We start from the raw sequence: 72,089 nt of genomic DNA on the forward strand, positions 1-72,089 counted from the left end.
ATAAAAAAAAAAAAGAAACTTAGGTTTTATCCCGAAACCTTTCTCCTCACCTCTTCCCGTGAGATGCCAATTTTGCCCGAGCGAAGATGGAAACGAAGCCCTAGCTTCACTCCGACGGCCGGTCGAGGGGGTTCTCCGAGAGCCAGATACACTGTTGTGATCCTCTCATCGAGGAGGAGCCGTGAGCACAAGAAGAGCCCGAGATTTGGAGCTCACCAGAAACCCTAAAGGTCTTCCTCGGCTGTAAGTCCCAAAAACAGCATTGTAAGTGCTCTCACCTGCAGTAAGAGTAGTTCCGAGATTTCCTTTACTTGCTGCCATGAATTGAGGTTTCGGATTCTTGCTTCCTTCTTGATTTCGTAGCATGTTGTAAGGGCAGTGCTCTTGATGTCTGCTGTCGAGAATCTCAAAGAAAGAAATGAATTGTTTAGTTAGGCATATGGTTTAGATTTCTACAGATTTCGGATTATGCTGTAAAGATTTGTTGATTGAGGTTTTGCTGCCGTGAGTTTTATAAAGAAGATGAGAAGGGGTTTTAATGGATTTGGCATGTAGGTTAGACTTCTCAGTTCTTATAATTAGCAACTTATAATTGGATTTTTGTTAATAATGGTTACCTCAATGGACACAATCGGCTCATATGGAGCCTTGCAAGTTCAGTTTGTGCTAAGGAAAGGGCATGAATAATTTTAGTTCCGAGGTGTTCAATGGATTGCTGTGGCACAGTGTATGAGGAATGATTGTTCAGTATTACAGATTTTGATTTGTTTAGCATTACAGATTTTGAATTGTTCAGCATTGCAGTTTTGATGGTTTAGCATTGGAAGATCCAATTTGATCTCTAGTAGCTTAATTAGATTTGTAGATCTTTGATTGTTTAGCATGAAGTTTGGTTGGAGCAATGAAAAGGGGCACAAGTAGTTTCCTTGGGGTTTGCTGTGCAATCCGGTCATTCTTGGCTATTAGGCAATGAACATGAGATAGTATAGATTGGTTGTTGAGCATGTAAGTTTCGGTTAAGATCCTCTTAAGATTTTTGATGGAACTTGTAGTGCAGATTTTTGGTGGAAGCTTATAGTGCAGATTTTTATTTAAGCTTATAGTGCAGATTTTAATTAAGTCTATAGTGCAGATTTTAATTAAGCTTATAGTGCAGATTTTTATTTAAGCTTATAGTGCAGATTTTAATTAAGCCTATAGTGCATATTTTAATTAACCTTATAGTGCAGATTTTAATTAAGCTTATAGTGCAGATTTTTTTTTAATTAATCTACAATTCTTATATATAGCATGCTTAGTCTTGCTTCAGTTCATATGGGACTACGGTCTAATGGGTGGGCTCCCATAGTCGCCCCTAGGTTCAGATAACCTAGCTCTAGGTTCAGATAACCTAGTAAGAGTGAGATAATATAAATCAGCTTATGAATCAGTATTTTACTTTTATCAGTGGCACTGTGCTGGACTCTTATTTGTCCTTGGGTTGGGTTCCCATAGTCGTCTCTAGGTTTAGATAACCTAGTAAACCCTACTAGATTCGGGACTAGCTACCTCGGGTCTAGTTAGGGATGCGCGCATAGCAAGTACAGTTGCCGGGCCCATCAGCAGCATGATTATTATTTTTATTTATTATGAAAATAGTTTTCAAAACTTCATAAATTAGTTACGTGAATATAGTTCAGATTCAGCATTAGCCTAGCATCAGTTTAGTTCAGCTTATGTATCAGTTCAGTTAAACTTATTATTTTGAAGTATAAAAGTATAAGTTTTGAACAAGTGAAATAAGCTTTACATGTTTAGCATTTCAGCATGTCTTGTTTCTTTTGCTATTAGATGAGCATGTGTAGTATTTCCTTTAAAGCATTCAGTTTTAGATTTATTTTATTCACATGCATATTCGAGAGTTTTATGAGTTAGATAGCGCTTACTAAGTAATTTTGCTTATAGTTGCATTTCCTCTTATTGCAGATAAAGGAAAGGAAAAGTTATAGCAAAGGAAGGCGACAAGGAGGTGCGGATGGATATGTGATGCCTGGACTACAGAAGCCTTGGGATTTAGCATAAGAATTTATTAAGATTGACATTTATTAAGAATGTATTAGATGAGTCATTTAGTCTTTCGCTGCTAGTTAATGGTATGTTTTGAGTTCTCCGAGAGTTTTAGGAATTACTATCAACATGTGAACAAGGATAGTTAAGTAAAGTTAGTAGTCCAGTAGCGCTCCGCCCTCACAGACCAGTAGTGAGGAGGGTGGGGTGTTACAAAAATACAGGAATGTGAGTTAGTGAGCCAGTTACACGCTCACATCCAAGATCTTTTCAACGCCTTCCATGTAATCGGACAAAAAGTGGAGAATCTCGACGTCATTAGGTACGTGCTTAATGCTTTTTCGAGGAATACCTTGTAGGCATCAATGGTAGATGCTTACAAAGTATCCAAGGATCTTTCAATTATTAGATTAGATGAATTATTTTTCGATTTTAAGTTACATGAACAGACTAATGCATGCCCCACCGAGAAAGGTATTGCTTTAGTTGCAGGCACAATCAAGACTAAGAAATCAAAGCTCAAATTCCAACCTGAACCCGAATTCGAATTAGAAGACAACAAGGAGATCACCTCCAAACTAGTCAGCCAAATTCAAAAATTGCTAAAGAAGCAAAGGACAAGGAAGGCGTTGAAAGTAACGTGCTCCGAATCCTCAGAAGACTCCGACGAAGAACATGAATGTGCAAGCTTCCTTGCTCTACTAGTATAAGGTTATGTGTCGAAACTGAGTTCGAGTCTAAAACTAGAGCTGAATTAGAAAGTGAGTCCAAAAGAAGTTATGGATTGATACCCTTTTCCGAAGGGCCAAATAATACTGTAAATTCTCTGGTTGATGGTGCTCAGGTAGATGATTTACAGAATTTAGTTTTATATTTTTTAAGGAAGTTGGCCAAATCCAATATCCGGGTCAAAACACTCCAAAAGGAGGTAACAGTTGTTGGTGCGGGAAGCATCGACGATCGAACCTATATTTTGATTATGTCAAAGGGTTCAAAGTTAAGGTGTTTTGTTATCTGATATGCTGAATGAGCTTTGCATGAAAGTCCTAAGTGTACTTAGGCAAAAGCCCTAACTGCGGTTAGGCAGGTGGAAAATCCTAGGGGGTGGTAACCCTAGGAGAAGAAAAGTCCTAGCTGCGGTTAGGAAAATGGAAAACCCAAAACCCTAAGGGGCAGTAACCCTAGGTCCTAGGGGGTGGTAACCCTAGACAGGAAGACTTGGCTGGTCAGAGACTTTGGGCAAAAATCCTAGGGGGCAATAACCCTAGGTTGAAATCCTGGTGTTGTGAACCAGGTGGAAGACTGGATGGGTCGTGGAGCGGATGTCCAACATGAAGACAAGAAGACTCGAGCGCCGAGCAAAAGTCTTGTTGGTCTAGAGGATCAACTGGCAACAAGCATACTCTTCTGAGTGGAGTAGGTGAGGACGCATTCCTCGGTGAGGGAACATTAAGCATCTGTTCGACCTAGAGTTTCAACGAAACTCAAAGTCAGAACCGGACAGTCGGAGGTTGTCACATTTCTTATACTCTATATTATTTTATGCCTGGAATAACTTTGTTTTACAGAAAATAAAGTTGCTAGAGAAAGCAGGTCCGGGCGCTCAGAAGGGATCCAGGCGCCGGGCGCTCGGAGTTGCTCCAAGCACCCCGAACCCAAAAATTATCGGGAAGATGACGTGGCGCACGCGGAGTGGCCAAGCCACGTGGTCAAGGTGCCCGGAGGGGTTTCGGGCACCGGGAAGGGCCTATTTAAGGAGCCTCGACCAGAAGCTGCAGAACAACACGACGATCAACTCTCGCTTCTACGAACTGCTCAGAAAAAAGCCTCCACGACGCCCGAAAGCTCCAGGATGACTCTTTTAGAAGACTTTCTAATTTAGAGCTTTCGGTATTGTATAAATTTCAAATTCTTTTATACTGAAATTATAATCCTTTGATTGATAAGTATTTGCCCATCAAAAGCACTTTTACGTGCAGGCCTTAGAGTAGGAGTCGCCACAGGCTCCGAACCAAGTAAAAAATCTTGGTGTCTCTGTTCTTTCTGCCTATTTCTATTCCGCTGTGAGTTTTTCGAAACGAAAAGTGAAAGCCATGAGTGCTATTCACCCTCCCCCCTCTAGCGCATTTCGATCCAACAATTGGTATCAGAGTGGGGTCGCTTCGATTTGGTGAAACCACCAATCAAGCATATTTTCGTGGTGATTTTTAGTTTTTCGGAGTCGATCAGAATCGGTATTCTTGCCGCCTTCCGATCCAATATTTCAGAATCAAAGTTTTCCTTGAAGTTCATGCAACACCACTCGAGATTGTAATTTATTTTTTTTAAACCGCACTACTAATCCAGGATCAAGTCTTGGGACAACTTTCTCTATTTTTTTGTGCGCAAGATTTTATGGCTCTCCAAGAAGGCTACAGTACAGCCTGACCTCCGCTCTTCACCGAAGAGGACTTCGGCTACTGGAAGGGCTGAATGGAGTCGTACCTTCAAACACACTTTGAGGTATGGATGATCATCAAAACCGGCCTAGAACTCACAACTGATAGCGCCGGCAAGCCAATATCCTACGAGAACTGGGATGCAACTCTGATAAAGAAAATAGAAGCCAATGCTAGGGCGACGTGCACCCTCTAATGTGGACTGACGAAGGAGGAATTGAACCGCGTCGGTCCGTTCTCGAGCGCCAAAGAACTATGGGAGAAGCTGATTGAATTACATGAAGGAACATTTGACACCAAGGTAAGTAAAAGGGATCTCATTCTTAATAAATTATATAATATAAAATTGTAGGAAGGTGAAACAGCGAGCGAGTTGCATGCGCGCATCCAAGACCTCCTCAACGGTCTCCATGCAATAGGACAAAAGGTGGAAAATAGAGATATAATCAGGTATTCACTTAATGCTTTTCCGAGGACTACCTTGTGGGCATCCATGGTAGATGGTTATAAGGTATCCAAGGATCTCTCTTTAATTAAACTAGACCAATTATTCTCTGAATTTGAATTGCATGAACAAGTTAATGCTCGATCGACCGAGAAGGGTATAACTTTGATTGTAGGTACAAGCAGAGCATGGGAACCAAAAGTGAAGAGCAGAACTGAACCCGAGTCCAAAGAAGAAATGGACTTAGAAGATAACGATGAAATTACCGCTGAGCTCGTGAAACTAGTCCAGAAGATGTGTAAGAAAAAGAAAAACGCAACTCAAATGAACATGAAGGTCAAGACTGGAGTTACATGTTACGACTGCAATCAGAAGGGACACTACAAGCCAGATTTTCCAAACCAGAAGCAACGAAAAAGGAAGGTATTGAAGGCAACATGGTCCGAGTCATCAGACGAATCCGAATCTGACAAAGAAGAGCAAGCAAGCCTCCTTGCTTTACCAGTACAAGCACATGTTGTCGAAATTGAGTCCGATTCAGAATTTGAGAGCGAGTCAGAAATTGAGTCTGAACAAAGCCACGGATCCGTATCCATTTCCGAAGGGTCTAAACTCACTGTAATCTCCTTAATTTCTAACGTAGATAATCTAGAAAATTTAGTTTCTTATTTGTTAAATAAATTGGCTAAATCCAACATCCGGGTCAAGTCACTCCAAAAGGAGGTAACAACCCTTAAGGAAGTGACTAACTCGAGTCTTTTGACTGAGCCAGTTCAGATGGGAAGTTCTACCCAAGTCCAACAACTTGAGGAAGAAAATTCTAATTTGAAAACTCAAGTTAAAGAACTCAAGGACACGTTGGAACTGTAACGCCCGAAAATTCTCAAAGTAATTTTAGAAATATTCTATTATTTTTCTAGAATTTTAGGATATTTTTATGGAATTTTTAGAGTAGCGGAAGTAGCAAAAGTAAATAGAAACGTAAAATAGTCTAAGCGGGAATTGAATCCGAGACCTATGAGACCTTATGTCTTATAGACAACTCTAGTAACCAGGAGGCCCCAGCAGGGGTGTGCTGAAAGAAGAGGAAAACAGTTGTATTTAAGGTTTAGTTGGCCGAATAAACCACTTAATATAAATAGGAAAAATTAAGTGAGGAGTTAATTAGTTTTCATCGGAAGCTTTTCCTCTCCTCACCCTAATTCCGCCGAACCTCTCTTCTTCCAAAACTCACGGTACCTCAAGGAGATCGTTAGACTACATGGAGTCCAACGGACCATTATATCAGACAGAGACAGTAGGTTCATATCACACTTCTGGGAGTGTGTACAGTCAGCATTAGGCACCAAGTTAAAATTTAACACAGCTTTCCATCCTCAGACAGATGGTCAGACGGAACGAGTAAATCAGGTACTCGAAGATATGCTCCGAGCATGTGCCCTAGACTTCAAGGGAAGTTGGTGCAAATATCTGAGTTTAGCAGAATTTGTATATAACAATAGCTATCAGGCCACCATCGGCATGACACCTTACGAGGCTCTCTACGGGTGGAGGTGTAGATCTCCAATATGTTGGTATGAGAGTGGTGAACAGAAAGAACTAGAACTTCAGACAGATCTAGTAGCAGATACCACAGTAGCTATACAGCAGATCCGACAGAGGATAGAGCCAGCTCAGAGCCGCCAGAAAAGCTATGCTGATACACGGCGCAGGCCCTTAGAGTTTTCAGTTGGGGATACAGTATTTCTCAGAGTAGCTCCCATGAAGGGAGTAATGCATTTTGGGAAGAAGGGCAAACTGAGTCCCAGATATGTGGGACCCTACATTATCACCAGAAGAGTTGGCAAGGTAGCATATGAGCTAGAGCTACCCCAGGAGATGTTAGCTATCCATAACATATTTCATGTCTCTATGCTGAAGAAGCATATCCTAGATGCCACCTAGGTGATTGAGCCCTAGTCGGTACAAGTCCGCGAAGACCTCAGCTATGACAGTCGGCCTATTTAGATAATAGACCGATCAGTTAAGAAATTACGGAACAAGGAAGTACCATTAGTAAAAGTCATTTGGCAAAGTCACACAGCAGAAGAGGCAACTTGGGAGACAGAAGCTAGTATGAGACAGAAGTACCCAGAGTTATTCTAAGTTCGAGGACGAACTTTTTATAAGGTATAGGGGATTGTAACGCTTAAAAATTCTCAAAGTAATTTTAGAAATATTCTATTATTTTTCTGGAATTTTAGGATATTTTTATGGAATTTTTAGAGTAGCGGAAGTAGCAAAAATAAATAGAAACGTAAAATAGCCTAAGCGGAAATTGAACCCGAGACCTATGAGACCCTATGTCTTATAGACAACTCTAGTAACCAGGAGGACCCAGCAGGGGTGTGCTGAAAGAAGAGGGAAACAGTTGTATTTAAGGTTTAGTTGGTCGAATAAACCACTTAATATAAATAGGAAAAATTAAGTGAGGAGTTATTAGTTTTCATCGGAAGCTTTTCCTCTCCTCACCCTAATTCCGCCGAACCTCTCTTCTTCCAAACCTCACGGCACCTCAACCTCCAAGGAACCTAGGGTTTCATCCCAAGGGCTATAGGAGCACCCTCCGGCGACAACTTCGGCACGAGATCGCTCCTCTCCAAGAGGAGAGCACGTAGACACAAGGAGATCAACGAAGGGATCTTCTCCACCAGAAATCTAGCGAACAGATCATAAGGAAATCTAGCGCAGGAAGTAAGAAACCCCTCACCTGCTGTATAAGTAGCTATTCGTGTGTTTCATGCATTAGTTTAGTCGTATGCAGATTTTCAGTACGAAGGGTGTGTTCTAGTGCACACCAAGTGTTTGATAAAATGTTTAGCTCAGTAAAATGCTACAGTGGGCATTTTAATAGTTTAGTAAATGCAGTAGAAGCATTTAAAATAGCATATTTAGTCTTGCTACAGCTCATATGAGACTACGGTCCAATGGGTGGGCTCCCACAGTCGCCTCTAGGTTCAGATAACCTAGCTCTAGGTTCAGATAACCTAGAAATAGCAAGATAAGATAATTCAGTTATAAAACAGTATTTTACTTTTATCAGTTGCACTGTACTGGACTTCAGTTTTCCTTGGGTTGAGCTCTCATAGTCGTCCCTAGGTGTAGATAACCTAGTAAACCCTACTAGATTTGGGACTAGCTACCTCAGGTCTAATTAGGGATGCGCGCATAGCAAGTACAGTTGCCGGGCCCATCAGTAGCATGATTAGTATTTTCATCTATTTATGATAAATAGTTTTTCAAAGCTTCACAATTTAGTTATGTGATTACAGTTCAGAATTTGTATCAGCTTAGCATTAGTTTAGTTAGCTATTGTATCAGTTTAGTTCTATCTTGTTGATACTAGTAGATATTGCCATGATCAGTTTTTGATTTCTATGTGTTGTATGATAGTATGTCATGCCATGCTTTAACATGATCAGAATTTATTTCAAATAGCACGTTTTAAAAGCATAAATTGCATCGTATGCATGTTTTGTGAGGTAGATGGTTTCTTACTAAGCTCCCAAGCTTACAGATACTTCTTTTCCTTATACTGCAGATAAAGGTAAAGGAAAGATGGATTAGCGGAGGCTGGAGGACAATGTAATGAAGATGTGTGTGGATAGGAACTTGGAATAAAGATCCTTGGAGAAACTAGCAACTTAAGAACTTAGTATTTCTTGTAGTGTTACCTTTCTGCGCTTTTAGTTAATTAAATGTCTTGAATTGCGATAGTTATGCTTAGATTACTGATTGTCATGATCTTAGTTAGCTAGCCATGAGTAATGATAGGTCTAGTAGCTTTGTTTTTGCTTATGGAGTTGATATATGTGATTTGAGCATGAAATAGTGCGGAAATCAGACTTCTGATACGAAATCAGAAACCACAATCGATCAGCCGATCGATTGGATGCTCCTCAATCGATCAGCTAATCGATTGGGCAGCTTGTTCCGCGAACAGTAAGCTTCTGAATCGACCAGCCGATCGATCGGACTAAGTTCAATCGATCAGCCGATCGATCGGAGCTATTGTCGCGAACAGAGAGTTAATGGATCGATCAATCGATTGATCGGGGAATTAGCCCTCGCAAACAGAGAGCTTTGGAATCGATCATTGGATCGATTGGAAAGCCTGGATCGATCAGCCGATCGATCCAGAATTTACCCTGTGCACAGTAGCGAGTTGAATCGATCAATGGATCGATCCAATAGCTCCAATCGATTGAGTGATAAGCTCGATCGATCGGGAAGCTGGACTTTAACTAGAAACCTTTAGTTGTAGCTCCTTGACCATGGAGAATGAAAGATATGTCATGTATACCTTAGATCTCATCCCTTAGCACATGTAGAACAAAGAAATTGTATTAGCTTAAAAAATTTTAAATTAGATCAGTTTTCCGCACATTAAGAATAGTTTAGCAACAACATAATGTAACCCCCGGCCTTACAGCTTAGTTAGTAGAAGGCGGGTCGTTACAGAGTGGTATCAGAGCAAGTTCCATACTTCCTCACACACACATCAGCATTGAACTTGCAGCTTCCAAGTAAGAACATCTCTCACTTTATTTATGTTTGTTTGCTTTCATGTTATAGAACTAAAGCATGTTTATGTATGATAGTACCTAACGTGATAACAATGGTTATGCAATATGATCCTATTAGTTATGTATGTCATCTATCTCTCTAGAAAATGGTACGAGGACGCCCAGCTAGAAAGACACCGGCTACTGAGTCCCAGCATGAGGCAGGCAACTCAGTGCCTCCTACAAACCTTGCAGCAGTAGTGGCTCAGTTACAAAAGCAGCTAGCTGAACAGCAACAGGAGATAGCCACCCTAAGGGCTAGTCAGCAGAATACTCCCACTGTCACCCCAGAACCTAACTTAGCGACCCCAGTGGTGATAGAGGTTCCACCAGTCCAACCTGCAACACCAGTAGCTTCAGCAACAGAGGCAAGAAGAGAAGCCTATCTGATCCAGTGGCAGAAGATCAAGCCAGAGAATTTCTCCGGCACCAGTGAACCATGGGATGCTCAAGCCTAGTTCAAAACACTGGAGAGTACGATGGAGCTTCTGGACTAGCCAGAGTTTGAAAAGGTGAAATGCGCCTCGTTCTGCCTGACAGGAGACGCACGTATGTGGTGGGAGAGAATTAAAGTGAAGCGCCCCGTGAACCAAATGACATGGGCTAACTTTGAGAGAGAATTCTTCGAGGAGTTCTTTCACATGCGGGTCACAAACTGCCACTATGACGAGTTCACTGAATTTCGACAAGGCAACCTTACAGTTGAGGAAGCTGTGAAGAAATTCAACAGAGTGACTCGTTTATGCCCTGAACTAGTCAGCATTGAAAGAGAACGAGTCCGGTTGATGCTCAAGATGTTAAGGCCAGAGATAGCAATGAATGTGGTCTACGACGTTCATAGGCCGCAAACTACAGACGAATTAGTAAGCAGTGCTCTGACCACCGAGCATTACCAGAACAGCATCAAACAGCAGAAGTAAGCCGTTTCAGAGTCTAAAGGCCAAGGAGGCTCAAGTACTCAGAAACACCAGGGCCATAGCTCCAACTGGAAAGGGAACCCCAGCCATAAACGTAAACCAGGGAGTTACCCAAAAGGAGGACCAGCTAGTAAACAGCCTAGTTATCCCAAATGTTCCACTTGTGGGAAATTTCACCCCAGAGCTTGTCGCAAGGGCACACGAGGATGCTTCGAATGTGGCCAGGAAGGGCATATGGCTAAGCAATGCCCGAACAAAATCAGCAATCCTCCACCACAACCGATTTAGTATGGAGATAAACCAGCACAGCTACACTGGATGCAGGTTGCTATAGATGGTCCACACATCAGCCAAGGCAGACTAGAAGCCCCCTCAGCCACAACGAACGCGAGGATCTACTCACTCACCAGGGAGGATGTAGCAAATGTCTCAACAGTTGTTACAGGTCAGATTAATATTTTACAGCAAAGTGCAACTGTCTTATTCGATACTGGGGCAACCCATTCTTATATATCCAGGGCATTTGCCGAAAAGTTAGCACTAACCTCAGATGCACTTAGTGGTCAGTTTTTGACGACATTGCCTTCAGGAGAAATCATGGCATCCACGCACTGGCTTCGAGCAGTGCCAGTCATTATAGCAGACAGAGAGCTTTATGGTGATCTGATAGTGCTAGATATGGCTGACTACGATGTCATTTTGGGAATGGATTTTCTGATCAAGTACGGTGCCTCCATAGAGTGTCGTAAACAGAAAGTGGTATTCCAACCTGAAGCAGGTGTGCAGTTTGGTTACATCGGAGAACCAAAGAGAAAAGCCAAGAAGTTTCTCTCAGCTATGAAAGCACAGAAACTACTAGATTCAGGGTGTACGGGATTCCTAGCCCATGTAGTCAGTACTAGTCAGAACAAGGACCAAAAGCTAGAAGGGGTCCGAGTTGTATGTGACTACCCAGCAGTCTTCCCTGAGGAGTTACCAGGTCTAGCACCAGACAGGGAGATTGAATTTGAGATAGAGCTCATCCCCGGTACGAATCTCATCTCCAAAGTACCCTATCGCATGGCCCAAGCAGAGCTGAAGGAATTTCAGGAGCAACTACAGGAGCTGCTGGACAAGGGCTTCATACGCTCTAGTCACTCACTATGGGGAGCACCTGTATTGTTCGTGAAGAAGAAGGACGGGAGCATGCGCCTGTGCATAGATTATAGGGCACTGAACCAAGTCACGATTAAGAACAGGTATCCTCTTCCCATGATAGATGACATGTTCGATCAGCTAAAGGGAGCAGCAGTGTTCTCTAAAATACACCTCCAGTCAGGATATCACCAGGTTAGAGTTAAAGAAGGTGATATACCGCAGACAGCCTTCAGGACCAGATACGGACATTATGAGTTTGTAGTCATGCCCTTTGGCGTGACGAATGCTCCAGCTACTTTCATGGACCTCATGAACAGAGTATTCAGAGAATACTTAGATAAGTTTGTTATCGTGTTTATCGACGACGTTTTTATCAATTCTAAAACTCAGGAAGAACACGCAGAGCACCTCAAAATAGTACTGTAGATCCTCCAGCAAAACCATCTATACGCCAAGTTTATGAAATGTGAATTTTGGCTCGATCAGGTAGCTTTCCTGGGTCACATCATCTCCAAGGATGGTATTATGGTAGACCCCAGTAAAATAGAGGTTGTGAGCAACTAGAAAAGACCTAAGAATGCCAGTGAAATCAGAAGCTTTTTGGGACTAGCAGGTTATTACAGGAAATTCGTAGAGGATTTCTCCAGGATAGCCTTCCCACTTACAGCTCTTACCATAAAGAACAGGAAATTTCAATGGACAGAGGACTGTGAGAACAGCTTCAGCGAGCTAAAAAGAAGGTTGACCAGTGCACCCATTCTAACTCTGCCAGAAAACACAAACAGCTTTGATGTTTATAGTGATGCCTCTAAGTTGGGACTAAGAGCAGTACTGATGCAAAATGGCAAGGTGATCGCCTATGCCTCCAGATAACTCAAGGAATATGAGAAGAATTACCCTACTCATGACCTTGAGCTTGCAGCAGTTGTCTTCGCTCTCAAAATTTAGAGACATTACTTGTATGGAGCTCAGTGCAGAGTGTATACAGATCATCAGAGTCTGAAGTATTTCTTCACTCAGAAGGATCTGAATATGTGACAGCGTAGATGGCTCGAACTGGTCAAAGATTATGATGTAGACATCCTCTACCACCCAGGAAAAGCCAATAAGGTGGCAGACGCACTAAGCAGGAAGTCCAGCACCACCTTACTATCCCTAGCAGCCATGTCACCGCCCCTACAGAAGGAGATCATAGATTTCAGTCTCGAACTTATAGTGGGACGGCTCTCTACGATGACATTAGAATCCACCTTACTTGGTGGCATCCAGACAGCTCAGGGACAGGATCCTGAAATTCAGAAAATCAAGCAAGGGCTAGCAGGATCTGAAAGTCGAGAGTTCAGAGTATCCGATAGTGGGGCATTATATTTTGGTGACAGACTTTGTGTTCCAGATCAGGAGGAACTACGGAGGAAGATCTTAGACGAGGCTCACAGGACTCCCTATGCGATGCATCCGGGTTCCACCAAGATGTACCAAGATCTAAAGAAACGTGTTTAGTGGCCTGGGATGAAAAGAGACATCGCTAGATATGTTAGTACCTGTCTGACCTGCCAGAGGGTCAAGGTAGAACACCAGAGACCAGGAGGAGTTCTGCAGCCTATTCATATTCCAGAATGGAAGTGAGAAGATATTTCTATGGACTTCATAGTGGGACTACCCAGAACCACGAATGGTTTTGATGTCATCTGGGTAATAGTCGACAGATTGACTAAATCAGCCCACTTCTTAGCTATCAGGATATCCTACTCCATGGAGCAGCCAGCTCAGTTGTACCTCAAGGAGATCGTTAGACTACATGGAGTCCAACGGACCATTATATCAGACAGAGACAGTAGGTTCACATCACACTTCTGGGAGTGTGTACAGTCAGCATTGGGCACCAAGTTAAAATTTAGCACAGCTTTCCATCCTCAGACAGATGGTCAGACGGAACGAGTAAATCAGGTACTCGAAGATATGCTCCGAGCATGTGCCCTAGACTTCAAGGGAAGTTGGTGCAAATATCTGAGTTTAGCAGAATTTGTATATAACAATAGCTATCAGGCCACCATCGATATGGCACCTTACGAGGCTCTCTACGAGCGGAGGTGTAGATCTCCAATATGTTGGTATGAGAGTGGTGAACAGAAAGAACTAGAACTTCAGACAGATCTAGTAGCAGATACCACAGTAGCTATACAGCAGATCCGCCAGAGGATAGGGACAGCTCAAAGCCGCCAGAAAAGCTATGCTGATACACGGTGTAGGCCCTTAGAGTTTTCAGTTGGGGATACAGTATTTCTCAGAGTAGCTCCCATGAAGGGAGTAATGCGTTTTGGGAAGAAGGGCAAACTAAGTCCCAGATATGTGGGATCCTACCTTATCACCAGAAGAGTTGGCAAGGTAGCATATGAGCTAGAGCTACCCCAGGAGATGTCAGCTATCCATAACGTATTTCATGTCTCTATGCTGAAGAAGCATATCCTAGATGCCACCCAGGTGATTGAACCCTAGTCGGTACAAGTCCGCGAAGACCTCAGCTATGACAGTCGACCTATTCAGATAATAGACCGAGCAGTTAAGAAATTACGAAACAAGGAAGTACCCAGAGTTATTCTAAGTTTGAGGATGAACTTTTTATAAGGTATGGGGGATTGTAACGCTCGAAAATTCTCAAAGTAATTTTAGAAATATTCTATTATTTTTCTGGAATTTTAGGATATATTTATGGAATTTTTATAGTAGCGGAAGTAGCAAAAATAAATAGAAACGTAAAATAGCCTAAGCGGAAATTGAACCCGAGACCTATGAGACCCTTTGTCTTATAGACAACTCTAGTAACCAGGAGGCCCCAGCAGGGGTGTGCTGAAAGAAGAGGGAAACAGTTGTATTTAAGGTTTAGTTGGCCGAATAAACCACTTAATATAAATAGGAAAAATTGAGTTATTAGTTTTCATCGGAAGCTTTTCCTCTCCTCACCCTAATTCCGCCGAACCTCTCTTATTCCAAACCTCACGGCACCTCAACCTCGAAGGAACCTAGGGTTTCATCCCAAGGGCTATAGGAGCACCCTCTGGCGACAACTTCGGCACGAGAACGCTCCTCTCCAAGAGGAGAGCACGTAGACGCGAGGAGATCGACGAAGGGATCTTCTCCACCAGAAATCTAGCGATCAGATCGTAAGGAAATCTAGCGCAGGAAGTAAGAAACCCCTCACCTGCAGTATAAGTAGCTATTCATGTGTTTCATGCATTAGTTTAGTCGTATGCAGATTTTCAGTACGAAGGGTGTGTTCTAGTGCACACCAAGTGTTTGATAAAATGTTTAGCTCAGTAAAATGCTACAGTGGACATTTTAATAGTTTAGTAAATGCAGTAGAAGCATTTAAAATAGCATATTTAGTCTTGCTACAGCTTATATGGGACTACGGTCCAATGGGTGGGCTCCCACAGTCGCCTCTAGGTTCAGATAACCTAGCTCTAGGTTCAGATAACCTAGAAATAGCAAGATAAGATAATTTAGTTATAAAATAGTATTTTACTTTTATCAGTGGCACTGTATTGGACTTCAGTTGTCCTTGGGTTGGGCTCCCATAGTCGTCCCTAGGTTTAGATAACCTAGTAAACCCTACTAGATTTGGGACTAGCTACCTCAGGTCTAGTTAGGGATGCGCGCATAGCAAGTACAGTTGTCGGGCCCATCAGCAGCATGATTAGTATTTTCATCTATTTATGATAAATAGTTTTTCAAAGCTTCACAATTTAGTTATGTGAGTACAGTTCAGAATTTGTATCAGCTTAGCATTAGTTTAGTTAGCTATTGTATCAGTTTAGTTCTATCTTGTTGATACTAGCAGATATTGCCATGATCTATTTTTGATTTCTATGTGTTGTATGATAGTATGCCATGCCATGCTTTAACATGATCAGAATATATTTCAAATAGCACGTTTTAAAAGCATAAATTGCATCGTATGCATGTTTTGTGAGGTAGATGGTTTCTTACTAAGCTCCCAAGCTTACAGATACTTCTTTTCCTTATACTGCAGATAAAGGTAAAGGAAAGATGGATTAGCGGAGGCTGGAGGACAATGCAATGAAGATGTGTGTGGATAGGAACTTGGAATAAAGATCCTTGGAGAAACTAGCAACTTAAGAACTTAGTATTTCTTGTAGTGTTACCTTTCTGCGCTTTTAGTTAATTAAATGTCTTGAATTGCGATAGTTATGCTTAGATTACTGATTGTCATGATCTTAGTTAGCTAGCCATGAGTAATGATAGGTCTAGTAGCTTTGTTTTTGCTTATGGAGTTGATATATGTGATTTGAGCATGAAATAGTGCTGAAATCAGACTTCTGATACGAAATCAGAAACCTCAATCGATCAGCCGATCGATTAGAGGCTCCTCAATCGATCAGCTAATCAATTGGGCAGCTTGTTCCGCGAACAATAAGCTTCTGAATCGACCAGCCGATCGATCAGACTAAGTTCAATCGATCAGCCGATCGATCGGAGCTATTGTCGCGAACAGAGAGTTAATGGATCGATCAATCGATCGATCGGGGAATTAGCCCTCGCGAACAGAGAGCTTTGGAATCGATCACTGGATCGATTGGAAAGCCTGGATCGATCAGTCGATCGATCCAGAATTTACCCCGTGCATAGTAGCGAGTTGAATCGATCAGTCGATCGATCCAATAGCTCCAATCGATTGAGTGATAAGCTCGATCGATCGAGAAGCTGGACTTTGACTAGAAACCTTTAGTTGTAGCTCCTTGACCATGGAGAATGAAAGATATGTCATGTATACCTTAGAGCACATCCCTTAGCACATGTAGAACAAAGAAATTGTATTAACTTAAAAAAATTTTAAATTAGATCAGTTTTTCGCACATTAAGAATAGTTTAGCAACAGCATAATGTAACCCCCGGCCTTACAGCTTAGTTAGTAGAAGGCGGGTCATTACAGGAACGGTTTACCTTGAGTTCCAAGAATCTTGATCTGATTCTTGGAAAAAAGCAAGCCGTTTACAACAAATCCGGACTTGGATTTAAGGTCAAACACAAATATAAGTCATACTTATCATTTGTGAATAGAAATAATAGAAACTTAGTCCAAGCATGGGTCCCCAAGTCAAACCTGACTAATCAAGTTGGACTTGGTCAGTATTGGTTCCCCAAGGATCAAGTACATTACCTTGATAGACCATATCGAGGCTATGATCCAGGGGGAGCCAATAGAAAGACCATCTTTATCAATAGATAGAATTGTCTAATGCTTGCTTTTTCCTGCTTTTTATTATACATGCTTAGATTAGGCTAGATTAAGGACCTAGGCGTAATTTACACTTGATTGATTAGTCCTAGGAGTTTCAAAAGGAAAATTAAATATATAATTTCTTTGAAAGGCTTTGTATAGAAGTAGTGGATGATCTCATACCCAAGAAAGCCTAGTGCCTCGCCACAGCCTGGAAGCCAATCTTTGAAATGTATATTTAATTGACTAATTGAAAAACCTAAGTCTAACTCAATGTAAATTAATCCTTAGATGGAATTTAAATTAAAGATTAAATTTAATCATCTCACAAAATTATTAAGGTTCCCTGATTGATAACTTAGAAAAAGGGTGAGATGGACCAAGGATTAAAATAGTTAATTAATTCAATTAAGTTAACTTAATTAATTTTAATTCTTAGACTTTCAAAATCTTAATTATTCCTTAAAAATAATTAATTTTCAAAATCTAATTAAATGTCAATTAATTTTAAAATCATATTAGAATTCGAAAATCCTAATCATTTAATTATTAGATTTTCAAAAATCTTAATTATTTTTGATAACTAATTTTCAAATCATATTTAATAAGTAAAATTTTCATTAATTTTTAATATATTTTCAAAATCTTTAAAAATTTAAGTGTTTACTCATTTGAAACTCAAACTCATTAAAAATTTAAACTTATATTTCAAATCTCAATATTTTTCTTAAATATTGATAAAATTAAATTAAAATTAACTCCATCTCACACTCACTCATAAGCTGAACATGCTTGATAACCTAGAATGGGTGAAATGGAAAATTAGGAAAATAGAAAATAACTATTATGTTTTTTTAAAAAAATTGTATGCTTGGACTCTAGGATTGTAACGACCACCCTTCTTACTATATTATACTACTCTCTAAGGATGACCATTACTTAACTACTAACTCTATTTAACCGGTGTGATCGAAACCACGAGGAATCCCTATCCAAAAAATTTGGGCAAAGTCTCCCTTGTACCGGTGACTATAATCATTAATACATAACATAATATACACAGTCACAGACGGCTGGAACATTTATCAAACACCCACGCAGTTAAATAAGTATCAAACACACAAATATCTACTTACTAAACTGAACTCAAATGTTTACAATAACTAAAATGCGGAAGCTAAAAAAAATAAGGAAAGAAGACTAAGGAACTCCTTTCTAGTCTCAAGACTTCCATAGTCCTGGCATCACACATCATCTGCACCTCCTTGTCGCCTTCCTTTGCTAACACTTTTCTTTTCCTGTATCTGCAGTAAGAGCAAATGCAAACTATAAGTAAAATGCTTAGTAAGCGCTATCTAACTCACAAAATCACGAAAATGTATGTATACAGAAAGAACTAGAAACTATATGCTCTAAAAGAAAGTAAAGCATAAATATATCTGCTCATATCAAACTAATAGCAAAGAAAAGCTAAGGAATCTACTCATATAATTCTAATAGCTAATCATGCTGCTCATCAAATAGGTAAACATGAAAAAACTACTCATCTACTAGATAAACATGGTAGAATAAAGAACTAAACTTACTGATTTTTAGAACTATATGAAACTTATTTCATTTGTTCTAAACTTAATCTTTAATACTTTATGTTTATGTAAAACTCGTTTTACTTGTTCAAAAACTTATACTTATAATACTTCAAAATAATAATCAACTTTCTTCTTGGGCCCAGGCGTAGTACCATCTTATGCGCGTTCCCTAATAGGTTGGGGTAGCGAGCCACCAATCCTAAGAGAGCAGACTTCGGTCTACCAGGGCCAAGACCTCGGAATTGGACACCTGGATTTGTTTAATGACAACCTCGGAAGTCGGGTACTAGCCTCTTCTTAAAAGTAAAATAGTTATAATCTTAATTACTTCTTCTTTAAATGCCTTGGCATTTTAATAAGCACCTTGTGTGCCAAAATCCCTAAAGTCTTGACTTTGGGATCTACTTAAAGCCTTGGCCTTTTTCTTTATTTTCTTTATCTTTCTTATACTTTTTAATACTTCTAAAAGAATATTTCTTTAAAATGAAACTAAAATGTTTAAGCCAATTCTAGCTTTGAAATGCTTAAATCAAAATTCTGCCTACTATGCTAATAAAATTCTACATATTAAGCTTAATAAAAATCTGTTCTAAGATTTGAGTTCTGCATGCAATACTTATCAAAATCTGTAAGCAATACTTATGAAAATTTGCTTATTAAAATCTGCATACTATACTTATAAAAATCTGCATGCTATACTCATAAAAATCTGCTTATTAAAATCTGCATTGCTTCATTTGTTGTGCACGCCTACTGCTACACAAAGAAATTTAGGAACTAAATGAAAACTAAAAATCTGCTCATGCTCTATTAACAAAATGGAAAACTGATCATGCTTAATTATTAGCAAATGGAAAACCGAAATGCTCAAAATAATACTGTTCGGGTCTAGCAACTTTAAAGAATAGAACTAGCATGTGCATATGCATGTTTATCTTAATGGATAAATCTACTCGGCTACAAAATTGTCTACTGCAATCCAAAACTAAAATACTCAAACCACACGGTAAGGTGATCTAAAGCTATGTGTTAACAAAAGGAAATGACAACAGATCTAAGCACTTGCTAAAACGACCACTACAAACAAAAGAAACTCTAATCTGAATCTTACGAAGGAAATTCAAGTTCAGTATCACAGCAACAAAGGAACCCAAGCCTAAATTCTGCATGTTTCGAAATCATGAAAGGAACTAAAGCTCTATCAATCCTCAATTCTTTCTGTACGGCAAGTTCCAAAACAAAGGAAAATTATAAAGTTACTCTTAATGACAATCTGCATTTGCTAAAGGCAAAAGACAATACTAAATCTGCACTTGCTATAAGTAAAAGACAAATCTAATTCTGCTTTTCTGTTCGTAATTATTTTATAGCTAATTAATCCCTCCTAAAGAACCATCTTTTCACCATGTAGGGTAAACTATATTATCATGCATAGTGCTACCAAGGAGGTTTGTCCTGTGAGGTGCCCCAGCCAAACTACTCCCAAGTTGTAGTTTCATGGAAGCCTTACTGAAAGCAGCTTTTGAGACTCAAGTTAACATTTAATTCAGCCAGGCATATTCACGAACAGGTTTCTTGCCAATCACTCACAACATCAAAAACACGGTAGTAATTGAATCAAAATCCGTTCGCAGTCAAATAAATCTTGTAATATCCACATTAAGAGCATTCCAGTGGAAATCGAACTCCTTCAACAACCTAACAAAACTTCGGAAACAAGAAAAGGAACAAGGAATGAACTTCGGAGCTATCCTACTGCAGGTGAGTAGCAACTTACCTTCGCGTTCTTGGACTCACATCGGAGAAGAAGCTTCTAGGGCTTCGGCAACACTCCAAATCCGGTGATTCCTCACGTCTACACGCTCTCCTCGCCGAGAGGAGCTCGGATTTGTGAAGAACCCACGGAGCCTTGCCTTGGCCGACCGCTGAAGTCGAGCCCTAGCTCCGTCGGCTTCGTCTTCGCTCGAGCCGAAACGCCGTCGCGCGCAGAAGGGAGGAGGAGAGGGGAAAGGTTAGGTCACGGGAGAGGAAAATAATCCCTTCTTATAACTTAGGTTTTTTCTAATTCAGTTATGGCTTAAGACCAATTCCTTATAAATTTGTTTACGAAATACTTGCTTGGTCTTTTGGCTAGCTCGTTTCGCTTAAGACTTGGACCGGGTTGGGGGTTTGCAAGTTCGAACCTCAGCCGAAACCCCCTTTTTTTTACTTCTAATTATTTTCTGTTACCAACTATTCTTTATATACTATTTGTTCCATATATGATTAACAAAACATTTCCAGACCAGTCGGTTGGCTAAGTCCGGATTCGGGTCCGGGGTCTTGGGTTCAAAACCCGGCTTCATCAATTTTTTTTTTTTTTTTAAACTTCTTCCTCTTGGTAAAAATACCAAATGAACTCCAAAAATTGCATAAAAATACTCTATAAATTCCTATAAATCTCTAAAATTTTTCTAAAGTATTTCTAAATATTTTAAAGTACTTTTAGGACTCCTAATGAGGAAAATTGGGTCGTTACAATCCCCCATACCTTATAAAAAGTTCGTCCTCGAACTTAGACTAATTCTGGATATTTCTGTCTTATACTATCCTTTACTAGTGGTACTTCTTTGTTTCTTAATCTCTTAACTTCTCAGTCCTCTAGTATTCATCTCGCATCGTACCCATTAGTGGTCTTTGGAAGACTTGATATCTTCTCTATCCTTTCTAAACATACTTATGTATATGAATAAAGAAAACAGCAAAAACTCTTATCTGACTTAAGCACTTATAAGTAATCACTCTATAAAGAAAGTATAAAAGGAAACTTAAATACTTTCTGATGTGCGTAGATTATATACTCTTTTATGCATGTTTTTACGCACATTTACATACTTTGAGCATGCTTGATCTATGCATTTTTATACTTCCAGCTTTCCTTTTAGCATATTTACTCTTTTGGTTCGGAGATCTACTTTTTGTGCATTTTCTGTACACAGGAGTCGAAATTGGTGAAGATTATACGTCCTCGGACAAGCTTGGAAGGAATTGAAGGGAGAGAGCATCAGGTCGTGTACCACACACGGCCGTGTAGTTTTAACAGGAAGGGAAGAGGACATGGTCGTGTGAATCTCACACGACCGTGTCTTGATTTGAAGAAATTAGAGCAGATGCCTTACATGGCCGTGTAGATCTACACGGTCGTGTGAGGTTTCCAGAGGCCAAGCAGGTGGTGGCCGTGTGCACCACACGGCCGTGTAGCATTTCCAGAGAACAGAAGGGTGGAGTCACACGGTCGTGCAGCTTTGGCAGAGAAGGAACTGGACATGGCCGTGTGAATCTCACACGGCCGTGTCATGGGGTCGTGTGGCGCCCGATTTCCTCCTCTATTTAAACCCTCCTTCATGAATTGAAAGGGGATCTCTTCCCCTTTGGGAGAAGGCAAGATTTGGTGGTATCCTCCCATTCTTGGGAGGATTTCTGGGCGATTCGAGGGGAGTTCTTGACGATTTCGACTCCGGAGCGAGGATTGGATCCGAAGACGAGGCTTCTTCGTAGATAAGTTTTCTCTTTCCCCCTTTTCTTGGTTTCTTGGATTGGGGATTTAAGAAATGCTTGTAATCTTTATTTCTTCGGGTATTCTTCCTCGATTCATGGAGTAGATCTTGTATTCTAGGATTAAGGGAGTATTTGTATGATGGATTGATGTAATCTCTTATGGATTTGCCAATTTCTTGTTTCAATGACATTGTCTTGCTTGTATCAATTAGATCTTGAATGATTAATGGTGATTTGTGCTTAATTCTCATTCTTGATTGATTGTTTGGATTTCTTGTGGACTTAGTAAAGATAAACTCTCACTCGATCATCCGAGGGATCCACGTGACAGGTGCAAGCCCGTGTAAGGACGTTTGAGAGATAATCTTGAAGAGGAAATAGGAATATTCAAGAGAGTAGGATGGATCTTGTGATTAGTTTCTTGTATCTTGATAGATTAATAAGTTGTGGGCTTCAGGGCTTCTATGTTGATATCCGAGGAAGGCATAGTAATAGGTGTGCTTCTGTGTAAGGACAACGTAGGTTCACATCTAATTGATCATATTTAGATACATTTCTCAGTCCTTAGCCGGTTATCTATTGCAAGAGAGAACCGGCAACTTTCTACAAGTGTTTGGCAATTGAGGGATAAGAATTGGTGAATCATTTACATTCAAGAAATCTTACAAAGAAACCGAAACTCCTAGAATCTCCCCTTATCATAACCCAAAATACTAAACTCTTGTTTGTTGATCTTTAATATTAGATTTGTTTACCTTCACTTTGCATTTGAAACAATTGGATAGTTGTTTAGCTAATTCGCATTGAGACATTTCTAGTGCTTATTCCAGTCCCTGTGGATACGATAATCTTTTATATTACTTGCGACATTTTCGTACACTTGCGGAGCGTAACAAGTTTTTGGGGACTGCGCTATAACATTAGGAATTATCAATTGAGTTAGACTAAACATAACATTTGTTTTCCTTTCATATTGCATAGTTGTAACTAATCATTAGATTTTTGTTTTTACTTTCTTGTATAACTTTTACTTCTTGTTAATTCTTTTTGTACAAATTCAATTCTGCATTTTTTATTCTTTTATTTATTTTTTTCTTTTTATGTTGAATTGTCATTTGCTATCTTGTTCTTGTGTATGCGAAGATCTAACTTTGCAGGGGAATTCTTTCCTTTTGACCCTGAGATTGACAGAACTTTCCATAAAAGAAGAATTCTGCAAAGGCAAATTGAAGAACAGGAACATTTGAACATGGCGAATAGACCACTCAAGGATTATGCAGCACCTTATGCAAGAGGTTTTCGATCTAGTATTTCAAGACCTTCAGTGGAAGCTAATAACTTTGAGATCAAACCCGCAATTATATCTATGGTGCAGCAGAACCAATTTGGTGGAGGACCTCATGAAGACCTCAATCAACACTTAGAGGTCTTTTATGAAATATGTGGTACCATGAAAATGAATGGAGTTCCTTCAGAAGCAGTTAGATTATTATTATTTGGGTTTTCTTTAAGAGATAGGGCAAAGCAATGGCTGAATTCTTTGGCCCCTAATAGCATCACCACTTGGGAGCAGTGTGAACAACAGTTTCTTGATAAATTCTATCCACCAAGCAAAACAGCTCATATGAGGAATTTAATTGCAAGCTTCAAGCAAACTGACTCAGAATCTCTTTTTGAAGCATGGGATAGATATAATAGTATGCTCAGACAATGCCCACATCATGGGTTGGAAAGAAGGTTAGTGTTGCACACTTTTTATAATGGTATCAACTATCATACCAAAGTGTCCCTTGGTTCAGCTGCTGGAGGGGCACTTATGAATAAAAGTTTAGATGAAGCTGAAGAAATTATTAACAGTGTAGCACAAAATCATCATCAATGGCCAAATGAAAGAAGTGGTGGCTATTCTTCTGTAAACCCAACAATTAAAGCATCAGGGAAGTTTGATGTAGATGCAGTCACTCTTTTGTCTGCAAAATTGGACGCTCTTACAAAGAAATTTGAGAATATGGGGACTAGTGCTAATATGGTCAATGCTATTAGTACATCTTGTGAAGTATGTGGGAGTTCAGAGCACTCAAATGACTCATGTCCATTGGGAGCTATCACTGCACAAATCAATCAACTGGAACAATGTGATGCAATCATGAGTTACAATCAAAGGCAGAACAACCCATACTCAAATACTTATAACCCTGGATGGAAGAGCCATCCCAATTTTTCTTACAGAAATAATCAAGATCAAGGACCATCTATGGGGGCAAGACCAAATTTTCAAGTTGGGCAACAAAATTTTCAACATCTATCTTCTCAAGGCTTACCAAAGTCAAATATTGAAAAGATGCTTGAAGAAATTATCTCAAGTCAGAATGAAATGAAGCAAGATTTAGCAAAGCTCATTCAGAGAATGGATAATTCTGAAAAGCATCAAAAGATCCAGGATAGTCAAATTGCCCAACTAGCTTCCTCATCATCCAGAGCACCAGGACAACTTCCAGGAAAACCTGATGTGAATCCTATGGAGCATTGCAATAGAATTGAGCTTAAGAGCGGACGGACCTTGGGAGACTCCCAAGTGACTGCTCCAAAAGGGATACAAAAAGAAGAAGAGCTCTCTCCTCTTATACCAAATCAGATTCAAGCTAATGAGGAGAGTACCATTGAGGTTGAAGAGACTCTTCCACTGAACCATCAGAGTAAAGCTGTCCCTTTTCCTCAGAGACTTACAATGCTCAAGAAAGATGAAGAATTTGGCATGTTTTTAGAAAAAGTTAAGGAAATTTGTGTAGAGGTACCTCTTATTGATGCTATTCTTCAAATGCCTAGATTTGCCAAATTCCTGAAGGATCTCATGTCAAACAAGAGAAGAAGAGGAGAGGTTGAGACAATTGCGCTTAGTGAGGAATGTAGTGCTATTTTGGAGAAGAACACTTCCCCAAAACTAAAGGACCCAGGGAGCTTTTATATTCCTTGCAACATAGGAAAATATTTTTTTGAAAAAGCTTTTTGTGATTTGGGGCAAGTGTTAGCCTCATTCCCTATTCAATTTGTAATAAATTAGGTCTCAAAAATTAAACTTACTACTATGGCACTTCAACTTGCCGATCATTCCTGCAGGTACCCTTTGGGTATTATAGAAGATGTGCCAGTAGAGGTGGATGGGAATGTTATTCCCACAGATTTTGTCGTGTTGGACATGGAAGAGGACCCCAGGATTCCTATCATATTAGGAAGACCTTTCCTTGCTACAGCTGGAGCTATAATTGATGTCAAAAATCATAAGCTTTCTTTGGTAATTGGTAAGGAAAGGTTGGAATATGATTTATCTAATATCTCTAACCATGTCTCGTCTCTTTTAAATGCTTGTAGCAGGACAAGCATTTATAAACTTGAGGAATGGAATTTCCATCCTCATGGAAGGCCACCAAACGAAGGAGACAATGTGGTGGAAGATGTTGGGAGAAGATCTCCCAACAAAAACAAAAAGTATATGTAACGACCACCCTTCTTACTACTACTACTCTCTAAGGATGACCGTTACTTAACTACTAACTCTACTTAACCGGTATGATTAAAATCCTCGAAGAAACCCTACCGAAAAATTCCAGCAGAGTCTCCCCTGTACCGGTGACCATATTCAACAATACATGCAATATATACTCAGCCACAAGCGGCTGGAACACATATCAATCAACCACGCAGTATAATAAATCCCAAAATAACGAAAACAACACACAAATATCTACTTACTAAACTGAACTCATCCTACATGCAATCTAAACAGAATAATCTCAAATGTTTACAATAACTAAAATGCGGAAACTAAAATTAAAACTTCTTTCCTAGTCCCAAGTCTTCCATAGTCCTGGCATCACACATCCTTCGAACACCTCCTTGTCGCCTTCCTTTCTATGTCTTTTCCTTTCCTGTATCTGCAGTAAGAGGAAGTGTAGTCTATAAGCAAAATTTTGCTTAGTAAGCGCTATCTAACTCACAAAATCACGAATGTGCATGTATACGAAAAGAACTAAAAACTATATGCTCTAAAAAGAAATAAAGCATAAACATAACTGCTCATGTCCAACTAATAGCAAAGAATCAAACAAGCTGAAATGCTAAACGTGTAAGCTACTCATGCTCTTCTAACAGCGGGAGGAACAAAGCATACTGAAATGCTAAACATGTAAGCAAGTCTAACATAAACATAAACATAGGCATAAACATGAACATGACTTGAACATACTTGCATGCGTACTTATACACCTACTATTGTGGTGATCTAGTTGCACTTAGCGGTACCGTAACATAAGTTGTTGATCAAACAACTACTCTAGCGCTAGGTTGGTAGGGATCCAAACTTAGGACCTGAGCCCCCCTTTATTCTGGCGCGCTCACCGGGCTTAGGTCCCCAGATCATACCACCATCCCAGAACATATCTTAGTTGATTCTGGCGCGCTCACCGGGCTTAGGTCCCCGGATCATATCACCATCCCAGAACATATCTTAGTTGATTCTGGCGCGCTCACCGGTCTTAGGTCCCCGGATCATACCACCATCCCAGAACATATCTTAGCTTATTCTGGCGCGCTCACCGGGCTTAGGTCCCCGGATCATACCACTATCCCAGAACCTATCTTGGTCTTTTCTTTCTTTTCTTATCTTTCTTATACTTTTCTTAAACCCAAAATACTATTAGGGTATCTTTCGTATGCACCTATGAATGAAACTAACTGCGTAACACATAATCATGCATAGAATACAAAAGAAATCTGTACATACAATACTTATCATGATCTGAACCATATCAGAATTTAATCAAACACCTGTGCAACATGAGTCTACACCATTCTAATCTAATCTATACTGTTACTACAGTTACAAGCATCCTCAATCAAAGCTTAAGAACTTCATAAGCCAGAACGGAACAACACAAATCAAACTTTGCTTAACTGTTCTAAAAAAACAAGTACTGATAGAAAGAACAAGTGCAGTAGCAATCAATCCTAAACCTCCAGATGCACAAAAGCAAGTCTAACAATGTTGTAACTAACCCAAGTTATCAAAGACTGGATCACCAAGAATCAAATCGACAAAACGAATCCAATTAAAACTCATACCAATCAAAACTCATCCCAATCAAACTCATCCCAATCAAACTCATAACAAAAACTTCGTGATAACCAAATTCGTATCAAGACTTCCACAAGATCTTCAAGCCGAGACATGAGTACCATAGGAAACCAATTTGCAACAACTTCACAGCATGCTTCAACAAAATCAAGAGAAACAAGGAAACTCCAAATCCAATTCGGGAAACTCACGGCAGCACACAAAACCAAAATCTTTTCAACATGCTTCAAATTCAAGAAGGAGAAACCAACGGAAAATCCAAGCTACTCTACTGCAGGTGAGTAAGCAACTTACCTTGGGTTTCTTGGACTTACAGCCGAGAAGGAGGCATCTAGGGCTTTCGGCGAGCTCGAAATCCCGACTCTTCTTCGTGCTCCCGACTCCTCCTCGTCGAGAAGAGCTTAAGGAGATGGAGGAACCCCTCGGAGAACCTTGGCCGGCCGTCGGAAGAAGCCCTAGCTTTCTGCCATTCTGCCCAGATTCTGCTGTCGCGAGCGAGAAGGAGAAAAGAGGGAAAACTAGGTTACGGCAAATCCAACATTAACTCATCCCTTTTATAATCCAATATTCCGTTATCTTCCTTAAGAAATTTTCCTACCTTTTCTAAACAAAACCGACCGCTGGATCAGCTGGTCAGCCGCTCCGCTTAAATCCCGGGTTGAGCCGGAGATCGCCGTATCGAGCCTCGACTCGGCCACTTTTCGAAACCTTTTTATTATCAAATATACCTTAAATATATTTCTCTGCATATTTGCTCAGCACCGACTGCTAGCCCACTTGGTCAGCCGGCTTTTAACCGAACCCAAGGTCCGGGCTTCGATTCCTCAGCCGCGCCCCTTTTATTTAATTTATTTTAAATGTTCCCAACTATTCTTTAAATACCATTTGTTCAATATATTTAACAAAACTTGCTTAGCTCAGTTGGTTGGCTGACTTATGTTAAGACTCGGGTCAAGCCCGAGGTCTTGGGTTCAAAACCCAACTTCAACATTTTTCTTTCTTTTTTTTTTTAAACTTCTTCCTCTTGGTAAAAATAGCAAACGAACTCCAAAAATTGCATAAAAATACTCTATAAATTCCTAAAAATCTCTAGAATTTTTCTAAAACATTTCTAGATTTTAATAAGGTCTTTTAGAACTCTAAATCATGAAATTTGGGGTGTTACAGTATATCTATCCTCCAAGGGCGAGGAAAAGAAGTGAATGATCAAGTTTGGTCGAGCTAAAGACCTTAAACAAGCGCTTCTTGGGAGGCAACCCAAGGGTTCTTTTAGTTAGTTTTGATTCGTATTTTAATTTCTTTTAGTTTGATGTATTTTTTTGATTTTGTTTTCAGGTTAGGTGCAAAACAGAGCCCGGCCGTGTGCTATACACGGCCAGGCAAAGGTTGCAGAGAAGGGAAGTGCTTAGGCCGTGTCATCCAGACACGGCCGTGTAGGATCTCCCGAGGAGAAAAAGGACTAGGCCGTGTCCCAAACATGGCCGTGCAAAGAATTCCGAGAAGAAAGATGGAGAGGTCGTGTCCTAGACACGACCGTGCGAAGAATCTAAAGAAGGAAGAGGGGGAGGCCGTGTGGATCTGCACGGCCCGTGTAGGAGAGTTATTTAAGTCTTCTTTCTACCTTACACGGCTAGATCTTGGCCGTGTTCCGCACACCCCCAACTCTCCAAAACATCTCTTTCTCTCCCAATCTCTTAAAAACTCCTCTCTAATCTCTCAAGATCTCTTAGATCCGGATTCTCCTCATCTCTAAGACTTGGACTTTTTGTTCTCCTAACCTAAGATCTTTGCTCTTTGAAGTTTTGTTCTTTGAGTTCCATTTTTCCAACCCTAGATAATTCTTCCCCTATCTAAACTCATCAAGATGTCCAACATTTTGAAGAAACTTCGCAAAGGAGGTGGTGGATCCAGTGGAGACAAAGAGAAGGAGCCATCAAGGGACAAAGGAAAACAACCAGTGAAGGGCGGAGGCAAAAGGACTTCACGCAACGAAGGTAATGACAATGAATTCAATATTGTGTTTAGAAATGATGATCAAGTAACTAGATTTGCAATTATTATCAATAGAAAGATAGTGTGTACTAGATATATGGACCCAACTGTTCTTGATATGCTTGGAATTAGGGAAGATGTAGATTTGATGATTGGGTTTTTGGATTGGAGTGATATTATGTACACACATTTGCCTACATATCCTCGTCTTGTTTTGGAATTTTTAAGTTCATTGGATGTCCATTTTACTAATGAAGATGATTATTTTGGAAAAATCTCATTTAGACTAATGAATCAAGAATTTCTATGGCCATTTAGTGACTTTAATTCTTGTTTTGGATTAACCACCGGTAGCCCTCGTAGGTTTGATCCAAGGTTTAATTGGAATCATTTTTGTAATGTAATAACTGGGTTAGATCAACCTTATGAGCCTTCAAGAGCTAAGGCCTCCCATATGCAAAACCCCATCTTTAGGTATCTACATAGAGTCATGAGTAAAACTATTTTTGGTAGGGGAGAGAGTGATGGGGTGGTTAAAAAGATAGAGCTTTATGCTTTATGGGCTATGCTTTATAAGGTTGAATTTGATTCTGGTTTTCATTTTGTTCAAACCTTATTAAGATCTGCTAGGGCATCATCGGGATCAATTGTTTTTGGTGGTTTGATTACCCGAATAGCTTATAATTTAAATCTTGATGTTGATAGGTTGGAAATAATTCATGGTAATGACATGATTGAAATTGATGCATGTCTTGCTATGAAAATGATCGTTCGGGATGAGAATGGTTTCGCGTTTCCTAGGAGGAGTGGTTCTCCTTTACCCCTTCCTTTTCCTGAACGAACTATTATTCGTAACCCGGCTAATTGGGTAATTTCTGAGTTAGATTTTGAGGATAACCCTTCTATACCTGGAGACACTGAGCCACATCATGAGCCCTCGTCATCTGGACACCCGCAGCCTTCTAGTTTTATGGAGCCTGCTAGGCATTCTTTTGCATATGGCACGGGATCTTCTAGGTTTGATTTTTCAGATTTTCGTACATCTCTAGAATCACTTCATGAGAAGCAAGATGCCCAATGAAAAATGTTGGAGGGGCGCTTCTCTTTATCTGATGATCAGTTTAGGGAGGTACAAAATCATTTTCAGTTTACGAGGAATTTTCAAGGTCAAGTGGTTGAGTTTGTGCAGGATTATGATACTGATCAGGCTAGGATGAGAGATTTTATGCAGAGCATGATGCTTACCAGCCAACAAGTAGATGCTTTATATGAGTATCATAGATCCTTGGGTGAGATTCTAGGTTTTCCTAGTTTTCCTATTGGCCAACCACGTCGTAGACCTCCTTTCCCTCGTCCACCTCCTCCACCATATTGATTTCATCGGGACGATGAAAAGTTTAAGTCTGGGGGGGTGTCATGTACTGTTTGGTTTGGTTTTCAGTTTTTAGTTTTTGTTAGTTTTTCATGTTGGTTCATATTTTCATTGCTTGTTGCTTTATTTTGCTTGTTTTTGAAATAATCATGGCAAAAAAAAAAAAAATTTGAGAACATCAAATCTTCACTTATATGCTTTCTTGGATTCAAGTGAAATGTTAGCACGATTATTGTCTTGATTCATGATGTTCGAATGATGCTAGTAGTAAACTTTGTGTAGTTCTTTTTTTATCTTGGGAAGCATTAATAAGCTAAGAATCTTATGGTGATGAGTTTTAGTTTTGGTTCAACCTTAAGGATTTTATCTTCACTACACTTGTGCTTGATGCTTGAATAGTTGATGTCATTGAAATAGTCATGATTCATCTTGTTTGCTTAGTACTTGGTTTCCATGGTGATTTCTCAACTTTCATTTTGGTTACTGGATGAGGCTCAAATCATTAAAGCTCATTTGGAAAAATCAAAATATCCCAACATGTGTGCTAAAAGTACATTTGTGAATAAGTTTTGCACAATGCAAACACTTATAAAAAAAAAATAAGGGATATAAAAAATAGTTGTCATGAGTGGAATCTAGAAAATCACCCCTTTGAGACCCAGTTAGGTTACTGGGGAAATGACTGCCTAGCTTCCCTTGAGATTGAGCACACCTTTGAGACCTTGGGTTAGTTGAGAAATATGAACCAAGTGAATGGTGAGTAAGTGCCTATCACTGGTTACTTGTCTTTCACTGGAAACATTAGGAATTCAAATTTGATGACGACTTGACTAGGACATGGATTGAAACTTGAAGGGTGTTGAGTTACTTTCCTTGAGATTGAGCACACCTTTGAGACCTTGGGTTAGTTGAGAAATATGAACCAAGTGAATGGTGAGTAAGTGCCTATCACTGGTTACTTGTCTTTCACTGGAAACATTAAGAATTCAAATTTGATGACGACTTGACTAGGACATGGATTGAAACTTGAAGGGTGTTGAGTTACTTTTACACTGTGCACAAGATTCTTATGCTTGAACCATACTTTACTTGTTTCCATGATCACGCTTGTTAATGAAACTTTTTGATAGAGTTAGGAAAGTGCACTAGGTTTTATGAATGTGTTATAGAACATATGAATTTAGACTGCAGCATTTTGCTTGAGGACAAGCAAAGGTTTAAGTCTGGGGGTGTGATGTGCGTAGATTATATACTCTTTTATGCATGTTTTTACGCACATTTACATACTTTGAGCATGCTTGATCTATGCATTTTTATACTTCCAGCTTTCCTTTTAGCATATTTACTCTTTTGGTTCGGAGATCTGCTTTTTGTGCATTTTCTGTACACAGGAGTCGAAATTGGTGAAGATTATGCGTCCTCGGACAAGCTTGGAAGGAATTGAAGGGAGAGAGCATCAGGCCGTGTACCACACACGGCCGTGTAGTTTTAACAGGAAGGGAAGAGGACATGGCCGTGTGAATCTCACACGGCCGTGTCTTGATTTGAAGAAATTAGAGCAGATGCCTTACATGGCCATGTAGATCTACACGGCCGTGTGAGGTTTCCAGAGGCCAAGCAGGTGGTGGTCGTGTGCACCACACGGCCGTGTAGCATTTCCAGAGAACAGAAGGGTCCTGGCCGTGTGAGTCACACGGCCGTGCAGCTTTGGCAGAGAAGGAACTAGACATGGCCGTGTGAATCTCACACGGCCGTGTCATGGGGTCGTGTGGCGCCCGATTTCCTCCTCTATTTAAACCCTCATTCATGAATTGAAAGGGGATCTCTTCCCCTTTGGTAGAAGGCAAGATTTGGTGGTATCCTCCCATTCTTGGGAGGATTTCTGGGCGATTCGAGGGGAGTTCTTGACGATTTCGACTCCGGAGCGAGGATTGGATCCGAAGACGAGGCTTCTTCGTAGATAAGTTTTCTCTTTCCCCCTTTTCTTGGTTTCTTGGATTGGGGATTTAAGAAATGCTTGTAATCTTTATTTCTTCGGGTATTCTTCCTTGATTCATGGAGTAGATCTTGTATTCTAGGATTAAGGGAGTATTTGTATGATGGATTGATGTAATCTCTTATGGATTTGCCAATTTCTTGTTTCAATGACATTGTCTTGCTTGTATCAATTAGATCTTGAATGATTAATGGTGATTTGTGCTTAATTATCATTCTTGATTGATTGTTTGGATTTCTTGTGGACTTAGTAAAGATAAACTCTCACTCGATCATCCGAGGGATCCACGTGACAGGTGCAAGCCCGTGTAAGGACGTTTGAGAGATAATCTTGAAGAGGAAATAGGAATATTCAAGAGAGTAGGATGGATCTTGTGATTAGTTTCTTGTATCTTGATAGATTAATAAGTTGTGGGCTTCTATGTTGATATCCGAGGAAGGCATAGTAATAGGTGTGCTTCTGTGTAAGGAGAACGTAGGTTCACGTCTAATTGATCATATTTAGATACATTTCTCAGTCCTTAGCCGGTTATCTATTGCAAGAGAGAACCGGCAACTTTCTACAAGTGTTTGGCAATTGAGGGATAAGAATTGGTGAACCATTTACATTCAAGAAATCTTACAAAGAAACCGAAACTCCTAGAATCTCCCCTTATCATAACACAAAACACTAAACTCTTGTTTGTTGATCTTTAATATTAGATTTGTTTATCTTCACTTTGCATTTGAAACAATTGGATAGTTGTTTAGCTAATTCGCATTGAGACATTTCTAGTGCTTATTCCAGTCCCTGTGGATACGATAATCTTTTATATTACTTGCGACATTTCCGTACACTTGCGGAGCGTAACACTTTCTTACTTGAAGACGGCAAGGTTGGTGCTGATGTGTGATGCTGGAGAATGGGAACTGCTCTGATACCAACTGTTAACGACCACCCTTCTTACTATACTATACTACTCTCTAAGGATGACCGATACTTAACTACTAACTCTATTTAACCGGTGTGATCGAAACCACGAGGAATCCCTACCGAAAAATTTCGACATTGTCTCCCTTGTACCGGTGACTATAATCATTAATACATAACATAATATACACAGCCACAGGCGGCTGGAACATTTATCAAACACCCACGCAGTTAAATAAGTATCAAACACACAAATATCTACTTACTAAACTGAACTCAAATGTTTACAATAACTAAAATGCGGAAGATAAAAAAAATAAGGAAAGAAGACTAAAGGAACTCCTTTCTAGTCCCAAGACTTCCATAGTCCTGGCATCACACATCATTCGCACCTCCTTGTCGCCTTCCTTTGCTAACACTTTTCTTTTCCTGTATCTGCAGTAAGAGGAAATGCAAACTATAAGCAAAATGCTTAGTAAGCGAAATCTAACTCACAAAATCACGAAAATGCATGTATACAGAAAGAACTAGAAACTATATGCTCTAAAAGAAAGTAAAGCATAAATATATCTGCTCATATCAAACTAATAGCAAAGAAAAGCTAAGGAATCTATTCATATAATTCTATTAGCTAATCATGCTGCGCATCTAATAGGTAAACATGAAAAAACTACTCATCTACTAAATAAACATGGTAGAATAAAGAACTAAACTTACTGATTTTTAGAACTATATGAAACTTATTTCATTTGTTCTAAACTTAATCTTTAATACTTTATGTTTATGTAAAACTCGTTTTACTTGTTCAAAAACTTATACTTATAATACTTCAAAATAATAATCAACTTTCTTCTTGGGCCCAAGCGTAGTACCATCTTATGCGCGTTCCCTAATAGGTTGGGGTAGTGAGCCACCAATCCTAAAAGAGCATACCTCGGTCTACCAGGGCCAAGACCTCGGAATTGGACACCTGGATTTATTTAACGACAACCTCGGAAGTCGGGTACTAGCCTTTTCTTAAAATTAAAATACTTATAATCTTAATTACTTATTCTTTAAATGCCTTGGTATTTTAAGAAGCACCTTGTGTGTCAAAATCCCTAAAGTCTTGACTTTGGGATCTACTTAAGACCTTGGCCTTTTTTTTTTTTTTTTTTATCTTTCTTATACTTTTTAATACTTCTAAAAGAATATTTCTTTAAAATGAAACTAAAATGTTTAAGCCAATTCTAGCTTTGAAATGCTTAAATCAAAATTCTGCCTACTATGCTAATAAAATTCTGCATATTAAGCTTAATAAAAATCTGTTCTAAGATTGGAGTTCTGCATGCAATACTTATCAAAATCTGTAAGCAATACTTATGAAAATCTGCTTATTAAAATCTACATACTATACTTATAAAAATCTGCATGCTATACTCATAAAAATCTGCTTATTAAAATCTGCATTGCTTCATTTGTTGTGCACGCCTACTGCTACACAAAGAAATTTAGGAACTAAATGAAAACTAAAAATCTGCTCATGCTCTATTAACAAAATGGAAAACTGATCATGCTTAATTATTAGCAAATGGAAGATCGAAATGCTCAAAATAATACTGTTCGGGTCTAGCAACTTTAAAGAACAGAACTAGCATGTGCATATACATGTTTATGTTAATGAATAAATCTACTCGGCTACAAAATTGTCTACTGCAATCCGAAACTAAAATACTCAAACCACACGGTAAGGTGATCTAAAGCTACGTGTTAACAAAAGGAAATGACAACAGATCTAAGCACTTGCTAAAACGACCACTACAAACAAAAGAAACTCTAATCTGAATCTTACGAAGGAAATTCAAGTTCAGTATCACAGCAACAAAGGAACCCAAGCCTAAATTCTGCATGTTTCGAAATCATGAAAGGAACTAAAGCTCTATCAATCCTCAATTCTTTCTGTACGGCAAGTTCCAAAACAAAGGAAAATTATAAAGCTACTCTTAATGACAATCTGCATTTGCTAAAGGCAAAAGACAATACTAAATCTGCACTTGCTATAAGTAAAAGACAAATCTAATTCTGCTTTTCTGTTTGTAATTATTTTATAGCTAATTAATCCCACCTAAAGCACCATCTTTTCAACATGTAGGGTAAACTATTTTATCATGCATAGTGCTACCGAGGAGGTTTGTCCTGTGAGGTGGCCCAGCCAAACTACTCCCAAGTTGTAGTTTCATGGAAGCCTTACTGAAAGCAGCTTTTGAGACTCAAGTTAACATTTAATTCAGCCAGGTATATTCACGAACAGGTTTCTTGCCAGTCACTCACAACATCAAAAACACGGTAGTAATTGAATCAAAATCCGTTCGCAGTCAAATAAATCTTGTAATATCCACATTAAGAGCATTCCAGTGGAAATCGAACTCCTTCAACAACCTAACAAAACTTCGGAAACAAGAAAAGGAACAAGGAATGAACTTCGGAGCTATCCTACTGCAGGTGAGTAGCAACTTACCTTCGCGTTCTTGGACTCACATCGGAGAAGAAGCTTCTAGGGCTTCGGCAACACTCCAAATCCGGTGATTCCTCACGTCTACACGCTCTCCTCGCCGAGAGGAGCTCGGATTTGTGAAGAACCCACGGAGCCTTGCCTTGGCCGACCGCCGGAGTCGAGCCCTAGCTCCGTCGGCTTCGTCTTGGCTCGAGCTGAAACGCCGTCGCGCGCAGAAGGGAGGAGGAGAGGGGAAAGGTTAGGTCACGGGAGAGGAAAATAATCCCTTCTTATAACTTAGGTATTTTCTAATTCAGTTATGGCTTAAGACCAATTCCTTATAAATTTGTTTACGAAATACTTGCTTGGTCTTTTGGCTAGCTCGTTTCGCTTAAGACTTGGACCGGGTTGGGGGTTTGCAAGTTCGAACCTCAGCCGAAACCCCCTTTTTTTTACTTCTAATTATTTTCTGTTACCAACTATTCTTTAAATACTATTTGTTCCATATATGATTAACAAAATGTTTCCAGACCAGTCGGTTGGCTAAGTCCGGATTCGGGTCCGGGGTCTTGGGTTCAAAACCCGGCTTCAACAAATTTTTATTTTTTATTTTTTTAAACTTCTTCCTCTTGGTAAAAATACCAAATGAACTCCAAAAATTGCATAAAAATACTCTATAAATTCCTAAAAGTCTTTAGAATTTTTCTAAAGTATATCTAAATATTTTAAAGCACTTTTAGGACTCCTAATGAGGAAAATTGGGTCGTTACAAGGATCCTAAGGATTTATTAAGGCATTAATCGAGGAGTGGAAAAAGTTTTTTTAACAAAGTTAGTTTTTTTATATATATTTTTGACTTGACCTTAAAAAAATATATATATTTTTTGACTTGACTTTAAAAAAAACTAATTTTTACATGGTTTAAAAAAAATTAAAAAAATTATTTTCAACTTGGCTTTGAATTATTAAAAAAAAATTTACTTAGCTTTGAATTATATATGTATATATATTGCTTAATATTGAATTAAAAAAAAAGGCATAATGTTTAAACTTAATGTTTATCAAAAGTATTTTTATCAAAGTCTTTTTTTAACTAAGTTTTTTATGAAATTTTTTAAGTACTTACCTTCACCTCATTCCACAACTTTTAAAGCTAAGTACTAAACTTATCAAGGTTGTTTTAAGGCTAAGTATTTTTTCAAGCTAAGCACTTAAATATGCTTTTATGAAAAACCCCTTTAAGCTAAGCACTCTTTTAAAAACTAAGTACTTACCAAGATTTTTATTCTAAATTTTTTCAAAAACAATTATTCTCTAAACATTTTTAAATTAAATAAGTATTTTCAAAGCTAAAAATTTGCTAAGTGCTATCCTTTAGGGGGAGCTCAGAGTTACATAAAATAATTATTTTTCTATTCTCTCTATTAATTTTATTTTTGATTTATATCAAAGGGGGAGAGAAAAGTCAAAGTGAAGTAAGGGGGAGTATAAGGAAAAGTTAAGTAAGAAGGAGTATAAGGAAATTTTTTTTAGAAAGTGTTTTTATTGCATTTCTACTTATGCTTAAAATTCCTTATATTACTGTTATGTTTTTACTTAACTTTGAACCGTATTGCCATAATCAAAAAGGGGAAGATTATTGGTGCGGGAAGCATCGACGATCGATCCTATGTTTTGATTATGTCAAAGGGTTCAAAGTTAAGGTGTTTTGTTATCTGATATGCTGAATGAGCTTTGCAGGAAAGTCCTAAATGTACTTAGGCAAAAGTCTGAACTGCGGTTAGGTAGGTGAAAAATCCTAGGGGGTGGTAACCATAGGTCCTAGGGGGTGGTAACTCTAGGTGAAGAAAAGTCCTAGCTACGGTTAGGCAAAGGGAAAACCCTAGGGGGCGGTAACCCTAGGTCCTAGGGGATGGTAACCCTAGGCAGAAAGACTTGGTGGGTCGGAGGCTTCAGGTAAAAATCCTAGGGGGTGGTAATCCTAGGTTGAAATCCTGGTGTCGCGAACTAGGTGGAAGACTGGACGAGTCATGCAGCGGACATCCAGCATGAAGACCGGAAGATTCGAGAGCCGAGCAAAAGTTCAGTTGGTCTAGAGGATCAACTGGCAACATGTATATTCTCCTGAGTAGAGTAGGTGATGGCGCGTTTCCCGGTGAAGGAACATTAAGCGTCGGTTCGACCTAGAGTTTCAACGAATCTCAAAGTCAGAATCGGGCAGTCGGAGGTTGTCACATTTCTTATACTCTATATTTGTAATGACCCAATTTTCCTCATTAGGAGTTTTAAAAGTTCTTAAAAATATTTAGAAATGCTATAGAAATATTCTAGAGATTTTTAGAAATTTTTAGAGTATTTTTATGTAATTTTTGGAGTTCGTTTGGTATTTTTACCAAGAGGAAGAAGTTTTTTAAAAAAAAAGAGAGAAAAAGAATATGTTGAAGTGGGGTTTTGAACCCAAGATCTCGAACCCGAACCCGAGTCTTAATCGAACTCAGCCAACCATCTTGTCTGCAAATATTTTGATAATCAAGAAGGAGAAATATTCTATTTAAGCAGTAGTTAATGAATAGGAAATAAAATGATTGCAGCCGAGTTTCGAACCAGCGACCTTTGGCTCGGTCAAAACCCGGCTGACTAGGTGTGCTGGCGATCGTTACCAGTAAAATAAGAAGCGAAATTTATTTAAGCAATGATTAAAACAGAAAATAAATTGAAAAAAGAGTTCGGCTGAGGATTCGAACCAGCGGCCTTTAACCCGGTCAAAACGCAACTAACCAACTGTTCTGCAAGTGTTTTGTGAACAAATATGGAGCGGTTTTTATATAAGTTATAATTGAAACACTAGTTATAAGAAAAGAGAACTTAAGTTTTCTTTTTCCCCGAACCTTTCTCTCCTTTTCTCCTCTTCCCTTCTGCGACGGCGCCGATTCTGCCGAGCGAAGAAACCGAAGCCCTAGCTTCGTTTCCGGCGGCCGACGAGGGCGTTCTCCGAAGGTTCCTTCACCGTCGTGATTCTTGCGTCGAGGAGAAGCCGAGAGCACGAAGAGGAGGCCAAGATCTCAGCCAACCGAAACCCTAGAAGTTCTTCTCCTTCGATTTGAATTCAGGAATCGTGGTAAGTGCTCTCACCTGCAGTAAGAGTAGTTCCTTCGATTGGTTTTCGACTGGTTTTGTTCTCGATTGGTTTTCCTTGCAAGTTGTTACCGGTTGGCCTCACCTCCGGGGAGTTGTGTTTTAGTTTAAAGTCACGATTGAAGATGATTTTTTCCTTCCTCTGTGTTTCTTCATCCGTGCTGTCTTTTGTATGAGTGCTTTGTGGGAAAGTGTCTAATTAGCAATTTGATTGTTGCTATATTGTTGTGTTATTGTTTATTTTAATCAATTTTCCCCTTATTCGGCTATGTTTTTTTTAGAGTTGTGGTTGTTGTGAACTTTTTGAGAAATTTGGCAAGAATGGGTTTTAAAATTTGGAATGTTTTATAGTTGTTGAAAAATCTGTTTCATGTTGATTTTGAATGATACCCAGTTTAGTTTTTGAAGAGCATCCATCTCTATTCTGTCTAAAGAAAAAATATGGATCTTGGGCAGCATCTTAGTTTTGATTTCTCCTTGCTAATTACTATACATGAACAACCCCTTATTTTGAGTAGATAGTTTAAGAAGGTTGCTAGTTTAACAAGCGTGAATATATTCTTATTATGTTAGTATGAATAGCATTTTAGTTAGATGTTCCTTTGCAATTAACTAGCATGAACAGCCAGATTGTACATTACAAGTTTGACTTTCTTGTTGATTTACTAAGCATGAACAGTCATTTACCTTAAGTATGTAGTGGTGGATCTTTGATAAGCTATGAATTGACACATTAATTTTGGGCTAATATTTGGTGTTCTTTATATATTTGCACATGTTTAATTCCAATTTTGATTATGTTTCCCCAAACAAGGTTTTTATGAGCTTTATGATATTTTTCCATCTTATGCATGATTTATTTCTCATTTTGTGAATTTGGTCTTGTAGGGTACACAAGGACTCATGATTCAAGTGGAGGCTTAGTTCACTCAACCAAATGGAGTAGTGCAAGGCCACCTTTGGGCTCAATTAAACCTGGATTCCAATGGATTTCAAGGAGCTTAAACCCAAGCTAGATCACACATGAGCCTTACACCAACTTAGGGTTCAATGAGCCAAAACCCTAGGTATTTAAAGGACATTTTGGCACGGTGAACAGTGAGCTCGCGCTACTGTTCATCGTGCCAGTTTCTTGACGGCGCGGTCGCAGCTCCTCCCTTCATCCAAATCCGAGATTTAGCTTGTCCTCATCGGCGTGGAGTTCCTCAGCCTCCGGCGATCAGATTCCGACCATCGGGCGTCGCCGGCGAGTTGATTTTTCAGCCGCAGCACTGTAGCAGAGATTCGCGATTTTTCATCCCTTGTCGGCGGTGGTCCTCCGATTTGGGTTCCGTTCATCCACAGAGTCAAAGGCGGTGTTCCTCCGGAGACTCTGGTCCAATCCCGACACCAAACCATCAACCACAGCTTCCATTCCAGTCTCGCGATTCCTTTTCCAGGCGGCGCTGCAGAGTTTCAGCTCGTTCACGATTTCTGTGAGCACTTGAGGAAAACTGAGCTTAGCCAGTAGCTGGGAGACTCAATACTGATCTCTGTTGGAGTGTTCTCTGCAGATCCTTGTGTGACGGCAAGGAGAAGACGAAATTGATTCGAGTTTTGGGTGTAGGGATGTTAGATTTTCGTTGCAGTTTGTTTCTAGCTTAGGATTCCTTATTCCTGCAGATTTGTTTCTAAATCTGATAGTTATAGTTTGGATTTAGTTGTAGTTTTATTTTCTACATGAATTTGATATGCTAGTTCTGTTTTTGTGTGCTGATTTGTTCTGTTTGTGCAGAAATATTTTCTGCGATTCTGTTTTCTAAGTTGTGGCTAACCAGATTTAGTTTCTAGTTGATTGTTGGTGGCTTAAGATTAGTTACTAGTTATTAAGATGAATCCAGAATTTATAGTTCAATAATTGCAATGGGTATAGTTTCATTTAGTTCAAATTTATTTCTGCAGTTTTGAATTTTTGCAGTTTTGTAGATCAGTGAAGGAATAGTTTGAAGTTTAGTTTCTTTTGGTTTTTAGACTTATTTCTGCAGTAGGGTACTTTAAGTTCTTGAATTCATTTCTAGTTTTATGATTTTAATTTGAATACCAAATCCCCATTTCGTATCTAGAAAACCCAAAAAGTGTGTTCTTAATCCAAAACAAGCACGTTCTAGCATAATCCTCGGAAATTCGACTCGGGCCTTATACTAAAACATTGCTTTGTGTAGTTGCGGGTTTTCGATCTGAACATTAATTTGGGAGTTTATTTGTGACATCTATTTAGAGAGCTTACCAAATTTTGGCGCCGTTGCCGGGGATTCTTAAACTTTGCTAGAGTTGTTTGTTTGTTTTGGATTGTGAATAATTTTCTCAGCTTTAGTTTGCTGATTTTTCTGATTTTATTGAATATCTACTGAATTTTGATTGTTTATTGGCTTGCATGACTAGGTCTTCCTTTGCAACATTGCTTGAACTTGACCCGGAGATTGAGAGAACCTTTTGGGCTTTAAGGAGACAAGCTAGGACAGCAGCAACTTGTGAGAGCAGAATTTCAGAGATGGATAATCAGATAACAGAAGGGGATCGAACTATGAAAGAGCTTGCAGCACCAGATGTGGCTTATAAGTACTCATGCATCACTTATCCAGATTTGGCAGGAGATTTTGAACTCAGATCAGGACTTATTCATCTGCTTCCCAAATTTCAAGGATTATCAGGAGAGGATCCCAACCGCCATCTACATGAGTTCCATGTGGTTTGTTCTACCATGAAACCACAGGGGATTTCAGAAGAAGACATTAAGTTGAGGGCCTTTCCATTCTCTTTGACAGGAGCAGCAAAGGACTGGTTATATTGCCTTCCAGCTGGATACATTACTAGTTGGATTGATATGAAGAAAGCATTTTTGGAGAAATTTTTCCCAGCTTCTAGGACTGCAACTATCAGGAAGAGCATTTGTGGTATTCAACAAGTAGTGGGAGAAACTCTTTATGATTATTGGGAGAGATTCAAGAAGCTGTGTTCGAGTTGTCCACAACATCAGATTAGTGATCAGCTTCTTGTTCAATATTTCTATGAGGGCCTACTTCCTATGGATAGGAGCATGATAGATGCAGCAGCTGGAGGAGCCTTGGTGAATAAGACTCCAAATCAAGCAAGAGAGCTAATTTCAAATATGGCAGAAAATTCACAGCAATTTGGGAGTAGAGCTCTTGGGACTAGAGTGGTTAATGAAACTCATTTGGTTTCGAATGAGCAACAAGAAATCAGAAACAATTTGCAAGAATTGACCTCTCTAGTGAAGCAAATGGCGTTGCAAAATTCAAGTCAGGTTTCAAATTTTCCTTTACCAATGATGAAGTTGTGTGGAATTTGTTCAAGCCAAGATCATTATTCGGATCATTGTCCTAATCTACATCAAGATGAATCCGTTGCAGCCATTTCAAGACCTCAATTTCAGCAACATAAATATGATCCCAATTCTTCAACATATAATCCGGGATGGAGGGATCATCCTAATTTGAGGTATGGGAACACATTTTATCAGCAGCCAACACAAAATCAGATTGGTCAGCCATCATTTCAACATCAGCAGAATCAACATTATTTCCAGAACCATCCAGCAGTTCATTCTCAGCAAAATCAGCACTTCCAGCAACCACAATTTCAGCAAAACTTCAACCAAAATCAGCAATTTCAACCATTTCAGAATTTTCAGCATTCGAATGTTGCATTTCAACCACAACTTCAGAATGCACAGAACCAGCAAAACCATTATCAGCAAATTCAGCAACCTGTGCAGAATTTCCAGCAGCCAAGCAGTTCGAATCAGCATCAATTTCAGCTTGCACTTCCATCTTCTACAAGTCCTAGATCAATGCAACCTCAGCAGAATTCTAGTAGCTCAAAAATTGAGGATTTGATGCAGCAAGTGCTTCAACAACAACAACAAATGATGCAACAGCAGCAACACCAGCAAAGAACTGATACAACGCTGCAAAACATTGAAAGACAAATTGGGCAACTTGCTAGCAACATCAATCAAATGCAGAACCAAGGATCTGGGCAGTTACCTTCACAACCGACTCCAAATCCTAAGGGAAATGTGAGTGCATTAACTCTTCGAAGTGGTAAAACAATTTCAGAGCCAAATCAGAAGTTATCAGCTGGAACACAGCAGTGTTTTTCCAGACCATTTGCAGATTCAAACCTACAGAATTCTCAGATTTATCCAGCAAATTCAGAGTCAACAGAATCTGAACAGAATGACATTTCTGGTACTGATCAGCTACATTCTACACAACCTGCAACTTCAGAATCTACTCAATTTAGTGGAGCAGATTTTAGTTTGGATTTTACCCCAACAGCAGCTTCAAATTCAGCTCCAAATTCAGCACAGAATCTGGAAAATTCTGCACAGAATCTGGACAGAACTTCTAACCAGCAAGAAGCCGAGCATTCTACTCCATTACCTTTCCCTCAAAGAAGTGTACAACCAAGAAAAGAAATGGAGGAAGAAAAGGCTAGGGAATATCAAGAATTGGTGAAATTGTTCAGCAAAGTTGAAGTGAATGTGCCTTTGCTTACCATGATTAAGCAAATTCCAAAATATGCCAAATTCCTCAAGGATCTTTGTGTGCACAAAAAGAAATTAAAGGGGAATGAATTGATCAGTATGGGAAAGAATGTTTCAGCATTACTTCAGCCAGTTCCTCAGAAGTGTGAAGATCCAGGAGTTTTCACCGTGCCTTGTGTTATAGGAGATTGTATTTTTGAGGATGCAATGTTAGATCTTGGAGCTTCTATTAATGTGATGCCTAAATCAGTTTTTCAGTCATTAAGAATTGGACCTTTGCAGCCTACAGGTGTAGTGATTCAGTTGGCCAACCGTAGTCAAGCACACCCAGCAGGAGTGATTGAGGATGTATTGGTAAAAGTGAGGGAGTTAATTTTTCCTGCAGATTTTTACATCTTAGATATGGAGGGAGATGTGCTTGCGAACAGGGCCCCGCTTATTCTTGGACGTCCATTCTTGAAGACTGCTAGAACGAAGATTGATGTGCATGCTGGAACTCTTTCTATGGAGATAGGAGACACAGTGGTTAGATTCAGCATTTTTGAGGCTATGAAGCATCCTACAGAGGATCATTCTATACTTAGCGTGGATATCTCAGAGGAGCTGGATGGCATGGAGTTCTTGTCAGATGTTGATTCAGACTTAGAGATTTCTAATTTTGGTACAGTGAATGAATTTGTTGCATTATTGGAAGATGTTTTAGATGAGGAATCTGATGTCAATTCAAGTGAATGCGTAGGGGATTGCTTGGGAGAAGCATTACCCCTAGGATCGCTCAGAGAGGAAGAGGTATGTGTAGGGGATTGCTCAGCAGCATTACCCCTAGGATCACCTATTATGGAGCAGACACAAGAGGAGTTGAAACCATTGCCCCAACATCTGAAATATGCATATTTGGGAGAAAATCAGCAGCTACCTGTCATCATAGCTCAGAATTTGGAACCGGATCAGGAGGAACGATTGTTAGAGATTCTGAGACAGCATAAAAAGGCCATTGGATGGACTTTGGCAGATATTCCTGGGATCAGTCCTTCCATTTGTATGCATAAGATTCACTTAGAGGAGGATGTGAGGCCAGTGAGACAGCCACAGAGACGACTAAACCCATTGATTTTGGATGTTGTAAAGAAGGAGGTGACTAGACTCTTACAGGCAGGCATTATTTATCCGATTTCTGACAGCAAATGGGTTAGTCCCATTCACGTGGTTCCGAAGAAGTCAGGGGTGACAGTGGTAGCTAATGAAGAGAACGAACTGGTGCCCACGAGAGTGAAGAATTCTTGGAGAGTATGCGTGGACTATAGGAAGCTGAACCAAGCAAGCCGAAAGGATCATTATCCACTTCCTTTTATTGATCAGATGTTGGAGAGGCTGGCAGGTAAATCCCATTATTGTTTTCTTGACGGTTATACTGGTTATTTTCAGATTTGCATCGACCCAGAGGACCAGGAGAAGACTACCTTCACCTGCCCTTTTGGGACATTCGCATATCGTAGGATGCCATTTGGATTGTGCAACGCTCCAGGTACTTTTCAGCGATGCATGGTGAGTATTTTTGGCGATTTATTAGAGCATTGCATGGAAGTATTCATGGATGATTTTTCTGTTTATGGCTCGTCTTTTGATGCATGTTTGGAAAACTTGTCTCGAGTTTTGAGTAGATGTATCGACACGGATTTGGTTTTGAATTTTGAAAAGTGTCACTTTATGGTAGAGCATGGCATTGTTTTAGGTCATATAGTCTCTAGGAAAGGCATTGAAGTAGATCCTGCTAAAGTTAGCGCTATATCTTCTTTATCTTACCCCGCATGCGTGCGGGAAGTGCGAGCTTTTCTTGGTCATGCAGGATTCTACAGGAGATTTATTAGAGACTTCAGTAAGATTGCTCTACCATTATCTCAGCTACTTCAGAAGGATGTTTTGTTTGATTTCGATCAGAGGTGCAGAGAAGCTTTTGACAGATTGAAGGAGGCTCTTACCTCAGCACCTATTATCAGACCCCCAGACTGGTCTTTACCTTTCGAGTTGATGTGTGATGCTTCAGATTATGCAGTGGGAGCTGTACTAGCACAGAGAGTGGATGGAGCACCACATGTTATTTGCTATGCTTCCAAGACTTTGGACTCAGCTCAAGCAAACTACACAACAACAGAAAAAGAGCTTCTTTCTATTGTTTTTGCTTTAGATAAGTTCAGATCATATCTTCTTTGTTCTCATGTGATTATTTTTTCTGATCATGCAGCTTTGAAGTATCTCCTCAAGAAGCCTGATGCAAAGCCTAGATTAATCAGATGGATGCTTCTGCTTCAAGAATTCGACGTAGAGATACGTGATAGGAGCGGGAAGGAGAACTTGGTTGCAGATCACTTGAGCAGGATTGAGGGAGACTTGGATCGCACGGCCATTGATGATGATTTCAGAGATGAGCAGCTTCTACAGCTGCAGGGTGAGTCTCCATGGTATGCAGATCTAGTGAATTTCTTAGTTGCACATGTTTATCCCAAACAATTTTCAAAAGCTCAAAAAGATAAATTAAAAAGTGATTCAAAATTCTATGTTTGGGACGATCCTTACTTGTGGAAGTTTTGTAGTGATCAGATCATTAGGAGATGCATACCTGATTCTGAGTTTCAGTCTGTACTTACTTTTTGTCATTCTTTTGAGTGTGGAGGACATTTTGGACCACAAAGAACTGCTAGGAAAATATTAGAATGTGGTTTGTATTGGCCTACCCTTTTTCGTGATGCCTATGCTTTTTATCGATCATGTGATAGGTGTCAACGAACTGGGAACATAGGACTTAGAAATGAAATGCCTCAACAATTTATATTATTTTGTGAGATTTTTGATGTTTGGGGTATTGACTTTATGGGTCCATTCCCTACCTCTTTTGGATTTGCATATATTTTATTGGCAGTTGATTATGTTTCCAAATGGGTGGAAGCCATTCCCACTCGGACTGATGACTCTTCTGTTGTTGTTAGTTTTGTCAGGTCTCACATATTTTGCAGGTTTGGAGTACCCAGGGCGATCATTAGTGATCAAGGGTCTCATTTTTGTAACAGACACATGAAGGCTTTGCTACATAAGTACGGGGTTACACATAAAGTTTCTACATCCTATCATCCTCAAACAAATGGGCAAGCAGAAGTGTCTAACAGGGAGGTGAAATCAATTCTTGAAAAGACTGTGAGACCGGATAGAAAGGATTGGAGCAAAAGACTTGAAGATGCACTATGGGCTTATAGGACCGCTTTCAAAACCCCTATTGGAATGTCCCCTTACAGGATTGTATATGGAAAAGCATGTCATTTGCCTGTGGAGGTTGAACATAGAGCGTATTGGGCGGTAAAAGCATGCAATCTTGATAGTGACACGGTTGGAGAAGAAAGGAAGTTGCAACTTCAAGAACTTGAAGAGATTAGATTGGAAGCCTTTGAGAACTCACGGATTTACAAAGAAAAGGCCAAGAGATTTCATGACAAACAAATTGAAGTGAAAGAGTTTCAAATTGGTGACAAAGTACTTCTATATCGATCTCGTCTCAAATTGATTAAAGGTAAGTTGAGATCTAGATGGGAAGGACCTTATTGTGTTACTAATGTTTTCTTTTATGGAGTGGTTGAGATCCAGGATTTGTCTACTGGTCGGGTTTTTAAAGTTAATGGACAAAGGCTTAAAAAGTTTCATGAAGAAGTGAAGGGCTTGGTGGTGGAGGAAATGGAACATGTTGATGCTATCTACCCGAGTTAGAGGGGAGTTTCACTTTATCTTTTGTTTCTTTGCAAATTAATAAATTTTAGGTGTAGGTAGTTTTCTTATTTGTTTAGGTAAAATTTCGGTTCCATTTAGAATTTTCTTGCATAAATAAATTTTGAGTTACATTAGTAATTTTTATTTTTGCATAGTTATAGTTTTGGAATTTAGGTTTTATGATAGTTACCATTTCTTTGAGTTTGTTAGTTTTTGTTTTAGGAATAAATGGTACTTCCTTCTTTTGACATTTCTTTGTATCATTTTAAGGGATTTGAAAAGGAATGTTAAATTTGGCTATCAAGTTTAAAGACTCAATAACATGATTGAATTCTAGAATTGCATGAGGTTGATACTAGTGATGGATTCTTGATTGATGAAATGGTATGATAATTTCTATTTACCTAGTGAAGTTTGAGCCTATTTTAAGTGATGCACTTGTAGCTTATTTCACTCTAGAACTTGCTTCAAATCTGATTTTTACCTCTAGAGCAGTATTAAGTCATGTTTCATGAAATTTACTCCATTATTACATTGCCCTCACCTATTTTTGCTATTCTTCTTGTCATAAATCATCATATCTTTGATCTTTTCTCATGTCTTACTTCTTTGGATGTGGATACCTTGAATGTTATGTGATGATTTTATTTTGGCCGGGACGGACAAATGAGTAAGTGTGGGGGAGGTGTTTAGTTTGAAATTGGTGTTCTTTTGTGAAAATCTTGTATCAGTTTGTATCAAATTTCAGAATGCAATATCCAAATGAGTGGAAGTTTAGTTGGAATTTGAGAAGATGTTGAAACAAATGGTATTCAATATTTTTATGGCATCTACAAACACAAGGAATGGTGGCTTCAGAATTTATTCTGGACACAAAAGAATGCCAGAACAATTCATCAATGGAGCACTCTTGAATGGACACAAATTTGGCAGCAAGTGAACTTAAACAGTGAGGAAAATGCCAGAAACAGAATTCAGAAAAAAAAAAAAACAACAACAAACGTGTGCAACTCTGAATTATCAGACCTTGAAAACCTTAGGAACTCTTAAGATTTCAGCAGCAATTGTTGTTTAAATCCTGATAGCACTCTCAACCGGCTGGAAGAATTCTGGTAGCAGTAACTTGCTGGAATTTTGAATGTTCAGTAACTTTTAAGTGATGTTATTGGCTGAAATATGATGTAAATCAAGCTATGGTTTAATTTAGTGATTGTGAAGTTTTATGGAGATAATTGTTGAAGCTTGAATTGAGTAAGCAGTAACATCAATTGAAGATGTCAAGTGTGTAAAGCTGAAATTCAGAATTTGATGAGATGCAGAAATGACAGCTCTGAAAAGAATTGGAAAGATGTGCAGTTCGGAATGAATGTAGTATCAAGATTTCAGAAATGATATAAGGGGAAAGTGAAGCTCAGATGAAGTGCTGAAACACGAAGTATCAAATGGGACTTTAGCATCAACAGCTTCTACAAAGATTTAATTCAATCACTGGAATTTGGAAATGGCAAGACATTTGATAGTACTTGAAAGGCTGAATTTTGGTGAATGTGAAGAGTAAAAGAAGACAATGTTTGCTCTCAAGTTGGGAAGTGAAACTTAATTTAGTATCAAGAACAATTGAAACTCAAAAGGGAAGGGTGCTGGAATGATAGAAATGCACACTGAAAAAGCAGGAAAAATGGCAGAATTGCAGAAGGCGCAGAATTGCAGAAAGTGCAGAAGGGTGCAGAATTTAGAAGGTGCAGAATTGCAGGGAAAATGGCAGTTTTGTGCCAATTTGGAATGAGAATTGTGATGAGCCAGGACTGCTGGAAAATGGAAGGTCTTTGGATATGCATTGTAAAAGGTTTATAGAGACAAGAGGAAGGAGTATTGAAAAATTTTTGTGGCTGAACATGTTAGATTGATACAAAGTCTAGCATTGAAGGAAATCTGAAACTAGTAGTGCGGAATGAAGTTTAAGGGGCTAATGACCATAGCAAAATCTGAAACCCAGCTGCCACTTAGTATTGATAATTGGTTATCCTTCTTCTCTAGAGTTTACAAGATTTAAGACAAGAAATGGGATACCAAAACAGGGAAGTAAGTTGAAAACTGAAAAAGATTGAAACAAATCTGCAGTTGGGATTCTGGACTGGTTTTGCAGTAACAGGGAAGTAAAATTCTAGCTGAAATTTTATGTCATTGGAGAAAAAGAGGTGAAGTCTTGAAGTCGAGCAATTATTGAAGAGGATGTTAAGGTAAAAGAAGTGTGCACTTGCAATTGGAACTAAATCCTGACTTAAATGCATGACAGTTTTGTGCCATAGGAAAGTTGTTGATTTGTGCCAAGTTTTCTTGCTATTCCAATCTGAAATGAATGGAACTTAAGCCATCTTTATTCATTATCAAATGAACTATGTTCAAAGGCTTACTAAATAGGAAATTTTGGCTGAAATGTCATTGAAGCCAAATCTGAAAATTCAAGGACAGATTCATATGACCACTGTGCAGTGCCATAAGTTATCAGATTTTTATGTGTTGATATGGAATGGATGAAACTCAGAGTATAGGATGAATCAAATCAAAGAATTCAGATTGGATTGGAAATTTTGAAGAAGCTACAGCTAAGGAAAAGGAGCGGAGTGAAAGGAAGAGTGCAGATTGGTGTGCTTACAAAACCAAATCAGTAACAAGAAGCAATGGGATGAAGAAATGCAGAATTTCATGCTTGGCTGAAATTGAACATCACATAGCATTCTAATTCCATGTCTTCCACCTTGAGTTGAACTTTATTTTTTTTATTTACTCTATCAGAATTAATTCTTCCATTTACATTTTAAATTGCTCTTCTTTCTAATGGTTGTGAATTTTCATGATTTTGCATCTTAATATCTGTGATGGAGGTTGAATTAGATGAAAAGCAAGCTTATGGTAGTGGATTTGCTATGAGTAGCTTGAGTGCCCTCCACCTTTGCAAGATTTGAGATTAATAGAGAGCCACCTCAAATTACCTTGGGAGAATTAGAAATGTTATCATTTTCATTTTATTCATGATGGATGAAACTTACTAAGTATCGAACCAAGGTGAAAATAGAGGTCGTGAATGTGTGAGTCTATGAAACTTGATACTTACTTATAACTTCCTTTTACTTTCTTTTAGATATGATCAAGAATAGTTAGGAGAAGGAGGTACCATCTTAGTTGATAATTTGGTGGGCTCACTTGCACGAGGCGTGCAAGAATAAGTGTGGGGGATTTGATAAGCTATGAATTGACACATTAATTTTGGGCTAATATTTGGTGTTCTTTATATATTTGCACATGTTTAATTCCAATTTTGATTATGTTTCCCCAAACAAGGTTTTTATGAGCTTTATGATATTTTTCCATCTTATGCATGATTTATTTCTCATTTTGTGAATTTGGTCTTGTAGGGTACACAAGGACTCATGATTCAAGTGGAGGCTTAGTTCACTCAACCAAATGGAGTAGTGCAAGGCCACCTTTGGGCTCAATTAAACCTGGATTCCAATGGATTTCAAGGAGCTTAAACCCAAGCTAGATCACACATGAGCCTTACACCAACTTAGGGTTCAATGAGCCAAAACCCTAGGTATTTAAAGGACATTTTGGCACGGTGAACAGTGAGCTCGCGCTACTGTTCATCGTGCCAGTTTCTTGACGGCGCGGTCGCAGCTCCTCCCTTCATCCAAATCCGAGATTTAGCTTGTCCTCATCGGCGTGGAGTTCCTCAGCCTCCGGCGATCAGATTCCGACCATCGGGCGTCGCCGGCGAGTTGATTTTTCAGCCGCAGCACTGTAGCAGAGATTCGCGATTTTTCATCCCTTGTCGGCGGTGGTCCTCCGATTTGGGTTCCGTTCATCCACAGAGTCAAAGGCGGTGTTCCTCCGGAGACTCTGGTCCAATCCCGACACCAAACCATCAACCACAGCTTCCATTCCAGTCTCGCGATTCCTTTTCCAGGCGGCGCTGCAGAGTTTCAGCTCGTTCACGATTTCTGTGAGCACTTGAGGAAAACTGAGCTTAGCCAGTAGCTGGGAGACTCAATACTGATCTCTGTTGGAGTGTTCTCTGCAGATCCTTGTGTGACGGCAAGGAGAAGACGAAATTGATTCGAGTTTTGGGTGTAGGGATGTTAGATTTTCGTTGCAGTTTGTTTCTAGCTTAGGATTCCTTATTCCTGCAGATTTGTTTCTAAATCTGATAGTTATAGTTTGGATTTAGTTGTAGTTTTATTTTCTACATGAATTTGATATGCTAGTTCTGTTTTTGTGTGCTGATTTGTTCTGTTTGTGCAGAAATATTTTCTGCGATTCTGTTTTCTAAGTTGTGGCTAACCAGATTTAGTTTCTAGTTGATTGTTGGTGGCTTAAGATTAGTTACTAGTTATTAAGATGAATCCAGAATTTATAGTTCAATAATTGCAATGGGTATAGTTTCATTTAGTTCAAATTTATTTCTGCAGTTTTGAATTTTTGCAGTTTTGTAGATCAGTGAAGGAATAGTTTGAAGTTTAGTTTCTTTTGGTTTTTAGACTTATTTCTGCAGTAGGGTACTTTAAGTTCTTGAATTCATTTCTAGTTTTATGATTTTAATTTGAATACCAAATCCCCATTTCGTATCTAGAAAACCCAAAAAGTGTGTTCTTAATCCAAAACAAGCACGTTCTAGCATAATCCTCGGAAATTCGACTCGGGCCTTATACTAAAACATTGCTTTGTGTAGTTGCGGGTTTTCGATCTGAACATTAATTTGGGAGTTTATTTGTGACATCTATTTAGAGAGCTTACCAATCTTCCTTGTTGTGCAACGAACAGGAACAGTTCCTTATTTCTGCCCTCTGAATGCAGCCATAGCCGTAGTTCGTATAGGTTTAGTTATTCTGCAGTTCAGCATTTTAGTTCATCTTTGGTGCTATTTCTTAAATATGAACAGCCCTTTAATTCCAGTAAGTCTTAGTATGATTAGCGCTATGAAAGGGGCACGAACAGCCCGTTTCTTTTGCGATTGTAGCAAGCATGAGCAACTCTATTGGAGCTTAGAATAGTCTACCTCTTTTATAATTGTATAGTAGGCGTGTACAATATTTTATAGTAGTGCAGGATTCTCTATAAGCATCTACTTCTTTGTATTTGCAGTAGGCTTGTACCCCATTTTGATAGCAGCAACATCTTTACCGTATGCTTTGTTTGCTAGAAATAATTTTGGAATGTGTAGATCTATTAAGTGCAGAAGTTATTAAACCTTACAGAGCAGATTCTTAGTAAGCACAAGCAGATTTTCGTTTGCTGTCATTTGTGTATGTGCAGTTTCATTTTGTTATTAGTGGAACACAAGCTGACTTTCTTATTTCTATTAGATTAATAGTTTTCTATTGCTAATAGAAGAATAGATTTCCCTTAAATATGCATGATTGTGTGTTACTTAGTGGATTTCACTTATAGATGCATATGGAAAAATACCCTAACAGTATTTTGAGTTTAAGAAAAGTATAAGAAATATAAAGAAAAGAAAGAAAAAGGCCAAGGCCTTAAGTAGATCCCAAAGTTAAAACTTTAGGAATTTTGGCACACAAGGTGCTAAAGAAAATGCCGACGCATTATATAGAAGTATTAAAAGATAATAAGTATTTTACTTTTATTAGTGGCACTGTGCTGGACTCTCAGTTGTCCTTGGGTTGGGCTCCCATAGTCGTCCCTAGGTTTAGATAACCTAGTAGTAACGGCTCGACGTCGCCAAATGGGCCGCTGAATGGGTCGGGTCGTTACAAAAGTAAAAGCACAGTTGTCGGGCCCAAGAAGAAAGTTGATTATTATTTTGAAGTATTATAAGTATAAGTTTTTGAACAAGTAAAATGAGTTTTACATAAACATAAAGTATTAAAGATTAAGTTAGAACAAATGAAATAAGTTTCATATGTTCTGAAAATCAGTAAGTTTAGTTCTTTATTCTACTATGTTTATCTAGTGGATGAGTAGTTTTCATGTTTACCTATTAGATGAGTAGCATGATTAGCCATTAGAATTACATGAGTAAATTCCTTAGCTTTTCTTCGCTATTAGTTTGACATGAGCAGTTATGTTTATGCTTTATTTCTTTTTAGAGCATATAGTTTCTAGTTCTTTTCGTATACATGCACATTCATGATTTTGTGAGTTAGATAGCGCTTACTAAGCAAACTTTGCTTATAGATTGCACTTCCTCTTACTGCAGATATAGGAAAGGAAAAGATATAGAAAGGAAGGCGACAAGGAGGTGTTCGAAGGATGTGTGATGCCAGGACTATGGAAGCCTTGGGACTAGGAAAGAAGTTTTAATTTTAGTTTCCGCATTTTAGTTATTGTAAACATTTGAGTTGTATTTAAGTTCATGTCATTTGAGATTATTCTGTTTAGATTGCATGTAGGATGAGTTTAGTTTAGTAAGTAGATATTTGTGTGTTTGATACTTATTTAACTGCGTGGTTGATTGATATGTGTTCCAGCTGCTTGTGGCTGAGTATATATTGCATGTATTGTTGAATATGGTCACCGGTACAGGGGAGATTCTGCCGAAATTTTTTGGTAGGGTTTCCATGTGATTTTTAATCATACCGATTAAGTAGAGTTAGTAGTTAAGTAACGGTCATCCTTAGAGAGTAGTAGTAGTAAGAAGGGTGGTCGTTACAATATTATTTTATGCATGGACTAACTTTGTTTTGTAGAAAATAAAGTTGCTGGAGAAAGCTGGTTCGGGCGCCCAGAAGGGATCTGGGTGCCCCCAACTGTTTCGAGCACCCCCAGCTGGTCCAGGCGCCCCGAAGCCAAAAATTATTAGGAAGATGACGTGGCACCCGCGGAGTGGCCAAGCCACGTGGTCTAGGCGCCCGGAGGGGTTCCGGGCGCCCAGAAGGGCCTATTTAAGGAGCCTTGACTAGAATCTGCAGAACAACACGATGACCAACTCTCGCTTATACGAGCTACTCAGAAAAAGCCTCCACGATGCCCGAAAGCTCCAAGGACGACTCTTTTAGAAGACTTTCTAATTCAGAGCTTTTGGTAGTGTATAAATTTCAAATTCTTTTGTACTAAAATTATAACCCTTCAATTGATTAATATTTACCTATCAAAAGCACTCTTACGTGCGGGCCTTGGAGTAGGAGTCGTCACGGGCTCCGAACCAAGTAAAAAATCTTGGTGTCTCTATTCTTTCTGCCTATTTCTATTCCACTGCGAGTTTTTCGAAACGAAAAGTGAAGCCACGAGCTCTATTCACCCCCCCCCCTAGCGCATTTCGATCCAACAATAGCCTTTAAGGAAGTGATTAACTCGAGTTTTTTAATTGAGCAAGCTCAAGATGGAACCTCAACTCAAGTCCAACAACTCGAGGAAGACAATTCCAATTTAAAAACTCAAGTTAAAGAACTCAAGGACACACTGAAATGGTTCACCTTGAGTTCCAAGAATCTTGATCTGATTCTTAGAAAACAAAGGGCTATATGCAATCGAATCGGACTTGGGTACAAGGCCAGACATCGATTCAAATCTTACTTGTCTTTAGTGAATCAATTAACTAAGAACCTAATCTAAGCATGGGTCCCTAATTATAACCTGACTAATCAAGTTGGACTTGATCAATATTAGATCCATAGGGATATATACCTTGATAGACCTTATCGAGGCTACAATCTAGGGGGAGCCAATAGAAAGACCATCTTTATAAATAAACCTGCTTAATACTTGATTTACTGTTTTTTCCTTATACATGCTTAGATTAAGATAGATAAGGACTTAAGCTTGATCGACACTTGTCTAGTTAGATCAAGGGTTCTGAAAAAGAAAATTAAATATTTAATTTCTTTAAAAGGCTTTGTCTAGAAGTGGTTGTTGTTCCAATATCCAAGAAGGCATAGTGCATCGCCACAGCCTAGAAGCCAATTATTGAAATGAATATTTAATTGACTAACTATTAAACTTTAGTCTAACTCATATCTACATCAATAGTTAGATTTGAATCTAAACTAAAGATAAAATTAACCATCTCACAAAATAGATAAGGTTCACTAATTGACAATCTAGAAAAGGGTGAGATGGATTTAGATTTAAATTAGTAAATTAAAGTTTAAACCTAACTTAATATTTAAATCAAAACAAATATAAATCTCAAAATTCAAATTTAAATTTAATTATTTAAATTTTCAAACTCAAATTTAATTATTCAAACTTAAACTCAAATTTAATTATTCAAACTTAAATTCTATTATTCAAACTTATATTGTTAAACTCAAATTTAATTATTCAAACTTAAATTCTATTATTTAAACCTAAATGATTAAACTCAAATTTAAGTATTCAAACTTAAATACTATTATTCAAAATTAAATTGTTAAATTCAAATTCTATTATTCAAACTTAAATTTTCAAATTCAAATTCTATTATTCAAATTATGAAAATTCAAATTCTATTATTTAAATTTAAACTGTTAAAGTCAAATTAATTATTCAAATTTAAATTGTCAAACTCAAGTTTCATTATTTAAACTTAAAATTTCATATTCAAGTTTAATTAAATTTTCAAAATTCAAATTAAATATTTCAAAATTAAAACTTAATTATTTTATAATTCAAATTCAGACATAAAAAAAATTCAAACTTAAAATCAAAATTAACTTAACTTCATCTCACATAAGTTCATAAGCTTAACTTGTTTGGTAACTTAGAAAGGATGAGATGTAAAATTAGAAAAATAAATAATTATTTTAAATATGTTCTTAATTTTTTATGTTGGGACTCTAGAATCCCAAACTTAAATAAGTTACCTAAATTTTTTTAGAGCATTAATCAAAGGGGAGAAAAAGGGAGTTAAGTTAAATATTTTTATGTCAAAGTATTTTTCAAAAGGAAGTTAAGTTTTTATTTGGTTTAACTATTTTTGAAAGTTTAACCATTTTTGGAAATAACCTTAAATATTTTTTTGAAAAGGCAAGTTTAAATAGTTTTTTTTAGAAAAATAAGTTTTTGAAAAAAAAAATTTATTAAGTTTTTATGAAATCTTTTCAAAAAGCTTCAATAGGTTTTTTTAGGAATCTTTTACTTAACTAAGTTTTTCAAAAAGCTAAGCACTTAACTAAGTTTATTTGAAATTTTTCAAAAGCTAAGTACTTGACAAAGTGTTTTTTAAATCTAAGAATTTGGCTAAGTTTTTAAGGAAAAAGCTAATTTTTTTTCAAAGCCTTTAAGTATACTTTCAAATATACTAAACAAGATATGTTTTAAAAATGAAGTATTTTTAAAAGTCAAGTTCTTCTTCAAGGCTTTTATAAAAATGATATATACTTTCAAAATATAGTCTATTTGAAATTGTTTTTAACTCCCCCTTTTTAAAAGTTTTTTAAAGCAAAATTCTACTATTAGAGTTTATTTCAAAGTTTTTTTAAAAAAAACTAAAATGTTTTATATTGAAATTAAGTGTTTTTTCCCTCCCCAAATTGTTTTTGATATATATCAAAGGGGGAGAAAATATTCAAAAGTTAAGGGGGAGAGAAAGCTAATGGACTAAAGGGGAGCTAACAAGTTAATTTTTTTCTTTATGAATAAATCTCTTAACTTTTGCTATTCTTTATGAATGAATCTCTTAACTTTTGTTATATGTTGCTATATGTGTTACTTAACTTTTGAATCAAGTTGTCATAATCAAAAAGGGGGAGATTGTTGGTGCAGGAAGCACTAGACGATCGAACCTGAGTTTTGATAATGGCAAAGGATTTAAAAGTTAAGATGTTTTGTGATCTAACAAGTGTGATTGAGCTTGTAAGAAAGTCCTAAGTGTTCTTAGGCAAAAGTCCTAGTGGATTCTAGGCATGTGGAAAACCTTAGGGGGAGTTAACCCTAGGTCTTAGGGGCGATAACCCTAGGTCATGGAAAGTCCTAGCTGCAGTTAGGCAATGAAGTCTTGGTCTAGGTGACTGGGTGAAGTCTTGGTGGGTCGAGGACTTTGGACAAAATTCTAAAGTCAAGGACTCGAGGTGAAAATCCTGGGTGGTCACGGACACGAGGTGGAAGTCTAGATGGGTTGTTGAGTAGACATTCAGCATGAAGTCCTAGAGTCTAAGATGCTAAGCAAAAGTCTAGACAGTCTGGAGGATTGGTCTGGAAAAAGGTAAACTCTCCTGAAAGGAATAGGTGAGGATGTGTTCCTCGAAGAGGAAACAGTAGGCGTTGGTCCGACCTAGAGTTTTAGCAAAACTCAAAGTCAAGATCAGACAATCCAAAGGCTGTCAAAACTGTTATTTACCTTTTATTCTAACTCTGTTTTACAGGAAACTAACAATTTTATAGATTCAGATTTAGCCTTGTTCGATCGACCGAACGTCCGAATCGGTCAACTGAACCCTTAAACTATAAGATCATATTCCAGCTCGCGATAAAGTATAGACCGAGGGATTGGTCGACCGAACAAGGAGGCTCAGTCGACCGAATGGTGGATAAACTTTAGACCGTATTGATCAGATCAGATAAGCTGAGGAGCATTGAGGATTCGGTCCATCAAACGAAGGTCTTATCCGAGCAGCAACATCTAGACAAAAAGCTGGGCGGATTCAGGCAGGATTAGTTGACCGATCAACGTCGAGTCAAACTTGATCTTGAGATCAGTGGATCTAGATTAGGCTTAACTCGACTATAAAAGGAGCCCTTGACCAAACACTTCAATAACATATTTAAAATAATCTTCTCTCATGTGTGCTGCTCAAAAGATGAATTTACAACGTCGTAACTCTACTCTGACGATGACTGCGTAAAAGATCCAACTTTCTAAGTCGTCGGTAAATTTTGTTTTATTACAATACTTATACTTGTAATCTTCTGATTTATTAGTGGATCTAGATCAGTCTTAACTCGACTATAAAAGGAGCCCTTGACCAAACACTTCAATAACATATTTAAAACAATCTTCTCTCATGCGCGCTGCTCAAAAGATGAATTTACAATGTCGTAACTCTACTCTGACGACGACTGTGTAAAAGATCCAACTTTCCAAGTCGTCGGTAAATTTTGTTTTATTACAATACTTATACTTGTAATCTTCTGATTTATTAGTGATTACCCATCGAAAGCACTCTCATGTGTGGGATTTGGAGTAGGAGTCGTCACAGGCTCTTAACCAAGTAAAATTCTTAGTGTCCTTATTTTTTGTGTTCTTTTCTTTTTGCTGTACATTCTGTGTTTTCTAAAAAATGAACGTGAAAATCATGAGTGTTATTTAACCCCCCCCCCCTCCCCTCCCACTAGTATGTCTCGATCCTATAAAAACAAGTCATAAAACATATCATAGCATAAGAAATATCCAAATACATAGTTTATACATCAACATTACATCACAAATACTCCCTACATCCTAAGAATCAGAGCATCTACTTCATAGAGAAGGAAATACACCCAAGAGAGAAGAAGTAAAGCAAACTAGCACTCAAAACATAAAGAGAAGATAAGAGAAGGCTTATCCATGTAGTGTCAGTCTTCTTGGACCCAATCCTTCTTCTAGAGGTGGATGAATCGACGAACATGAAACTTCTAGGGTTCTCCCAAGGGGGAGAACCTTTCCCCAAGGAATGGGGGCGAGCCCCAAGATAAAGATGAGTCAAAAGGGGAGAAAAACTTTCTTTATATAAAGCATGGTATGGGCTGGGCATGGCCTATCTCACAACCGTGTGAATCCACACGGCCAGAAGCTACCTTGGCTTTAGTCCAGTGGCTTTGATCTAAATGTTAGATTTAGCTAATTTATGCATCAGATAATTAATTAAGTTGTATAACCGAGAAGTACTTACAGAGGGGTTAGGCCCTTCAAAAATGAATATGGATCCGTGGCTTCTCTTGGACTCAGCTTCTGATTCATCCTCGCTTCCGGATTTGTTGACTTAGTCTTAGGCCGTCATTGCAAGGAAACTTGTCTATTCGAGTTCTTCATCGTCAGTCTCATTTGAAGAAGACTCGTCCCAAGTCGCCTTCAAAGCTTTCTTCTTTCTCTGCTTCTTTGCATCATTCTGATTCGGACAATTTGCTTTGATATGTTCCTTTTGATTGTAACCGTAGTAGATTACTTTAAACTTCATCTTTGAGCTTGGTTGAGCCTCCTTGGACTGGATCACCTTCTTGATGTCTTTCTTGTTGAAGCCCTTCTTCTTATTGTAGAGTCTTTTCACCAAGTTGACGAGTTCGGCCATGACCTCATCGTCATCATCTTCTGAATCTGGTTCTTCTTCTGACTCCAGTTTGGTTCTGCGTCTTACTTTTGGTTCACGCGCTCTACTTGTATTTGCAATCAAAGTTATACCCTTCTCGGTCGATCGAGCATTAACTTGTTCATGTAATTCAAATTCAGCAAACAACTGATCTAATTTAATTGAAGAGAGATCCTTGGATACCTTGTATGCATCTACCATTGATGCCCACAAGGTATTCCTCGGGAAAGTATTTAGGGAATACCTAATTATGTCTCTATTTTCTACCTTTTGTCCTATTGCATGGAGACCGTTGAGGAGGTCTTGGATGCGTGCATGCAGTTGGCTCGTCGTTTCACCTTCTTGCAACTTTATATTGTATAGTTTATTAAGAATAAGATCCCTCTTACTTACCTTGGTATCGGATGTTCTTTCATGTAATTCAATCAACTTCTCCCATAGTTCTTTGGCGCTCGAGAACGGGCTGACGCAGTTCAACTCCTCCTTCGTTAGTCCACATTGGAGGATACACGTTGCTTTTGCATTGGCTTCTACTTTCTTTATTATGCTTGCGTCCCAATTCTCGCACGAAACTGGTTTCCCTGCACCGTTATGTGGGAGCGAGATGCCGGTCTTGACGATCATCCTTACCTCAAACTAAGTTTGGAGGTAGGACTCTATTCAGCCCTTCCAGTAGCTGAAATCTTCTCCGATGAAAAGTGGAGGTCAAGAAGTACTGTAGCCTTCTTGAAGATCCATAGAAACTTGCAAAAAAAAAAAAAACTTGTCATAGGACTTGAGCCTGGATTAGTAGTGCGGGTTTAAAACAAACTAACATACAATCTCGAGGGGTGTTGCACCAATTTCGAGAAAAATTTGATTACGAACAAAATCGGAGGGCAACAAGAATACTGATTCCGATTGACTCTGAAAAATTAAAAATCACCATGAAAAATATGCTTGACTGGTGGTTGCACCAAATCGAAGTGACCCCGCTCTGATACCAATTGTTGGATTGAGACGCGCTAGAGGAGGGGTGAATAGCGCTCGTGGCTTTCACTTTTCATATTCGAAACGATCTAGTAAATGCAGCGGAATGGAAATAAAGACAAAAACAAAGAACGCGCCAAGATTTACTTGGTTCGGAGCCTAGGGTGACTCCTACTCTATGGCCCACGCTCGTTGAGCTTATACTTTGGGCAAAAACTATAATTTTGAAAAATAGTACAATTAGGTATTACAATTTAAAAGCACTAAACAATTATACCAGGAATTTGAAATTCTTAGCTCCGGGTCGTTGGGGTCATGTTATGGCTCAGCCGGAACGTCTTGTTAGCAGCAAACAGTTGTATGATAGCTTAGAACTTGTTGTTTTCAACTGCTGGTCGAGACCTCCTGATAAAGGTCGTTGAGGGCGCCTCCATCACCGGCAAATTCACAGCGAGGATGAGCTTTGACTCCTTCGTAGCCTATCCTCTTGAAGGCGCCTCCATCTCCCTTAAGGGCACCTTCAATGCCGTCCGAGGAGCCTCAGCACTCCTTGAGGGCGCCTCCAGCTTCGCTATGCGCACTCCTTTTGCCTTGCACCCGAGGCGCCTCCAAGCTCCATGGAGGGCGCCTCGGGTACTGTTCATCTGAGGTAAAGTTGGATCCTTTGTCCCTTCAAGATATGTTAGTACCAAAAATACCCTGTAACACAAAGTTAGCACATAATAATGAATATAAAAAGATGTTTGACAGTCATTGGACTGTCCAGTTATGACTTTAGATTTTCGACCGAAAACCCTAGGTCGAACTGACGCCTACTGTTCCCTCAGCGGAGAACGCGCCCTCACATACTCCACTCAGGAGAGTATACTTGTTGTCAGTCCAGTCCTCCAGACCGGCTGGACTTTTGCTCAGTGCCCGAGTCTTCAGGTCTTTCCGCTGGACGTTCGCTCCACGACCCGCCCAGACTTTCTCCTGGTTCGCGACACCAAGACTTTTCACCTAGAGTCCCCGACTCTAAGACTTTTGCCCAAAGACCTCGACTTGCCAAGTTTTTCTGCCTAGGGTTACCACCCCCTAGGGTTTTCCACCTGCCTAACTACAACTAGGACTTTTGCCTAAGATACCTTAGGACTTTTCCTTCAAACTCATTCCACCATATTAGATAGCAAATAACCTTAACTTTGAATCCTTTATCATTATCAAAACTCAGGTTCTATCGTCGGATGCTTCCCGCACCAACAATCTCTCCCTTTTTGATTATGACAATAAAAATTCAAAGTTAAGTAAAAATAATGCTATAAAGAATTTTCAAAAATAAATGCAAGCATAATTGAAAATAACAGTACAGGCATAAATGCAAAACTCCCCCCTTAATAAAAGCTTAAAAAACTCCCCCTTAATTAAAGCTCTTCTTTTTAGAATTTTCATATTTGAATTTTCATATACTCTCCCCATTTGCCATATATCAAAAAATTAGTAAAAATAGAGTATAAAATAGACAAGTTAAAAAGTTGATCATAGGCCTTAGATTAAGAGTATAACTGAAACAGCTAATAACTGTTTTAAAACTTAGCTTTTCAGAAGGTTTTGAAAAAAAAAATTAAACTTAGTTTAAAATTTTAGTCCTAAAAAAATTGATAACCACTTAACTTTTAGAATAAGTTTTCTTGTAGACTTTTTTAGCTAAGCAAAAACCTTTATCAAAGGTTAAGTAGGGAGCTTAGGTCTTAAAAATAATCTGATTTTTTAGAAAATATTTAGATTTAAAACCTTTTCCTTAAAAAAAAATCAGAAACTAAGTTTGGAAAGAAGTTTTTAGCTAAGGAATAGTTTGTTGACTTTGAAAGGTAACTTAGCAAAAAAAAACTTTAGTTTAAGAAGAAAAAATTTTTTTTAATAAAACATAAAAAACTTTTAGAGAATCAAAAAGTAATTTTACTTAGTTAAATTTGAAAAATACTTTAAATAGTGATAACCTTGTAAAACTTTAGCTAAGGTCACTTTCACTTAGAAAAATAAGTAAGCCAAATTTAAAAATTCAGGTCTCTTTTCCAAAAAAAAAAAGAAAAAAAATCCTAAAGTCCAAGCATGAGTAATTAACAAAATTAAAACTAAATTCCTTTATCCAAATGTCTAACCATTAGCTACTAGCTGTTTTACCTAAGAGGTAATAACTTTTACTTGGTTAGTCAAGTTAAGTCAGTGATCCATTTAGATTTGACCAAGTTAGGATAACTTAACTTGATTTATGTAAATTGGTATTTATTGCCTAGACTTATGTCGATGCATAGACATAAGCATTCTTAAGTCCAGGCAGTACCCTATGCATCTCACACCATTCTAAGTGTTTTCAAACACAAGCAAGTTAGACCTAGTGTACATGTGAGATGCTCTAGCTAAAACTAGGGGTACATGATTTCTAGGGGGAAAAATCCTAAGCTAAGTCCAACATTTTTCAAAACTAATAAAATTGGGATTTTGAAAATTATTTTTCCTAGAATTTTTAAAGAGAAAAAAATAAAAACAGTAAGCAGACATAAAAGGTAAGTTCTACTCTACCAAGCACATTCCTATTTATCTTCTGAGTGCACTGAACTCAAGTTCAGGTAAGGGCTTTGTGAATATGTTAGCCAGGTTTAATTTGGACTCAATATAGCTAAGCACAACATCTCCCTTAGCTACGTGATCCCTTACAAAGTGATGTTTTACTTCTATATGTTTAGTCCTTGAGTGGTGAATTAGGTTCTTGGTTAGATTAATTGAACTTATGTTATCAATTAAAATTTTTGTATTTTGATATTCTAGTTGATAATCTTTTAGGGTATGCATCATCCATAATGATTGAGATGCGCATTCACCTAGGGCTATGTACTCAGCTTCAGTAGTGGATGAAGCAACACAGTGTTGCTTTCTACTTGACCAACTTACTAGGCACTGACCTAGAAATTGACAGCTGCCACTTGTATTTTTTCTATCTAATTTTCACTCGACATAGTCTGAGTTAGAATAGCCAGCCAGGTTAAAGGTGCAAGACCTTGGGTACCAGAGTCATACGTTTAGGGTTCCCTTAATATACCTAAGTATTCTTTTGACATATGTTAGGTGTGATTCTTTTGCACAAGATTGGTATCTTGCACACATACCTACTGTAAAAAAAATATCCGGTCGACTTACAGTTAGGTACAGTAGACTCCCTATAGCACTTCGATAGTATTTCAAGTCTACTGATTTTCCTTCTAAGTCTGAGTCAATTTTAATGTTAGTAGTCATTGGTGTATTAATATTCTTTGAATTTTCTGTTGGTGCGGGAAGCATCCGACGATCGAACCTGAGTTTTGATAATGGCAAAGGATTCAAAGTTAAGGTTTGTGGTGATTTAACATGTTGAATAAGTGTTTCAGGAAAGTCCTAGCTGCGGTTAGGCAAAGGGAAAATCCTAAGGGGTGGTAACCTTAGGTCCTAGGGGGCGGTAACCTTAGGTGAGGGAAAACCCTAAGGGGCAGCAACCTTAGGTCCTAGGGGGCGGTAACCCTAGGTGAGGGAAAATCCTAAGGGGCGGCAACCTTACGTCCTAGGGGGCGGTAACCCTAGGTGGAGAAAAACCCTAGGGGGCGGTAACCCTAGGTCCTAGGGGGTGGTAACCCTAGGCGGAAAGTCCAGTCGGTCTGGAGGACCGAACTGGCATCAGGTAATCTCTCCTGAGGGGAGTAGGTGAGGATGCGTTCCCCGTAGAGGGAACAGTAGGCGTCGGGTCGACCTAGGGTTTCCGGTTGGAAAGCCGAAGTCAGACTCGGACAGTCCGAAGACTGTCAGTTCTTCTTTACTATGATTTATCAGATTCTAACACTGTTTTGCAGGGTATTTGCTCGGACTAACCTTGTTTTGCAGGAGAGGAACCTGCTGGAAAAAGGTGGTCCGGGCGCCCGGAGGTCCAGGCGCCCGGAACAGGTCCAGGCGCCCGGGACCAAGTTTTATCCCTGCCGCGACTTCGCCACGTGGAGCATCCTGGTTGGTTGGCCACGTCACACTCCAGGCGCCCGGAAGGGATCCAAGCGCCCGGAATGTCATATAAAAAGAGGGTCGAGGGAGCAGCTAAAAAAATACAAGATATTCTAAGCTTTCTTCTGTGAAGTGCTGCCATCGAGACGACCTTGAAGTGCTACGACTCGACGCCGACGACCCAAAGCTCAGACTCTTCGATCTTTCGTTGTCGGTATTAGTTTTCGCTTTGCATAATTGCAATCTCTACTGTATTCCAGTTGTAATATTTTACGAGCTTATAGTTGTTGCCCACAGAAAGCGATCAAGGATCGCGGGCCTTCAAGTAGGAGTCGTCACAGGCTCCGAACGAAGTAAACTCCCTGTGTCGTTCTGTGCTTGCTTTACTTTTTCTGCTGCGTTACTTAATTTTACGATTCCGATATTTCAAAAAACTCTAGCGCTTTCGATCCATCAATTAGTATCAGAGCGGGGTCATTTTGAATCGGTGCAACCACCATTCAAAATATTTTTCGTGGTATTTTCAGATTTTTCGGAGTCGATTAGAATTTAGCTTCATAGCTATATTCTAATTCTTTTTCTTGAATCGTTTTTCTGCTCAGAGTTGGTGCAGCACCACCCGAGTTCGTGATCCATTTTCTTCCTTCCGCACTACTAAGCCAGGACCAAGTCCTGGAACATTTTGTCAGTTGTTTTCTTTTTAGGTTGATCTAAAATGGCCCTTCAAGAAGGCTACAGTACAGCCCGCCCTCCGCTATTCACCGGAGACGACTTCGGGTACTGGAAGGGTCGGATGAAGGCATATCTCCATACTCACTTTTAAGTCTGGATGATTGTCAAAACCGGACTCCAACTACCAACTGATAGCGCCGGCAAACCACTACCATACGAGGATTGGGACTCATCTCTGATTAAGAAGGTGGAAGCTAATGCCAAGGCAACCTGCACCCTCCAGTATGGCCTATCAAAAGAAGAACTCAACCGCGTCGGCCCCTTCAACAGTGCCAAAGAGTTGTGGGAGAAGCTCATTGAACTTCACGAAGGGACATCCGACACCAAAGTAAGTAAAAGAGACTTAATTTTCAATAAATTATTTAACATCAAATTGCAGGAAGGTGAATCAGCTGCCCAACTCCATGCTCGGATTCAAGATCTGCTCAATGGTCTTCAAGGAATTGGACAGAAGGTAGACAACCGGGACATCATAAGGTATTCTTTAAATGCTTTTCCAAGGAACACCTTGTGGGCATCCATGGTAGATGCCTACTAGGTCTCCAAGGACTTATCTACCATTAAGTTAGATGAACTTTTTGCAGAATTTGAACTTCACGAACAGACTAATGCACGCCCGACCGAGAAAGGGTTGGCTTTGGTTGCAGGAACAGGGAGAACGCGCGAATCAAAAATCAAGCGCAGAACCGAACCTGAGTCAGAAGAAGAACTAGATTCGGAAGACGACGATGAACTTACAACCGAAATAGTCAACTTGGTAAAGAAACTCTGCAAAAAGAAGGGCTTCAACAAAAAGGATGTCAGAAAGGCCATCCAGTCTAAAGAAGCCCAACCAAGCTCGAAGGTTAAATTCGAAGTGACCTGCTACGGGTGCAATCAGAAGGGGCACATCAAGGCAAACTGCCCGAACCAGAAGGATCCAAAGAAACCAAAGAGAAAGAAGACATTGAAGGCAACATGGGACGAGTCTTCTTCCGAGGAATCCGACGACGAAGAACTAGAGCAGACTAACTTTCTCGCATTGACAGCCCGGGACTACACCAACAAATCCGGAAGCGAGGACGAATCGGAAGCCGAGTCCGAGAGACGCCACGGATCCGCGTCCGTTTCCGAAGGGCCAAACCCCTCTGTAAGTCAAAATAGGTTATATTACATAATTAATTATTTAATGCATAAAGTAGCTAAGTCCAAAATTCGAATCAAGTCGCTTCTAAAGGAGGTAACACTCCTTAAAGAGACGACTAATAACGAATCCTTGACTGATCCAGTTCAGACTGGAACCTCAACTCAAGTTCAAAAACTTGAGGAAGAGAATTCCAACCTGAAAAGTCAAGTCAAGGATTTGAAGACAACCTTAGAACGATTTTCCTTAGGATCCAAGAATCTTAACTTGATTCTTGGAACACAAAGGGCAATCTACAATCGAACTGGACTAGGATACAAAACGAAAAACAAATATAGGTCATACTTATCTCTCATACAAAGAACAAATAGAAAAATAGTCCAAGCATGGGTTGCCAAGCCCAACCTGATCAATCAAGTTGGACTTGGACAGTATTGGGTCCTTAAGGATCAAATACATTACCTCAATGGACCTTATCGAGGCTATGATCCAGGAGGAGCTAAAACGATAAAAATTCGAAATTAATTATTAATTATTAAAATTCAAAATTCAAAATTTTAAATTAATTATTAATTATTAAAATTCAAAATTTAAATTCGAAATTAATTATTAAAATTCAAAATTCAAAATTAATTATTAAAATTCAAAATTCGAAATTAATTATTAAAATTCAAAATTCGAAATTAATTATTAAAATTCAAAATTCGAAATTAATTATTAAAATTCAAAATTCAAATTCGAAATTAATTATTAAAATTCAAAATTCAAAATTAATTATTAAAATTCAAAATTCGAAATTAATTATTAATTATTAAAATTCAAAATTCAAATTCAAAATTAATTATTAAAATTCAAAATTCAAAATTCAAAATTAATTATTCAAAATTCAAATTCGAAATTAATTATTAAAATTTAAAATTCAAATTCGAAATCAATTATTAAAATTCAAAATTCAAAATTCAAAATTAATTATTAAAATTCAAAATTCAAATTCAAAATTCAAATTCAAAATTAATTATTCAAAATTCAAATTCGAAATTAATTATTGAAAATTCAAATTCGAAATTAATTATTCAAAATTCAAATTCGAAATCAATTATTAAAATTCAATTTCAAAAATTCAAAATTAATTCAAAAATTCAAAAATCAAAATAGAAGGAGGGTCCAGAATAGCTAGCAACTCTGAAATCTATTTAACCAACTGGGTAACCGAACTTAATCTACCCGAAATGGGTAAACATGAGTAGATTACCCGACAGGGTAAGTAAGGATAGATTAAAAGGGTTAGATTTAACTTGAAACACAGTACTGGTGAAGTTTTTGAATGATAGTACGTTGGGGAAGCTTGGGCATCGCATGTCTAGGAAGATATGGCTTCGACCTGGTGCATTTGGCCAAGTGGAACTAACCGAAGCTACCCTTAAATGGATCCTAACTAGTTAGACCAAGGTTCAGTATTAAGTTCAATGGGTAGGACTATTTGGAAAACCTCAAAGGCATGGTTACTTTAATGAGCTCCTTGTGACTCACCATAGCCCAGAAGTTTATCCAAAGAACGCTTACTTGTTGAACCCAAAGCTTAACCCAAATCTAACATAAAGTTAAACTAAACCCTAAAAATTGAACTAATTCATCTCACAAAATGATAGGATCCCCTGATTGAAAACATGGATCGGGTGAGATGACTAAGCAAATTAAAATTTAAATATTTTCAAAATTAATTTAACTTAAATATTTTCAAAATCAAAATCAAACTTAAATATCTCTCAATTAAACATCAAATCAATTCTGGGCTGAAGCAGTTAGTACAGCATGCTACATTCAAAATAGGATTTTAATTAACAAATTTCAAAATAAAACACCCTATGAAATTTATTATAATAAAATTCCTAACTTAAACTATTTAAAGGTATTTGGGTGTAAAGTTTTCATTTTAAACACTAAAGACTACTTAGGAAAATTTACATCAAAAACAACCCCGGGAATATTTTTAGGGTACTCAACCACTAGTAGAGCATATAGAGTATATAACAAAAATACCCTAAAAGTAGAAGAAACAACAAATATAAAATTTGATGAAGACACTATAAATGAAACTGAAAATACAGAAAATGCTAATCCAATAAATAAAGAAGTATACGTAGGTCAACTGTAATACCCGAAAATTCTCAAAACTATTTTAGAAATATTCTATGATTTTTATGGAATTTTAGAATATTTTTATAGAATTTTTAGAGCATCGGAAGTAGCAAAAACAAATAGAAAACGAAAATGGCCTAGGCGGGAATTGAACCCGAGACCTATTGGGTTCTACAACTTATGGTGAACCGTAGTAACCAGGTGAACCCAGCAGGGTCGTGCTACCTTATTATCTCTAGCAGCCATGTCACCCCCCCTTCAGAAAGAGATCATAGATTTCGGTCTCGAACTCATAGTCGGACAGCTCTCTGCTATGACATTAGAGTCTACCTTGCTTGGTGATATCCAGACAGCTCAAGAACAGGATCCTGAAATTCAGAAAATCAAGCAAGGATTGGCAGAAATAGAAAGTGGAGAGTTCAGAGCGTCAGCTAGCGGGGTGTTGTATTTTGGTGACAGATTATGTGTTCCTGATCAGGAAGAACTCAGAAGGAAGATTTTAGATGAGGCTCACAAGACTCCCTATGCGATGCATCCAGGCTCCACCAAAATGTACCAGGACATAAAGAAACGTTTTTGGTTGCCCGGAATGAAGAGAGACATCGCTCGATATGTCAGCACCTGCCTCACCTGTCAGAGGGTCAAGGCAGAACATCAGAGACCAGGAGGAGTTTTGCAGCCCATTCAGATACCAGAATGGAAGTGGGAAGATATTTCTATGGACTTCATAGTGGGATTGCCCAGAACCACGAATGGTTTTGATACTATCTGGGTAATAGTCGACAGGTTGACAAAATCAGTCCACTTCTTAGCTATCAGGATATCCTACTCCATGGAACAGCTAGCTCAGTTGTATCTCAAGGATATCGTTAGACTGCATGGAGTCCCACGAACCATTATTTTAGATAGAGATAGTAGATTCACGTCGCACTTCTGGGAGTGTGTACAGTCAGCTTTGGGCACGAAGTTAAAGTTTAGCACAGCTTTCCATCCTCAGACAGATGGTCAGACGGAGCGAGTAAATCAGGTACTCGAAGATATGCTCCGAGCATGTGCCCTAGATTTCAAGGGTAGTTGGTGCAAATATCTGAGTCTAGCAGAATTTGCATACAACAACAGCTATCAGGCCACTATCGGCATGGCACCTTACGAGGCTCTTTATGGGCGGAGGTGTAGATCTCCAATCTGCTGGTATGAGAGTGGTGAACAGAAAGAACTAGAACTTCAGACAGATCTAGTAGCAGATACCACAGCAGCTATACAGCAGATCCGCCAGAGGATAGAGACAGAGCCGCCAGAAAAGCTATGCTGATACACGGCGCAGACCTTTAGAGTTCTCAGCTGGGGATTTAGTGTTCCTCAGAGTAGCTCCTATGAAGGGAGTAATGCGTTTTGGAAAGAAGGGCAAGCTAAGTCTCAGATATGTGGGACCATACCTCATCAGCAGAAGAGTGGGCAAGGTAGCATATGAGCTAGAGCTACCCCAGGAAATGTCAGCTGTCCACAATGTATTTCATGTCTCTATGCTGAAGAAGCATACCCCAGATGCCACCCAGGTGATTGAGCCCCAGTCGGTACAGATCCGCGAAGACCTCAGCTATGACAGTCGGCCTATTCAGATAATAGACCGAGCAGTTAAGAAATTACGGAACAAGGAAGTACCATTAGTCAAAGTTATTTGGCACAGTCACACAGCAGAAGAGGCAACTTGGGAGACAGATGCCAGCATGAGACAGAAGTACCCCAGAGTTATTCTAAGTTCGAGGACGAACTTTTTATAAGGTATGGGGGATTGTAACGCTCGAAAATTCTCAAAACTATTTTAGAAATATTCTATGATTTTTTCTAGAATTTTAGAATATTTTTATAGAATTTTTAGAGCAGCGGAAGTAGCAAAAACAAATAGAAAACGAAAATGGCCTAGACGGGAATTGAACCCGAGACATATTGGGTTCTACGACTTATGGTGAACCGTAGTAACCAGGTGAACCCAGCAGGGCCGTGCTGAAAGGAAAGGGGAACAATTAAATTTATATTCAAGTTGGGCCGAAAATTTCCACTTAATATAAATAGGGAATTATTAAGTGGGGTTTAGATTGAACGCGACTTCTCTTCCTCACCCTAGCCTCACGCCGCCCCTTTCCCCTTCTCCTCCTTCTCTCGGCGCACCAAGCCAAGGGCCCTAGGAGCACCTCCCGGCAACATAAAGGATACGAGGACGTTACTCTCCGCAAGAGGAACGCGTAGACGCGAGAGGATCGTCGAGAAGATCTCTCCTCCGGGAAATCTAGCGATTAGAATCGTAAGAAACTTCGAGCACGAGGTAAGAAACCCCTCACCTGCAGTATAAGTAGCTATTCGTATGATTTCTATGCATTAGTTTAGTCGTATGCAAATTTTAGCACATAGGGTGTGCACTAGCGTACACCAAGTGCTCGGTAGAATGTTTAGCATAGTCAAATGCAACTTAGGCATTCTAGTAGCTTAAGATAAATGCAAAAGAAGCATTTTCACAGCTTATTTAGTCTTGCTACAGCTCTTATAGGACTAGATGTCCAATGGGTGGGCTCCCACAGTCGCCTCTAGGTTCAGACAACCTAGTTCTAGGTTCAGTTAACCTAGAAAGAGCAAGACAATCAATAATTAGTTATGTTCAGTATTTTACTTTTCAGTGGCACTGTACTGGATTAGATATCCATTGGGTTGGGCTCCCACAGTCGTCCCTAGGTTCAGATAACCTAGTAACCTTACTAAATTCGGGACTTGCAAACCCAGGTCTAGTTAGGAATGCGCGCACAGCAAGTACAGTTGTCGGGCCCAAACAGCAGCTTGATTATTATTTTAATCTACTTATGAATATAGCTTTCAAACATCACAAATTAGTCATGTGAGTCCAGTTCAGCTTTAGCATCAGATTATTATTAGCTTAGCTCAACCATGGTATCAGTTAGTTTTCTGTTGATGCAACATGATAGTTTATAATTAGCTGTATTGCCATGATCAGTTTTACTTCTATGTGTTGTATGCCATGTCATGCTTAGCATATTTAGCATGTATTTCAAATAGCATGTTTCAAAAACATAATTCGCATCGTATGCATGTTTTGTGAGGTATATGGTTTTTTACTAAGCATAAAGCTTACAGATACTCTTTCCTTATACTGCAGATAAAGGTAAAGGAAAGATGGACTAGCGGAGGCTGAAGGGCAATGGGATGAGGATGTGTGTGGATGGAACTTGGAATAGAGATCTTAAGGAATTTCAGCAAACTTGTTTTAAACATTAGAACCTTTTAGCATTTTATTATTTTGCACCTTAGTTTGTTAATTGCTATGAATTAGTTGATCATGCACCCTATCATGCTTAGAATAGTATTTGTGTGATATCAGAATGTTTTGATTGAGTTTAGATTGGTTATAAGTAATTTTGGCACGAACAAGTGCTGAAATCAGACCTTTGGCACGAAATTAGAAACCCGAATCGATCAGCTGATCGATTCAGGAGTTTCCAATCGATCGAAGGATCGATTGGCCAACTTGTCTCGCGAACAGTAGGCCTCTGGATCGATCAGCCGATCGATCCAGCGAATTCTCTCGCGAACAGAAGGCTCTGGGTTCGATCACTGGATCCTTGGATGGAACT

At 38.8% G+C, this 72,089-nt stretch overlaps 1 protein-coding gene and 1 non-coding gene across 4 annotated transcripts; one reads left to right on the forward strand and one right to left on the reverse strand.

Moving 5' to 3' along the window:
- Positions 1-23,574: 23,574 nt before the first annotated feature.
- LOC121983571 lies at positions 23,575-23,680 on the reverse strand. The gene has a single exon (XR_006112607.1). It is a non-coding gene; the product is annotated as a small nucleolar RNA R71 (small nucleolar RNA).
- Positions 23,681-41,461: 17,781 nt separating this feature from the next.
- Positions 41,462-51,639, forward strand: LOC121980468. Of its 3 annotated transcripts, none has more exons than XM_042532521.1 (2): positions 41,462-45,968; positions 50,679-51,639. In XM_042532521.1, the coding sequence occupies exons 1-2, from the start codon at positions 41,491-41,493 to the stop codon at positions 50,695-50,697; spliced, it is 4,497 nt and encodes a 1,498-aa protein (XP_042388455.1). In that variant the 5' UTR covers positions 41,462-41,490; the 3' UTR covers positions 50,698-51,639. The 3 variants fall into 3 exon arrangements, with proteins under 3 accessions (XP_042388455.1, XP_042388454.1, XP_042388452.1); XM_042532520.1 differs by having other exon boundaries at positions 41,462-45,955; XM_042532518.1 differs by lacking the exon at positions 50,679-51,639 and having other exon boundaries at positions 41,462-48,968.
- The last annotated feature ends 20,450 nt before the right edge of the window (positions 51,640-72,089 follow it).

This window comes from Zingiber officinale, chromosome 5A (genome assembly GCF_018446385.1).
Source record: "Zingiber officinale cultivar Zhangliang chromosome 5A, Zo_v1.1, whole genome shotgun sequence".
NCBI classification, from domain to species: domain Eukaryota; kingdom Viridiplantae; phylum Streptophyta; class Magnoliopsida; order Zingiberales; family Zingiberaceae; genus Zingiber; species Zingiber officinale.

Coding starts and splice junctions, on each gene's coding strand:
- LOC121980468 (XM_042532518.1), top strand. CDS start 41,491: ATGGATAATCAGATAACAGAAGGGGATCGAACTATGAAAGAGCTTGCA.